Here is a 72,089-nt window from a genome sequence, read left to right on the forward strand (position 1 = left end):
ACCACAAAACTAAGAAAGAAAAGCATGGCAGCACAATAATCAACTCCCATATCCCTCCTCCCTGCACAAAAAAGGCAAACAAAAATGGACCAGGCACATTGATCCCCAAAACCCCTTCCCCACCACACAAAAAGATCAAGTGAAAAACTCAGAATACAAAAAAAAACTGAAAAAAGGTCCACAGTCCAAGTCCACATCCAAAAAGCAGAAAACCTGGCCAACATTCTCCCTCTCCGTAGCAGAGCAATCTCACCAGTGATAAAAAGGCGGTCTCCCCTCTCTGGCAGCAGAGCGATCCCCTAGCGATAAAAATGCAGGCAGCCAGCAATTCAATCTCACTAATTGCTTTAATTAGCAAACAATGGAAGTTATATTTGGCAAAATAAAATCAAATATTGGCTTGCAGCCTTCTTGCATATGTGTGTGTGTATATATATATAGAGAGAGAGAGCGAGAGAGTTTTCCTTTGAATTAGTTTAATGCTTAGAAACATTACAACTTACAATGTTACATAACAGAACAACTTACAAACATACATAACATACAGAAAGTAATAAGTGAAATATGCTGAATTAAAGAGGAAATTGAATGACTATGGAACATGAACAGGGTATACATTGTCCCAGTAGTAATATCTACATCTGGTATCATCCCAAAGTCACTACACAATAGCATTAAAGAATTAGGCCTACACAGCAATATTTATGTACTGTAAATCAGCAGAATCCCACAATAGTAAACACCACTAAAGTAGTGTGGAAAGTCCGAACAATTGAGAAATGAGTATCCTCAGCTATGCCGTACCTCAGGTTTTACCAGTTAGTTCTGAGAAAAAATAAAAATAATAACAATTTATAGAAGTGATGACTTTTCATACAATGATCTAGTTCAAAATGCTTTACAATGGGATGAAGTACAAACATGAAAATAAAAGGAAAATAAAAGTAAACATGAAAAAAGACAAAATATTGTTAGTTAAAAGCAGAGTTAAATAAATAGGTTTTGAGCTGGTGTTTAAAAGTGTCACCTGAGTCTGCATCCCCTATAGTTTTAGGTATTGAATTCCACAGTTTAGGAGCATAATTCAAAAAAGCTGAGCTGCCAATTAGCTTTTGAGGGAGATTGTTCAAATTTAAGAGACTGGCGGCAGAAGACCTGAGAGCTCGAGCAGCATTATAAAACAAAAATGGTTCTGTAATGTACTCCAGTACCAGACTATTTAAAAACAAGAAAGAGAAATTTAAAATCAATTCTAAAAAAATAGAGGAGGCCTTAATTAACCTTCTTTGAGCAGCCCCAGTTTTGCTGTAAACTCAGCGGAACTGTTTTTTCATCCATTGGGATGGCACGATAGTGTAGTGGTTTGTGTAACACTCTACAGATCCAGAAACCTGGATTCAATTCCATCGCTGTTTGTACGTTCTTCCTGTCACCGCGTAAGTTTTCTCCAGGTGCTCTGGTTTCCCCTTGCATTCCGAAGATGTATGGGTTAGTAGGTAAGTTGGCCACATGCGTGTAGTTGTGCGACACGGCCTCTTTATGCTGGGATGGCCAGTTCCTGTGTTGTATCTCTAGATAAAACTAACTAAGTAAATACCTTTCCAATAAATCTCTTTCACAGTAAAAAAAATAGGAGCTTAAGCATTTCTCTAAAATGTTCTACTCAGTGTGGAGCAGGAACACTGAGTGCGGATGAATTGAAAGTATTATGCGTGAAGCTAAGTTGATGTCATGCTGATTTTCAATACCACCGACCCCCACCAACACCACCTCACCTGCTCTCCACAGTTCTCCTCCAGTTTGCTCAAAGGAAAACAATTTCAAATTGATTGCAGACTCCACTAGAATGACAAAATCACTGATTTTTATGGTAACTATCCTCCTAGTGTGCGATTCTAAGAACTCTATAATAACAAAGTAGAAAATAAAGTGTTGCTAAGGGTTTTGAATCAAATTCTATAGATTTCTCACCATGCTTCCTCTAGTACTATATATACATGCATGCTAAATCCCCAGGAGAGAGGCTGGCATCACAATCTGGATTTTCATTGATGTGGACTATCCTTCATTTTCAAATAAATTAAAGAGAAGTAATGCAAAATTAAATCATTTCAATCTAATCTAACAATGACCATGAATTATATTATAATTCAGATTGTGTCAAAGAGCTTTATATTCATTTCAGCGGGTAAGATAAGTGATATTCCCATGAGTTGCAAGCGTTCCAACCATCAGGCTCTTGAATGAGAGGGGATGCCTTCACTCAACCCAACACTGGACGGATTCCATTACCTACGGAATGTCTTTTTCAGGCCTCTACAACTCATGTTCTCGATATTTATTGCTTATCTACTATTACTATTAGTGTTTTTTTTTGTATTTTCTCGGTTTGTTGTCTGTCCTGTTGGGTGCACTCTTTCATTGATTCTATTGTGTTACTTTGGACTTACTATGAATGCCGACAAGAAAATAAATCTCAGGGTTGTATGTGGTGACATAAATGTACTTTGATAATAAATTTACTTTGAACTTTGTATATGGAAGTGTTAGCAACCACAATTGCAAGAAGATTTTCACTCACTAAAAGGGTGGCTTGGTAGCATAGCAGGTAGCTTAATGCTATTACATCGGAGCCATCAGTGTCTGGGGTTCAATTCCTGCTGCTGCCTGTAAGAAGTCTGTAACTTCTCCCCATGACTGCTTGGGTTTCCTCCAGGTGCTCCAGTTTCCTCCCACAGTCCAAAGACATACTGTTGTGTATTTGACATTTCAGTAAGCTGGTATATGTATATTGTTTGATTAAGCATTCTTGTTCATTTAAATAATTCATTATGGTTTTTATGAAAAATACATGAATTACATATGTCATCATACTACCATGTGACACACGCACACCTCACTTAAAGTAAACCTGACGCTAAACCCACATTTTGGACTCCTGTGTCTTCCTTTGAATTAGTTTAATGTTTTGACGTTACAAAACCTAACGTGTGAGAGTTAGAGTCAGTAACTTGTGGGTGTGTGGTGTTGATTCAGAAGCATGGCGACACTTGTGGGCTGCTCCCAGCGCATACCTGGGCTCTGTTGATTGTTGACACAAGCATCCGTTTCACTGTATGTTTTGATGTAAATGTGACAAACAAAGCTAATATTATCCATCTAATCTTATGTGGAGTTTGGCCTGTAGTAAAATGCCACAGCGAGGCCAAAGATTCCACGAGGCAACAACATGAAAATCCGATATCTGGTCTGAATAGTGGGCTCAGTCCTTACCTTAGTCTTTGCCGGCACCAAGTAATAACTGTGGATTTGTGTCATGTCTCACTCATATTGCAACTAGAGTCTTTGAGGTTTGGAGTTGTTGGTGGTCACATTGTAACAGAAGCAATGTGTTATATATTTTCATTTGAACTCTATTCAGATAATTTCACATTATATTCTTCAGAAAGTTCAGCAGATAAATGAAAGCCTTTCTGACGTTAATATTAAGCTTGTTGTGCTGCTGTCCCATGACATGTATACTTGCAAAACTAGTTACATTAAAATATGCTTTATTCAATAGTTCTCTTTGCTTTACCTATCAAAATGATCAAGATAATCAAACCTGAACATCGATTCTATAGCAACACACACAAAATGCTGGAGGAGCTCAGCAGGTCAGGCAGCATTTATGGAAGTGAATAAACATTTGTTGTTTTAGGGCTGAGGGTCTTCATTGGGACTGGAAAAGAAGGGAGAAATGCCAAAAGGAGGAGTGTGAGGGAGAGCAAGTGAGAAGGTGCTGGGTGGGGAGGAGGAATGAAGTGAGACGCTGGGAGGTGACAAGCGCAGGGCAAGATGGAATCTGATAGAGTAACTTACAGTAGAAAGGAAGGGAGGCAGGGCCAAGGGGGCAGGTGTACTTCTTTGTTCTACTGTGAATGCCTGCAAGAAAATGAATCTCAGGGTTGTACATGGTGACATATATGTACTTTGAGCTTTACTATACCTATGAAAATAAACAAATTCAAAAATCAATTTTCATTTGCTTCTCTATCAGCAGAATCAACAAACTCATTCGTAAGGCCAGTGATGTTGTGGGGATGGAACTGGACTCTCTGACGGTGGTGTCTGAAAAGAGGATGCTGTCCAAGTTGCATGCCATCTTGGACAATGTCTCCCATCCACTACATAATGTACTGGGTGGGCACAGGAGTACATTCAGCCAGAGACTCATTCCACTGAGATGCAACACAGAGTGTCATAGGAAGTCATTCCTGCCCGTGGCCATCAAACTTTACAACTCCTCCCTTGGAGGGTCAGACATCCTGAGCCAATAGGCTGGTCCTGGACTTATTTCCTGGCATAATTTACATATTACTATTTAATTATTTATGGTTTTATTACTATTTAATTATTTATGGTGCAACTGTAATGAAAACCAATTTCCCCCGGGATCAATAAAGTATGACTATGACTATGACTATGATCATGAAACAACAGTACTGTAACTGCTGATATTGTTTACGTAGATAGTTTGAAGCTATTGATAACCACAGAGAGCTTAGAGACTGTGGAGCTACTGTACATATTTTATTTGCCATGGTCTGACAATTGTAATTATCAGTGATTCATGGAAAGCTCAAGCCATATTCTCAAAAGAGCTGCAAAGTTATTTCAGACAGAAAGCATCTGTGCATAAAAACATCTGCACCCTAGTGACTACTGCCTTTGTGCCAGAACTGTTCATTCCAGAGCCGTGTGTCATGTGATTCTTTTCTCATCTCCCTGTCAAAACTGAACACAGGAGTACACACTCACTGAGCTGAAACGATAAATGCTCAATGCTGTGCAAAATAAATATATTTTTATTTACGATTGAATAGAAGTTGTTATTACTAGTAATAAGTAATTCATTTTGTATCTGATTGCCTGCCATAAGAATTTTCACATTGTGTATTTGATTCTAAAGTTCTTCCTCAACTTCTGCCTTCAGCATTTTTGATTAAATAATAGTTAAGCAAAATATCACCCAAACGGGCATTTGATCTGCGAGTTAGTGAGTACAAGAACTTATTTTCAAATCTTAAGGAATTTTTTTTTCTTTAAAATCTTTTCTTTTCTTTAAGGTGGATGGGGTCTTGTTGGAGTCCGTGATCTACAGCTGTACTCAAACTGCAGTTCTTCACGGTGGTGAATTCCCGCTCTCGGAGCTCACCGTGCAGCCTAGCGTCTTCGATATCTCCGGAAGCAGCCTGGAAGATGTGCGCTTTAAGCGTGCAGCTCTGCGCGTCCCTATGGATGACCTTGTTCTTCACTAGTGTCACTGACTGAAGCATCGTGGGAGGTGAGAACATTGCGACAGCAGTGTGCACTGCTGTCAGAGTAATGCAAAGCTGTGGACTGTAACATTGAAACAGTAAGCTGTTGGTCTCTTCTCCCACTGTGGCAGTAGTGATACCTCTACCTCCCTTGTTAGCGAGAGAGACAGCCTGTGGTATGTCAAACTGTTGGGCTGAACACTGGTTTTTAATGAACTGTAGATCATGGTCTCTCTTTGGGAGCTTCGCTGTAGCTTGCATGCCAGTCGGCGGTGGTGGAGTGACTAATGCTTTTGTTGAGGCAGGCTGGGGGAGGGGGAGGAGAGAAGGTTGATGCTCTGCTGCTGTGTGTGTGTGGGAAAGGGGGGGTGTGCTTTGAGGCTCTAACATTTTAATGCCATCTATTCTTTGGGATTTTTCTTCTGTTTTGTGGATGTCAGTGGAGAGTAAAAATTTCAAGTTGTATACTGTATACATTCTCTGACATTAACTGGAACCATTGAACCATTAAATTGTCAAATTGTTTGGGTTTAATGTTATTCTTGGCCTGTTGTTCAGAAATTAATATCAACCTGACTACCTTAAGAATTTTTTCTAGTAAAAAAATAACTTGTTCATACTTCATAATGAATTAAGTTCCCACCATCACTAAGATTTCTTATTTCTACTTCTGTAAGCACCAAATTCTATGCCTACCATAGCTGACGACACCGTCAGCGCCATCTACTATATCTAGTGCTTACAATGTGGCCTTGTCTACATCATTTCAGCCTGATGAAGGGACTCCTGACCCAGACTGGAGCACTGTTTCATCGAGCACCTTCACTCTGTCGGTTACAAAAGGCAGGACCTCCCAGGGGCAACCTATTTCAATTCGACTTCCATTCCAAAATATTGGTTCATGGCATCATCATATTCTGACTGGGCAGCCTCCAACCTGATGGTATGAATATTGATATCTCTAACTCCTGGTAATTTCTCTCCTTCCCCTCTGTCTTTTTCTATACCCCTCTCGTGCCTTCTCTTCTCCTTATCAGCTCATCACGTCCCTCCGGTGCCCCTCCTCCTTCCTTTTCTTCCATGCTCCACTCTCCTCTCCAATCAGATTTCTTCTTCTTCTTCAGCCCTTTTACTTCACCCAAATAGCCTAATGCTGCTCCTATGCCTTATGGATTTTACCTATTCCACCTATATCGCTTCTATTTACCACCGCCACCGCCCTCCCCAGACCTCTGGCTTCATGCTTCTTCCTTTTCCTTCCTTTCCAGGTCTGATGAAGGGTCTCAGTCCGAAACATCGCCTATTTATTCCCCCACTGATACAGCCTGACCTGCTGAGTTCCTCCAGCATTTTGTCTGTGTTGTTATATTTGAAACTCTCTTTCTTCTTTAATTAGTTCTGCATTTGACTATTCAAAAACAACTTCAGCAAGCTTTCAGCAACACACATGCACAATACTGGGGGATCTCTGTGGTTCAGACAATATCTTTGGAGGGAAATGAACAGTTGACATTTCAGCCTGATGAAGGGTCTTGGTCCAAAGCTTTGAGCATTTAGCTTCCTCCATAGATGCTGCCTGACTCGCTGAGTTCCTCCGGCATTTTGCATGCTTTGCTCAAGATTTCCAAAATCTGCAGAATCTCTCGTGTCTGTGTGTGTCCAATAAGTTTTTCCCTTGTTCTACTGTCCATAAAATTGACATCATTCAATAGTCTGCTGTTTATGTTCTTACTGGCATTATCTTGACCATCTCATAGCTAATCACAATGCTACCATGGGGGATACGGTACCATAAAAGTTGGTGTCACCCTTTACAGTGCCAGTGATTACTGATCACGGTTCAATTCCTGCCGCTGGCTGGAGGTGTTTGGATGTTCTTCCCATGACCACTTGGGAATCATTCAGGTACTCCTTTTTCCTCCCTGAGACACGTGTTCAAGGTTAAGGTTAATGTGTTGCGGACATACAATGTTGACTCTGGAAACAGCACACTTGTGGGCTGCCCCAGCACATCCTTAGATTGTGTTATGCAAATGAAACATTTCACTGTAAAATAGAATAGAACTTTATTGTCATTGCTCAAGATAATGAGATTGTGGTCCTATTCCAGTTCATGAAAAAACAGATATTACAATGCATGCGGTATGGCTTAATTAAAAAAAAATCTCATATTCACATTCAACAAGTGACTTCGATAGTCCAAACAGTCAAAGGCCATTGGGAAGCCGGTGTGTGGTATTATTCAGCTGCACAACAGCCCTTGGGAAGAAATTATTTTTCAGTTTTTCTGTCTTGGCTAAGATGTTTCTGTATCTCTATCCAGATGGCAGGAGGTTGAACAGACAGTGTCCTAGATGGGATGGGTCTTTCCTGTAACACCATAGGATTTTATCTTGTTAAGTAGTCTCACATGTGGCACCTTATCAAAACCCTTCTGAAAATCCAAGTAAATGAAATCCACTGCCTCTCCTTTGTCCACCCTACTTGTTACTTCCTCAAAGAACTCTAACAGATTTTTCAGGCAAGATTTCCCTTCACAGAAACCATGCTGGCTTTGACTTATTTTATCATTAGTCTCCAAGTACCCCAAAACCTCATCCTTAATAATAGACTCCCACACTTTCCCAACCACTGAGGTTAGACAGACTGGCCTATAATTTACTTTATTTTGCCTTCCTGCCTTCTTAAAGAGTGGACTGACATTTGCAATCTTCCAGTCCTCCAGGACCATGCTAGAATCAAGTGATTCTTGAAAGATCATGACCAATGCATCCGTTATCTCTTCAGCAACCTCTCTCAGGACTCTGGGATGTAGTCCATCAGGTCCAGGTGACTTATCCACCTTAAGACCTTTGAGTTTGCCTTACACTTTTTTCTTTGTAATAGCAGTGGTACTCACTCCTGCTCCCTGACACTCATGGACCACTGACACTCTGCTAGTGTTTTCCATAGTGAAGACAGATACGAAGTACCCATTATTCCTCTGCCATTTCTTCTGTTTCCCATCACTACCTCAGCAGCATCATTTTTCAGTGGTCCAATATCAACTCTCACCTCCCCTTTACTCTTTATATAACTGAAAAACTTTTACTATCCTGCTTTATATTAACGGCTAGTTTGCCCTCATATTTCATCTTTTCCCATCTTATAGCTTTTTAGTTGCCTTTTGTTGGATTTTAAAAGCTTCCTAATCATCCAACTTTTCACTCACTTTTGCTACTTTATATGCCCTTCCCCTGACTTTCATGCAGTCCATAACTTCCCTTGTCAGCCACTGTTGCCTGTCCCTGCCATTTGAGAACTTTGGTGGGACATATCTATCCTGTGCCTTGTGAACTATTCCCAGAAACTTCAGCCATCTCAGCTCTGACATTGTCCCCACCAATCCACCTGGGCAAGCTTCTCTCTCATGCCTCTGTAATTAACTTTATTCCATTGTGATACAGATACATGTGAGTTATGCTTCTTCCTCTCAAATTGCAATATGAATTCAGTCATATTATGATCACTACCTCCTAAGGGTTCTTTTATGTTAAGCTCCCTAATAAGATTTGGGTTATTACACAATGCCCAATCTAAGATCGCCTTTTCCTGAGGAGGCTCAAGCATAAGCTGCTCTAAGAAGCCATCTCATAAGCATTCAGTAAATTCCCACTCTTGCAATCTGACACCAAACTGATTTTCCTAATCTCTTTTCATATTGAAGTCCCCCATTACAATTGTGACATTACCCTTATTACATGCCTTTTCCAGCTCCCTTTGCAATCTCAACCCCACATCTTGGCTACTATTTTGGAGGTGTATATATGATTTCCATAATGTTTTTTTTTTACCCTTACAATTTCTTAACTCCACCCACAAAGATTCAACATTCTCTGATCCTAGGTCACCTCTTTCTAAACATATAATTCCATCTCTTACCAGCAGAGCCACACCACTACCTATGCCAATAGAATATATCCTTTGATGTTAATCTCCTAACTATGGCCTTCTTTCAGCCGCAACTCAATAAATGTCCACAGTGTTTGTTACGACTAATCTCTAACTGCGCCACAAGTTCGTCCACCTTAATCTGAATGCTACACACGTTTAAATACAGCACCTTCTGTCCTGCAGCCTTCACCCTTTTGAATTTTGCCTCTGTGCTCTTTGCTCTGTCTGCATTTGTACCCAATCATTAGCTTGTCCTTCCTTACATTCATATTACACTCATCATCTACTTATAAACCTGCCGGCTCATCCTCAGTTCTATCATACTGGTTTCCATCCCCCTGCCATATTAGTTTAAACCAATCCCAACAGCTGTGGTAAATCTGCCCGCAAGAATGTTGGTCCCCCATGTTCATCCTGAAAACTTGAAACTAGAAGCCCTTTCTACCTCCTCACCATTAATGAGTAGTGGAGCTTCAATGTTTCGATGTACATGTGACAAATAAGCTAATCCCTCCTACCCTTTTGGCATCTGAGAAGAATTTTACAAACCTCACCCGTCTCTCCCTCTCACAGTAACCTCCTCCTGACCTTTGAAATATATTAGTGCCCTAATTCTGGCTTCTTATTTATCGCTGACTATAACTGATCCACCATTGTGAACCATGCCTTCAGCTGTCAGGACTATTTTCTGGAATATCTGCCTACCAAGACCATAAGAATTAAGTTATTTGGCCCACTGTGCCACTTGATCACGGCTGATTTCTATCCCTCACAAAACCTGCCTTCTTCCCATAAACTTCGACACATTTAGTAATCAAAAACATATCAATCCCCACTTTAAATATACACAATAACTAAGATCATAAGACATCGGAGCAGAATTAGACAATTTGGCCCATTGCGTCTGCTCAGCTACTTAATCATGGCTGGGTCTGTTTTCCCTCTCAATCCAGTTCTCCTGATTTCTCCCTGTGACGTTTCCTACTTAATAAAGACCTATCAATTTCCACATTAAATAAACTAATGCCTCCACATCCATCTGTAAAAATAAATCCCACAGAAACACCACCCTCTGGCTAAAGAAATTCCTCCACTTATCCGAATGCCTCTTATTCTCTCCTGTCAACTTTAAAATGCTCCTTATATCCTTACACTTTGACCAAGCTTGTGGTCACCTCCCTAGTTTCTCCTTGTATACGATATGTCGGGGTAGCGGGATCAAGGTATGTCTCTACCAAAGGAGGTGTAAGGTTCTCTTTCCCTCTGTCAGCCTGCAGGTCACCCTAGCACCTGCTTAGCCCCCAATCAGGGTCACGTGAAGCCATGGGAGCAGATAGTGGATGGTTGTATGAACAGCCGGTGCATGTTACTAGTCCTGGTTATACGACCACGGACGCCATGTGGACAATCTCTGAAGGGTGTAGATAATAGCTGGGACACCTATCATGTAAAAACACTGCCCATACGAAGGCCCATACAAACAAACTCTGTAGAAAAAATTGAAAAGAATAATCATGATCATAGACCATGATCATTTACGTCATATGACACGGCACGTAATGATGATGATGGTGATGATACTGTATGTGAATTAGTAAGTAAAAGATTAGCTTTGTTTGTCCATGTCTCTTAAAACATACTGTGAAATGTGTCATTTACATCAAATCACATCAGTGAGGATTATGTTGCATTGCTAGCAAGTGTCGTCAAGCTTCCGGCATCAACATAGCATGCCCACAACTCACTAACTCTGACTGTATGGTTTTGGAATGTGGGAGCAAACTGGAGTGCCCGAAGGAAAGCCACATGGAATAGGGAGAATCTACAAACTCCTGTCCCACTGACAGCAGCGGGTAGCGAACCCCAATCGCTAGTGCTGTGAAGCTACTGTGTCACCGCAGACACTTCATCTTCATAATGTCGTAAGATACAATTTCATAAATAATATGAAATTATTATGAAGCATATTTTGAAAGCTGTGCTAAAGTCGATGGTGTTGTAGGTATGTAAATTGTTATTGATACTAATTTGGACAGTTTTAATAATATAGAAAGACTGTCTATGGGAAACATAGTAGTAATTGGTCCCACTTACAGCCTTTTATGTGTGCAAAACTTTTAAAAGAATTTTTAGAGTATGGTACTGTACTGTGCAAAAGTCTTAGGCACATATATATCTAGCCAGGGTGCCTAAGACTTTTGCACAGTACTGTATTTGTCAATCTGGAGTGGAGAGTGAGCCTGCAAATCTGACAGGAGCAAAAGATGTAGGGAATGGTGTGGGGTGGGTGTCAGAGATGGAGTGCCAGGGGTGGGGTGGGTGTCAGAGATGGAGTGCCAGGGGTGGGGTAGGTGGCAGAGATGGCGTGCCAGGGGTGGCATGGTGCAGGTGCAGACACACCTAGTCCTGAGACACATACAAAGAGGCAAGGTCATTTGATTCCAAACAATTGGTTTATGGGTCAATACAGCTCCCTCTCCTCTCCCTTCTCATTTTCCCAACCATGATTCCCCTCTCCCTGTCCTCTTCCCACTCTCAGGCCTCAGTGGAGGCCCATATAGGAATCATGTTTACCAACACTCATATATATCATGATTTTTTTTCTGCAGTAGCAGCAGTACAGTGCAATACATAAAATTACTATAGTTTGTTGCAAAAGTCTTCGGCACCCTAGTTATATATATGTGCCTAAGACTTTTGCACGGGACTATAGAGCATGCTGGTGTCAATTGCATGGTTGATCTTTGTCCAGTACTCTCCATTCACTCTTGTTTGAGTTACATATTGGAGTGATAGTTCTATTATAAACAACACTTGTTGGAACATCAAAGAATAAAATTTCAATTTCTATGTATAAATGCAGTGATAGCATCATTACTTTCCATTCTGTTCCATTACCTACTAAATGATTAGCAGTGATACAAATTATCAGACATTAATAGTCAATTAATTTAATTATTAATGAAGAATAAATGACAGCCTTAAAGTCTGTCTACAATTAGCAAAAGACACTTTGATATCACCTAAAACTGATTTAAAGGGTTCTTTATTTGCAGTGATGCTGACAGAGCCAGCAGGGATATGGTTTCACATGGTGGGAACAGCTGCCGAACAACTAGGATTCGTGCATGAAGCAGCCATGTTGAAGACACAAGCCGAGACTCGGGAGATGTACAATGGTAAGTGCTGCTATTCCAATGTCCCGTTTCATTTGAAGTTTCAGGAGGGCGACATGGTAACCTTTAGCACTGAGCTCGACGAAGGACAGTCTATAGCTAAAGGCAGTCAGGGCATGAAGAGATATGAGGAGCAGGCAGGAGACTGGGCTGAGAGGGAATTGGATCAGCAATGATGAAATGGCAGATCAGATTCGACGGGCCAAGTGGCCTAATTCTGCTCCTATATCTTATGGTCTTATAGACTTATAATTTGTGACACTGTGGGGTGGCAAGTTAGTGTAGCAGCTAGTGTAATACTTTACAGTGCCAATTATGCCCTCTCATATCAGCTATTTCCATCCTGGGTAAAAGGCCCTCAATCAAGCCTTTATCAGGATACCAGCCCAAAATATTGACAGATCATTCCTCTCTATAGATGCTGCCTGACTCGTTGAGTTCCTCCAGCATTTGGTGTGTGTTGCTCAACTACGTCTTTGCCTCCATGGGCCACAGCTATGCCAAGGGTGGTAGAGTAGCATAGCAGACTGCACAGCGAGTTACAGTGGCAATGATCAATGATCACGATTCACTTCCCACCGCTGTCTGTAAGGAGGTTTGTACGTTTTCCCCGCGACCACGTTTCTTACCAGTGCTCTTGTTTCCTTCCACATTCCAATCACGTACAGGTTAGGGGTAGTAAATTATGGGCACGCTAGGGTGCTGCCAGAAGCATGGCAACACTTGTGGGCTGCCCCCAGCACATCCCTGACTGTGTTGGTAGTTAATGCAAATGACGCATTTCACTGCATGTTTTAATGTTTCAATGTACATGGAACAAATAAAGATAATCAAGGTTCAAAATTCAAACGTCAAAGTAAATTTATTATCAAAGTACATAATATGTCACCAAATACAACCCTGAGATTTTCTTGTGAGTATATTCAATAAATCTGTAGAATAATAACCATAATAGAAGCAATGAACTACTGCCCAACTTGAGTGATTGACCAGTGCAGAAGACACCAACTGCGCAAATACAAAAAGAAAGAAATAATAGTAATAATCAATAAGTAAGCAATAGAGATGGAGAACAAGAGAGGAAGAGTCTTTGAAAGTGAATCCATTGGATGTGGGAACATTTCAATGAATGGGCAAGTGAAGTTAAATGAAGTTACCCCCTTTGGTTCAAGAGCCTGATAATTGAGGGGTAGGAACTGTTCTTGAATTCCTCTTAAACAGAGTGAAACCTGTGATAACTTCTTCAGTAAGGTCATCTGCTAAGTATTCTTTTGCAACTGCTGTGGCTCTCTGCACCTGCATAAGATCAAAAGGCTTCCATCCTGAATTTTTGAAATTTCAAGTTTGGCAGTATTTTGTGTATCACCAGCGATAGTTCAAAGAATATTCTGAATTGTTGGTGGTTGGGTTATAGAGTTCCAAACAGTTTGTATTATAAGAGATACCTACAGAGGATACCACAATGTCCCACATTCCATTTAGAGCAGACCTGACAGCTGAACTGATCATGCACTTCTCCTTAATCCCTAAAACACAAGAGATTCTGCAGATGTTGGAAATCTTGAGTACCAGTCACAAAATGCTGGATCGAATCAACAAACCCGGCAGTATTGTAAGTTTCAGTCCCAGACATACTTCAGTCTTCTTCAATCCTGTTGAAATCCTGATGAAGGGTTCTCTCTGAAGCATCAACTATTTATCCCCCTCCATAGATGCTGCCTGGCTTGCTGAGGTCTTAATCTCTCCTCCCTGATGGTAGCAATATATACATACACACATTGCCCTGATAGTAGCAATATGCTACTCCTACATTGCCCTCCAGTTTTCTTTCATTCATATGCCTATCTAAGAGTCCATAATGTATCTGCATCTAGCAGCATTCAAAGTGATGTATCCCAGGCACCCACAACTCACAGTGCAAAAAATCTTACCTTTGACATTCTCCCTATACTTTTCTCCAATCACCTTAAATTTGTCCTTTTATATTACCATTTTCACCCTAGATATCTACTTGATCTATGCCTCTTATCTTGTGCACTTCGATTAAGTCACCTGTCATTATGTGGCATATCGTATGACGTAGGCAATCATGGTCTTTCCATAACCATGCTTGGCAAATATTTCTACAGACGTAATTTGCCATTGCTTTGTTCTGGGCTGTGTCTTTACAGACTGATGACCCCAGCCATTTCCAATACTCTTCAGAGATTGTCTGCCTGGCATTAATGGTTGCATAACCAGGACGTGATATGCACCAGCTGCTCATATGACCATCTACCACCACCTACTCCCATGGCTTCATGTGACTCTGATCAACGGGGGGAGGGGGGCGGGTCTAAGGAGGTGCTACACCTTTCCCAAGGGTGACCTGCAGGCTAGTGGAGGGATGGAGCACCTTGTACCTCCTTTGGTAGAGGCACATCGTAAATACATGTTTTATGCCTCATTCTTAACTTCCAAAGAAACTTTGGATAACAAAAGTGTCAGGTTTCAACAGAAAATGGGAGAGTATGCCTCTAAACATCACAGACAATGTGAATCTTTATTACAGATTCCATTCTCTGAATCTGCTCCTTTACAGTTATCTGTACTGTGGCCCAGAAACCCTGGAGGTTTTATCTAATTTCTGCGGCTGTTTAACATGCCTCACTTCACTGCCTTTCCTGATGCTGCAGCATTCATCACCTTCTTCTTTAGAATTTATCAGTTCTCTTTTGGTGACAGGAGTTCTGCAGAAACCCATTCAGAATCTAACGGAGAGGAGAAAACTTATTATCATTGTGGAACATCGTTCAGTTCCCCTTCATGCTCAGGAGCTGAATGCCTTATATCACAGAGCTGTCACAACCCTTGAGTCCTCAAGGCTACATTTTCATAACTTTGCTCCTAAAAAGATGAGAAAAATACCTCAGAACAATAGATGTTTGAAAATATAAATGTCATTTATTGAAATTTACAAGAATATTGCTGGAACTTGAGGACCTGCATTATATCGAAATAATTGTCATCGCCAATAATAAAATTGCTATAATAACTGGGCCCAGAGCACACACACTCCTGCGACTCAGGCATTGTTTTCATTTTACCTGTGAATAAGAGAACAGCACTAACCCCTGTCACCCACACTGTTCTGAAGTCGGAAGAGAAAACTGCTCTTTTTATACAGAATTGGCTTATCAGTAACAGATATTGATTATTACCTGTGAGTCGGCTGGGGTGATATACTGCGCCCGGTGCTCCCGATGCGGCCTTCTATATATTGGCGAGACCCGATGCAGACTGGGAGATCATTTTGCTGAACACCTACGCTCTGTCCGCCAGAGAAAGAAGGATCTCCCAGTGGCCACACATTTTAATTCCACATCCCATTCCCATTCTGATACGTCTATCCACGATCTCCTCTACTGTAAAGATGAAGCCACACTCAGGTTGGAGGAACAACACCTTATATTCTGTCTGGGTAGCCTCCAACCTGATGGCATGAACATCGACTTCTCTAACTTCCGCTAATGCCCCACCTCCCCCTCGTACCCCATCCGTAATTTATTTATTTATATACACACATTCTTTTTCTCTCTCTCCTTTTTCTCCCTCTGTCCCTCTCACTATACCCCTTGCCCATCCTCTGGGCTTCCCCCCTCCCCCTTTTCTTTCTCACTGGGCCTCCTGTCCCATGATCCTCTCATATCCCTTTTGCCAATCACCTGTCCAGCTCTTGGCTCCATCCCTCCCCCTCCTGTCTTCTCCTATCATTTTGGATCTCCCCCTCCCCCTCCAACTTTCAAATCCCTTACTCACTCTTCCTTCAGTTAGTCCTGACGAAGGGTCTCGGCCTGAAACGTCGACTGTACCTCTTCCTAGAGATGCTGCCTGGCCTGCTGCGTTCACCAGCAACTTTTATGTGTGTTGCTTTTTATACAGAGTTGGCTTATCAGTTACAGATATTGATCATTGTAAATTGTATGTGTTTGAATGCCTTCCTCACAAGATCAATCACCTTTCAGAATAGGGGTGTTAAAGTCAATCGGAACTTCAAGAGGACAGCCGATGACATTTTGAAGTTAGTTAAAACAACAGAGCCTTAGTTGTTGGGTGTATTTCACATCACTTCTGTTATCTCATCTGTCTTCAGCACAGCCTATTGTGTGAAACAAAATGGACCTACCTGGAAAAGTCACACTACAGAGTCCTCATTTGTTTGGCCTGAGCGCACACTGTGCCTGTAGTAAGCAGACGCGTCTCCGGTGGTCTCACTTCAAAGGTCTAGCTTGCCTACAATTGCTTCAGGCCATCCTTACCTTACTGCAACTTGCACGTTCATTTGTCTTTGTCCTGCAGAGCACTACATAAATTGTGCTGAATTCAGTAACACAGAGTCTCTGAAATTCTCTGACAGTTTCTTCAGGGACAGTTGGCCATTGACATCTGGGACGTACTGTGCACGCAACATTCCTGATTAATAATGGTACACATCTCACCTCTCTTAGAGCCGTTCGATTATTTATAGTACACCATAGGCAGATAACAACAACCCCTTCATGGATTTAGTTCATGTCAAGATCCCATCTGAGTAGGGGATGCACCTGCCAGCCAGTGCTAGACCGGGCAGCCACATAGTAAGAACAGTTAACAGGATTCAGAGGATAACCAATAGTATAGGCATTGCGCGTTCTGTTACCTAAATTTAGTTCTGCCTCCTTATGATTACTGTAACATATATCACCGCTATCCCTGGAAACAGCTTTGTAGCAGAGGGTGGGGAGGGTCATTATGCAATTGTTGTAAATACAGTACTGTGCAAAAGACTTAGACATATGTATATATATATATGTATCTACGTGTGTATAGTGAGTGTGTATATACATAGAGAGAGAGAGAGAGCGCGCGCCAGGCTTCCTAAGACTTGCACGCAGTGCTATATTTATCAACGTGAGGCACAGTGTGAGTATGTAAATCTGGCGGGAGTAAACAATGCCTGGGATGGTGTGGGAGGGGTGTGGGACAAGTGGCAGAGAAGCTGAGCCAGAGGTGAGGGGGTTTGAGGGTGGGTAATGCTGGAGCAGGCACCCCCAGCCCTGAGACTCCAGGCAAGGTCATTTGATTCCAAACAGTTGGGTTATTGATCACTACAGAATGTCTCTCTGGTGCTTCCCACTCCCTCCTCTCTCCCTTCCCTTTTTCTCAACCATGATTCCCCTCTCCCTGCCCTCTTCCCACTCTCAGTCTGCAATAGAGACCCATATCAGAATCAGGTTTATCATCACTCACAGATGTAATGAAATATGTTTTTTTTTGCAGCAGCAGTACAGTGTAATATATAAAATTACTATAGTACTGTCCAGAAATCTTAGACACCTTAGCTATATATATGTGCCATAGATTTTTGCATAGTTTTGAAGGCTGATACAATTGCATTGGCGAGAGTCATTCCCATGGGCAGTGCAGTCTCATGCTCTATTTAGATTTCTAATTTTGTTATCAAAGTTAAAGATGAATCAAACTCACTACGATCCCGGGGTATAAATGCATTGGTATTAGTGTATTAGTGGTCTGAGACATCTGCATTTAGGCAAAAAATAGATGTTCAGATTGCCCAAAACGTACAATGCTTATTGATTACTTAAGGTAGCAAATAATAAAGATTAAGAGTTCAGTCCATCAGTTCTTATCATCAAAGATCTTATGAGCACCTGTTCCCTGGTCCAGTGGCACCATTGGCTTAACATGTCAGGCGTGTATCCATGTCAGCTTGCCTTGAGTTTTAAAACAGCAACACTTGGAATGCACTTTCCCAGTAAGTTTGGAGGGCTATGGTCAACGTACAAGGTAATGGGAGTAGAGTGTTTAATTGGGTTGCCACAGACTAGATGGGCTGAAGGGCCTGTTTCTGTGCTGTATTTTTCCATGCCTTTGACTCTTATTCCATGGGACAGGTGCAGTAGCGACAAGGAAGCTTCAAATGCCTGGCTCTGGCAAATCATACTTTCCTTGCTGTGGTTGAGAACCTCTCATTTTCGATTATAACCATCATCTTTTATAGTTTTACACATAATACGTTTTAGTCCATAATGTCTGTTCAGCCACTGACACTGTTAGCCATGAAGGAATTAAAACATGAAAGAAAACATCAAACTTGAATGAGTCAAGGACAATGGAAGTAGACAAGCCAGATGTCTTTGTTCTTGCCACATGCCTGAAAGAATGGAGGCTGCCATTTTGTGAAGTTGCACTGTCGCCTCCAATTTGTGAACCATCTTGTGAACTGTTTTTGCTCAGGAATAGTTCTATCAAAATGCTTTAAAATTGACACAGTGGTGCTCCCGATAATCTGTTGGGTTAGAGAAGTCATTTGTGATATGTTCTTCGGTACAATAGAACATACAGGTTCATGAATAGGAGAGTAAATGTCTGACATGCTAATTCAGAACAAAGATACATTAATTACAAGTTGTCACTTGCAGAAGGGCAATAAGTTGGTGCTGGCCTGGACAACCTCCAACGGGAATCTGATACAGGTCTCTTAGATGTTCTCGAGCCAATGAGATTGAAATGCAACATTTAAACTGATGAGGAAATACCGTAAGTATGAATATCATCAAATACAAAGCAGCAAGAACTTCAGAGAATAATTATTGCAAGGAAGAGCCCCATGCGAGGGGCTGGTAGGGAAAAAGGAACAATTGTCTGGTCAATGGGAAATATTGTGTTTTAAATTCGAGAAGTGGTCTGGGTGCGTATTGATAGAGGAGTAACAGTAGAATTTACATTTTAAATTGTTGGCCTGGAGTCAACAATGTTGCATTGTTGTTTGTGCAAAGCCAGTAAAATGTGAGTTTGATTGATTGAAAGTTACATAGTGAATTGCTTAACCTAGACCAGTTGATGAATGGCCAACAATGCATCATTATCAAAAGAATTTGGAAAGCATTGGCAGTCTGATCACACTGGAGTGCAACGTGGCCAAAAAGATCTAATGTTGCTGCCTCAGCAAAAGAGTCAGCTCAAAGGAGGCATGAGATCCAAGGGGACATTGCTTTGTGGATCCAGAACTGGCTTGCCCACAGAAAGCAAAGAGTGGTTGTAGACGGGTCATATTCTGCATGGAGGTCAGTGACCAATGGTACGCCTCAGGGATCTGTTCTGGGACCTCTTCTCTTCATGTTTTTTACAAATGACCTGGATGAGGAAGTGGAGGGATGGGTTAGTAAATTTTCTGATGACACAAAGGTTGTGGGTGTTGTGGTTAGTGTGGAGGGATGTCAGAGGTTACAGCGGGACATCGATAGGGTACAGAGTTGGGCTGAGAAGTGGCAGATAGAGTTCAATCCAGATAAATGTGAGGTGGTTCATTTTGGTAGGTCAAATATGTTGGCAGAACATAGTATTAATGGGTAAGACTCTCGGCAGTGTGGAGGATCAGAGGGACCTTGGTGTCCGAGTCCATAGAACACACAAAGCTGCTAGGCAGGTTGACTCTGTGGTTAAGAAGGCATATGCTGCATTGGCCTTCATCAACCGTAGGATTGAGTTTAAGAGCCGAGAGGTAATGTTGCAGCTATATAGGAACCTGGTCAGACTCCACTTGGAGTACTGTGCTCAGTTCTGGTCACCTCACTACAGGAAGGATGTGGAAACCATAGAAAGGGTGCAGAGGAGATTTACAAGGATGTTATCTGGATTGGGGAGCATGCCTTATGAGAATAGGTTGAGTGACCTCGGCCCTTTCTCCTTGGAGCAACGGAGGATGAGACGTGACCTGATAGACATGTACAAGATAATGAGATGCATTGATCGTGTGGATAGTCAGAGGCTTTACCCCAGGGCTGAGATGGCTAGCATGAGAGGGCATAGTTTTAAGGTGCTTGGAAGTAGGTACAGAGGAGATGTCGGGGTAAGTTTTTTACACAGAGAGTGGTGAGTGCGTGGAATGGGCTGCCGGCAACGGTGGTGGAGGCGGAAATGATAGGGTCTTTTAAGAGACTCCTGGATATGTACATGGAGCTTAGAAAAATAGAAGGCTGTGGGTAAGCTGAGGTAGCTCTAGAGTAAGGACATGTTCGGCACAGCTTTGTGAGCTGGAGTGCCTGTATTGTGCTGTAGGTTTTCTATGTTTCTATTTGTTCCCTCGAATTATTCCATCCTTCCCATTAGTATGAGCCACATAGTTTATAACAACATTTGTAGGAGGTAATTGAAAAGCTGGAAAAGGTTCATAGATAATTCATCCTATTTCATCAGAGTTCTGAAGAAGTGAAAAAGCCATGTAGTTTTGTTAATTGTCCATTGTCATGTGCTGCTCCAAAGGCATTATGAGATTCAGTGCACCAACAGCAAGCTTTTTTTTGGGGCAAAAAGGCTCAGCTATTTGATCAGAGCAGGAGAGAATGTAGGTGTGTTACCTCAACTGTATACGACATGCACACACTTACCAGGGTCTAAGCAGGTGCTATATATTGCCCGAGGGTGACCTGCGGGCTAGCAGAGGGAAAGAATGCCTTGCATCTCCTTTGGTAGAGACCTATCTCCACCCCACCATCCAGTCTCTGTTATACTTTTATTAATAGTAACACAATGAGTACATATATTGAAATAAGCAGCAGGACTCTTCCTATTTTCCTTTAACAATATTTATAATTATTATTACGAACTGAATAATCAATGATAATCTCTGATCAAATATACTATGGCATATCAAAGAAATATTTTAGAAGCTTTTGCCAATTTAGGCACACACTACCAAAAAGATTTGCCGTCCCTGGTCTGGAAATTTGAGTTGTTCCTTGGGGCTGAATCTATCAAACATGGCTGCAGTCCATGATGTCAGACTGAATGGTCAAAAGATATTGGCTTCTTACGTAATTTCAGGTAAGTAAATAAAATGAATCATTATTTAATAAATATTTAAATAGCTTGCTGACAAGTGTGAAATGCAGTTAGAACACCTTGGTCAATGTTCATTATGTTTTTCTCGTGACCTGCATCTTCACATCAGTATTGAAGGCTTAAGCAGGAACACTTGGATTCCATCAGGCCCTCCAGCTATCTTATTAACCAAACTGAGTTCTTTTCCAGAGTTTATAGGAAAGTGATCAAGCACACTGGAGCTTAATTTCCTGTTCACCAAGTGATTGTAGTGGTGTGCTGTAGCATGGGATGAGACAATGCTACACAGATAATGGAAGAGCAATATTACTAAGTAAGAGATTGGTACAAGGCAAGCTATGAGTATTTAATTTTTTGGTTTATTTAGAGATACAGAGCAAAATAGGCCCTTCCTGACCTTCAGGTCAGGACACTGCCAGTAAGTACCCGATTTAAACCTATCTCTATAGAGGAATAAAGAGCCTACATTTTGGGCTGAAAAGGAAGGGGGAAGAAGCCAGAATTGTTTTATGTGTTTTATTTCATCAAAGGTGGATTACTACCAGTGCAATAAATGTACAGCTATTCTGAGCATTTCATAGAAGACAGATAAAAAAGAAATGGTATTTCAATGCCCTAACGGGATTTATTCATGCATTCACATAATGTTGGGCTGGAAGTTCAAGGATGAGCATTCTGTTTATATATCAAACTCAAGCAAGCATAACATATATTTTAAATATTCAAACAATATGCAAAAACTTTTAGCACAGGCCAATGAACAGGAGATTGTTCGAAGTTTTGACCAGCTTGTTTTATAAAAAGTTGTCGTTCTCCATTATATTTTCTTTATTTGTGCTTTGGTACAATATTGTTGATCCATTCAGGTCAATGTGCTCCAGATTAATCACAGGAGAACTATTTACTCATCACGCCTGACTGGTTTTAGTGTTAGTGACTAGGGAGTGAGGTCTGGTATGGAGGGGCCACTGCACAGAATGGGAAAAAAGCTGTAGAGGATTGTAAACTCAGCCAGCTCCATCACAGGCACTATCCTCCCCAGCATCCAGGACATCTTCAAAATACAACGCCTCAACAAGGAGGTCATCATCATCCTTATGTGCCGTGTCTTAGGATGTGGTGATCATGGTCTTGACCGTGATTATTCAGGACATGCCCTCGTCTCTTTGCCACCATCAGAGGGAAGGTACAGGATCCTTCAGACGCCCAGTCAACATTCTAGTAACACCACTATCAGATTTCTGAAATGGTTCATGAACACGACCTCACTATTTTTTCCCTCTCTTTTTGCACTACTATACATACACTCAGTGGCCACTTTATTAGGTGCACCTGTGCACCTGCTCATTAATGCAAACATCTAAACAGCCAATCATGTGGCGGCAACTCAACGCATAAGAGCATGTGAACATGGTGAAGAGGTCCAGTTGTTGTTCAGATCAAGCATCAGAATGGGGAAGAAATGAGATCTAAGTGACTTTGACAGTGGAATGGTTGTTGGTGACAGAATGGGTGGTTTGAGTATCTCAGAATCTGCTGATCTCCTGGGATTTTCACATGTGGCATTGGTACAAAAAAACAAAGAAAAAATCCAGTGATTGGCAGTTCTGTGGGTGAAAAAATCTTGTTAATGAGAGAAGTCAGAGGAGAACAGCCAGACCGCTTCCAGCTGACAGGAAGACGACGTAACTCAAATAAACATATGTTACAACAGTGATGTGCAGAAGTGCATCTCTGAATGCACAATACGTTGAATCTTGAAGTGAATGGGCTACAGCAGCAGAAGACCACAAACATACACTTAGTGACCACTTTATTAGATATGGGAGATACCTCATAAAGAGGCCACCGAGTGCCCATATCACATTGGACAACTCTGGACATGAGAGAACCTTCTATTTTTTTTTGCTTAAAATGTGAACATTTTAAGTGCTACATCTGAAAGCATTTCCCTTGTTCCAAGCTGTGCTAATTCCTTTCCTCGAAACTATACAGTGTAACAGTGCCTGGGAGCCAGGTTCATTTCTTTCACTGTCTGTGAGGAGTTTGTACTTTCTCCCTGTGACTGCATGGGTTTCCACTGGGTGCTCATATTTCCTCCCACATTCAAGGACAAATGAGTTAGAAGGTCTATTGGTTACATATTGAGCGGAAAGGCCAGTCACTGTGCTGTATCTTTGAAAAATTGTCTCCAGGCCTCCCGGACGTCCACATCTGCACCAGCTGCGCCCAGATGCAGCTCCTAAGAGACCCTGTTAGGGAACTGGAGCTGCAGCTCGATGACCTTCGTCTGGTCAGGGAGAGTGAGGAGTTGACAGGCAGGTGGTCACACCGGGGCCACGAAAGGCAGACAAGTGGGTCACGATTAGGAGGGAGAAGAGGAAGAGTCAGGTAATAGAGAGTACCCCGGTGGCTGTGCCCCTTGACAACAGGTACTCCTGTTTGAGTACTGTTGGGGGGGACAGCTTACCTGGGGGAAGCGACAGTGGCTGTGCCGCTGGCACAGAGTCTGGCCCTGTAGCTCAGAAGGGTAGGGAAAGGAAGAGGAGGGCAGTAGTAATAGAGGACTCGATAGTAAGGGGGTCAGATGGGCGATTCTGTGGATGCAGTCCGGAGACCCGGATGGTAGTTTGCCTCCCTGGTGCCAGGGTCCGGGATATTTCTGATCGCGTCCAAGATATCCTGAAGTGGGAGGGAAAGGAACCAGAGGTTGTGGTACATATAGGTACCAATGACATAGATAGGAAAAGGGGAGAGGTCTTGAAAGGAGAATATAAGGAGTTGAGAAAAAGGACCGCAAAGGTAGTAATCTCAGGATTACTACCTGTGCCACGCGACAGTGAGAGTAGGAACGCAATGAGGTGGAGGATAAATTGCGTGGCTGAGGGATTGGAGTAGGGGGCAGGGATTCAAGTTATTGGATCATTGGGACTCTTTTGGTGCAGGTGTGACCTGTACAAAGAGGACGGGTTACACTTGAATCCTAGGGGGACCAATATCCTGGCGGGGAGATTTGCGAGGGTTCCTGAACTGACTTTAAACTAGAATGGTTGAGGGGGGTGGGAATCAAATTAAAGAGACCAGGAGAGAGGAGGTTAGTTCACAAATAGAGAAAGCTAGCAGACAGTGTGTGAGGAAGGATAGGCAGGGGACAGAGATCAGGAACACTCAGACCAAAGATGTAGGGGACAAGGAAGAAAAAGATAACAAAGTTGTTTGCTCCATTAAGGATAAAAAGAGAGTAAGAGCTGGAGAGTTTCTTAAATGCATCTATTTTAATGCTAGGAGTATTGTAAGAAAGGTGGATGAGCTTAGAGCATGGATTGATACCTGGAAATATGATGTTGTAGCTATTAGTGAAACGTGGTTGCAGGAGGGGTGTGATTGGCAACTAAATATTCCAGGATTTCATTGCTTCAGGTGTGATAGAATAGGATGGGCAAGAGGGGGAGGTGTTGCATTGCTTGTCAGAGAAAATATAACAGCGGTGCTCTGGCAGGATAGATTAGTGGACTCGTCCAGGGAGGCTATTTGGGTGGAATTGAGGAATAGGAAAGGTGTAGTGATGCTTATAGGGGTGTATTATAGACCCCCTAATGGGGACCGAGAACTGGAGGAGCAAATTTGTAAGGAGATAGCAGGTATTTGTAGTAAGCACAAGGTTGTGATTGTGGGAGATTTTAATTTTTCACACATAGACTGGGAAGCCCATTCTGTAAAAGGGCTGGATGGTTTGGAGTTTGTCAAATGTGTGCAAGATAGTTTTTTGCAGCAATACATAGAGGTACCAACTAGAGAAGGGGCAGTGTTGGATCTCCTATTAGGGAATGAGATAGGGCAGGTGACAGAGGTATGTGTTGGGGAGCACTTTGGGTCCAGTGATCACAATACCTTTAGTTTCAATATAATTATGGAGAAGGATAGGACAGGACCCAGAGATTTTTGATTGGAGAAAGGCTAACTTTGAGGAGATGCAAAAGGATTTAGAAGGAGTGGATTGGGACAATTTGTTTTATGGGAAGGATGTAATAGAGAAATGGAGGTCATTTAATGGTGAAATTTTGAGGGTACAGGATCTTTATGTTCCTGTTAGGTTGAAAGGAAAGGTTAAAAGTTTGAGAGAACCATGGTTTTCAAGGGATATAGGAAACTTGGTTAGGAAAAAGGAGGGATTTACAATAAATATAGGCAGCTTGGAGTTAATGAGGTGCTCAAGGAATATAAAGAATGTAAAAAGAATCTTAAGAAAGAAATTAGAAAAGCTAAAAGAAGATACGAGGCAGCTTTAGCAAGTAAGGTGAAAATAAATCCAAAGGGTTTCTACAGTTATGTAAATAGCAAAAGGATAGCGAGGGATAAAATTGGTCCCCTAGAGAATCAGAGTGGACGGCTATGTGTGGAGCCAAAAGCGATGGGGGAGATTTTGAACAATTTCTTTTCTTTGGTATTCACTAAGGAGAAGGATATTGAATTGTGTAAGGTAAAGGAAACAGAAAGGGTAATTATGGAAAGTATGACAATTAAAGAAGAGGAAGTACTGGCACTTTTAAGGAATATAAAAGTGGATAAGTCTCCGGGTCCAGACAAGATATTCCCTCGGATCATGAGGGAAGTTAGTGTGGAAATAGCAGGGGCTCTGACAGAAATATTTCAAATGTTATTAGAAACGGGGATGGTGCTGGAGGATTGGTTTATTGCTCATGTTGTTCCATTGTTTAAAAAGGGTTCTCAGAGTAAACCTAGCAATTATCAGCCTGTGAGTTTGACGTCAGTGGTGGGTAAATTGATGGAAAGTATTCTTAGAGATGGTATATATAATTTTCTGGCTAGACAGGGTCTGATTAGGAACAGTCAACATGGATTTGTGCGTGGAAGGTCATGTTTGACAAATCTTATTGAATTTTTTGATGAGGCTACTAGGAAATTTGACGAGGATAAAGCGGTGGATGTTGTCTATATGGATTTCAGTAAGGCCTTTGAAAAGGTTCCACACGGAAGGTTAGTTAGGAAGGTTCAATTGTTAGGCATTAATATCGAAGTAGTAAAATGGATTCAGCAGTCGCTGGATGGGAGACGCCAAAGAGTAGTGGTGGATAACTGTGTAGCAGATTGGAGGATGGTGTGTAGTGGTGTGCCTCAGGGATCTGTATTGGGTCCAATGTTGTTTGTCATATACATTAATGATCTGGATGATGGGGTGGTAAATTGGATTAGTAAGTATGCAGATGATACTAAGATAGGTGGTGTTGTGGATAATGAAGTAGGTTTTCAAAGCTTGCACAGAGATTTTGGCCAGTTAGAAGAGTGGGCTGAAAGATAGCAGAGGGTGTTCAATGCTGAAAAATGTGAGGTGCTACATTTTGGTAGGACTAATCAAAATAGGACATACATGGTAAATGGTAAGGCATTGAAGAATGCTGTAGAACAGAGGGATCTAGGAATAATGGTGCATAGTTCCCTGAAGGTGGAATCTCATGTGGATAGGGTGGTGAAGAAAGCTTTTGGTATGCTGGCCTTTATTAATCAGAGCATTGAGTATAGGAGTTGGGATGTAATGTTGAAATTGTATAAGGCATTGGTAAGGCCAAATTTGGAGTATTGTGTACAGTTCTGGTCACCAAATTATAGGAAAGATGTCAATAAAATTGAGAGAGTACAGAGGAGGTTTACGAAAATGTTGCCTGGTTTTCATCTCCTAAGTTACAGAGAAAGGTTGAACAAGTTAGGTCTTTATTCTTTTTGAGCATAGAAGGTTGAGAAGGAACTTGAGAGGTATCTTAAATTATGAGGGGGATTGATAGAGTTGACGTGGATAGGCTTTTTCCATTGAGAGTGGGGGAGATTCAAACAAGAGGACATGAGCTGAGAATTAAAGGGCAAAAGTTTAGGGGTAACATGAGGGGGAACGTCTTTACTCAGAGAGTGGTAGCTGTGTGGAATGAGCTTCCAGCAGAAGTGGTTGAGGCAGGTTCGATGTCGTTTAAAGTTAAATAAAGTTAAATTGGATAGATATATGGACAGGAAGGGAATGGAGGGTTATGGGCTGAGTGCAGGTCGATGGGACTAGCTGAGAGTAAGAGTTCAGCACGGATTAGAAGCGCCGAGATGGCCTGTTTCCGTGCTGTAATTGTTATATGGTTATATAGTTATATGGTAAGATGACTGAGGGTTCTGAGGTGAAACATCAGTGACAGATGGTAATTTTGCATCGGATAAATCTCACAACTGCCCTGCCATAAAGTTTCAGTGAAGAAGTTTAGCCTATATTTGGTCCTTGCCATTGACATCAGTAGATGTGGCACTTCATTGTTTCAATGCTGGTTATTAATGTTAATATGAGCCGTTGATATGTGGCTTTAGGTTTCTGATATTTAAATAAGTTGGCTGGAAATATGGAGGATAATATGCTAAAGTCACCGCATGTTAATCTCTACCTAGAATATTGATTCACATTTAAGGTGACTGGAAAATTCTGTGGGTCACGATTCCATGTACTTTCAGCTTAGATCATTCAGATTGCCTGTAGCCTCTCTCAGTACTAAGCAAATCTCCTTTAGTTGTCAGTGGCTTCTTTAATATTGAGCTCAGTAGACTGCAGAGCCCCTGGGTCCTGACATTCAGTACTCGAGCTGGGTAGATCTATGCTTTATCATCTTACCAAGGCAGCTTTAATCCACATTCTCAAGTCAGCCATTTGAAGATTTGTTGCTGAACTTCTGCAGTATTCGTTCAACATCAGTGAAACAGATCATCTGGCCATCACCTCTCTGAAATTTGTGGGGTATTGCTTAATACTGTACTTCCAACAACACAACCATAAACTTGAAAAAGTATTTCATTTCCAGCAGAGTGCTTTAGGATACACTGAGTCATCGAAGACTCTAGTCTTTGCCAGTTTCTAAAATTTAAAAAAAAGTATTAAATCGTCACACACGAAGGAGGAACTGCTGGAGGAACTCTTAATGTCAGGAAGCATCTATAGGGGGACGGTTCACTGAGCACCTTCACTCTGTCCACCACAAAAGGCAGGATCTCAGGATGGCCACCCATTTCAATTTGACCCCCATTCCCATTCTGACATATCAGTCTGTGGTCTCTTCTACTACTTCAATGAGGTTGCACTCAGGTTGGAAGACCAGACCTCATATTCCATCTGCTTAGCCTCCATTTTGACAGCATGAACATCGATTTTTCTACCTTACGGTAATTTCTCTTCCCCCCCCCCCCAACTTTCTCTTTTTCCTTTTCCCCATTCTCTTTGCTCTCTCACTTTCTCTTCTGCTCACCTGCACATTACACCCTCTTGATCCCCTCTTCCTTCCCTTTTTCTCTATAGTCCACTCTCCTCTCCTATCAGATTCCTTCATCTTCAGCCCTTTATCTCTTCCACCTATCACCTCCCATCTTCTTACTTCAATCCCCTCACCCACTCACCCACCTTCCCTCTCACATAGTCTCATCTATCACCTGCCGATCTGTACTCATTCTCCTCACCCCACTTTCTTATTCTGTCCTAGTGAAGTATCTAGACCTGGCACATTGACTGTTTATTCCTCTCCATCGATATTGTCTGACTTGCTGAGTTTTGCCAGAACTTTCTGTGTATTGCTTAAGATTTCCAGCATCTGCAAAATCTCCTGTGTTTTGAATTAGACAATATTTCCTACTTAGTCACATCTAACCAATGAAGTGTTCCCTTATGTGCAAGACATTGCATTTTACCATCAAACAATCCTACTACTTCCAGTCCCAAATTCAAGTAAAGAGAAAAAAGCCACAGTGTAACATAACACCCCATCGTCTATAACAACAGACCATTGTCCATGACAACGGACCATTCTCCATAACAACACACCACTGTCCATAACAACACCCCATCATCCATAGCAACACACCACTGTCCATAACAACACACCATCATCCATAGCAACATAGCATCATCCATAACAACACCCCATCGTCCACAACAGCACACTAATGTCCATAACAGCAGCCCATTGTCCATAACTATACACCATTGTCCAGTACAACATAACCTTGTCTGGTATCTCAGGACTGGATGTTTTTGCACTCTTGCCATCTCCTCGCCCCTGGCACTCCTTCTCTGCCAACAGTCCCACATCCTTCAAAAAAAAATGGAGCTTTGAGCAATGCCCAGTCAGGGAGATCGGAAGCCTGAGAAGATGTGCTTCACTCAGGTTCACCAATGAATGGAAAAGGCAGTGACTCATAGCACTGTAGAGCTTTGAGCACTGCCCTGTCAGGAACCTGAGAAGACATAACTCACTCAGGTTGACCAATTGAGTAGAAAACACAGCGACTTGCAGCAGTTTGGAGATTTGAGCAGTGCCCAAACAGCAGTTGGGATTGATTGGTAAGAGCAAATTTAAAAAATGTAGGGGCAAGCAGAGTGGTCATTGTCAGAGTGGGAATGGACAGAGAAAGAGTGGGGTCTTTGAGTCTTAAACTCTTCGAGGTTCCAGCAAGCAGAATTTTCAGTCAGAAAAAGTAAAAAAAGCTTCGGTAGAGCCTCTTCCCCCACAGTTTATTGTTCTTCCTTTATTATAGTTGTCAGTTAGACCAGTAGAGACACCAGACAGGATAGTGAAACGCTCCTATTGCAGGATGTGGGAAGACAAGAAGACCTCCAGTTATCCTTGACAACTACAACAGTGAGGTGCTTCCAGCTTCAGTTTCCAACAAACCATGTTAAGGAGTTGGAGCTGGAAGTGGACAAACTTCAGATCATTCGGGAGGCTGAAGGGTTTTTATATAGGATATATAGAGAGGTAGTTTCACCCAAGGTGCAGGGCATGGGAAACTGGGTGACAGTCAGGAAGGGGAAAGGGGTTAAACAGCTAATGCGGAGCATCTCTGTGGCCATACCCTTCAACAATAAATATACCACCTTGGATACTGTTGGGGTGTGGGGTGGAATGACCTCACAGAGGAAAGTCACGGCGGTCAGCTCCCTGGCTCTGAGACTTAGAAGGGAGACGAGAGAAGAAGTGAGCTGCAGTGATAGGGAATTCATTAGCTAGGGGAACAGAAAGGAGATTATGTGGACAAGAATGAGATTCCTGGATGGTATGTTGCCTCCCGGGTGCCAGGGTCTAGGATATCTTGGATCGAGTCCTCAGCATTCTCAAGTGAGAGGGTGAACAGCTAGAGATCATGGTCCATGTAGGTACCAATGACATGGGTAGAACTAGTGACAAGGTTCTGCATAGGGAGTTAGGTGTTAAATTAAAGGGCAGGACCTCCAAGGTTGTGATCTCAAGGCTGCTACTCGTGCCACATGCTAGTGAGGCTAGAACTGGGAAGGTTATACAGTTTAACTCGTGGCTAAGAAGTTGGTGTAGGAGGGAAAACATAACATTTTTGGATCACTGGGCTCCCTTCCATGGAAGGTAGGACCTGTACAGAAGAGATGGTTTGCACCTAAACTAGAAGGGGACTAATATCCTAATGGAAAGGTTTGCTAGTGAAGTACAGTGGGGTTTAAACTACAGTTGCAGGGTGATGGGAACTAGAGTGCCAGAACAGATAGTGGAGAGGTTGTGGAGAATCTCACAAGACCTCAGACAAAATTTCGAATCAAATGGTTGAGCATGGTGTGACAGGTGTCCTCAGCTGCCCATCTTTCAATGCAAGATGTACCGTAGGGCATAGATCAACACCTGGACTTATAATATTGTTGCCATTAGTGAGACTTGGTCGTGGGAGGGACAGGACTGGTAGCTCATTATTCCGGGCTTCTATTGTTTTCAGCATGACAGAGCGGGAGAGATTAAGGGAGTAGGGGTGATGTTACTAGTCCAGGAAAATGTCACAGCAGTGCTGAATCAGGACAGGCTGGCAAACTCGACTAGTGAGACGTTATGGATGGAACTAAGAAATAGGAAAGATATGACCATTAATGGGGCTATATTATTGACTACCCAACAGTCTGACGGACTTAGAGGAACAAGTTTGCAGAAAGATTGCAGACTGCTTCAAGAAACATAAAATTGTTATAGTAGGAGATTTTAACTTTCCACACACTGACTGGGAAACTGACAAAAGAACTAGATGAGATAAAATTTGTCAAGTGTGTTTAGGGAAGTTTCCATATTCAGTATATAGAAGTCCCAATGAGAGTGTGTGCAATACTTGATCTGACTAGGGAATTGTGTTCTGGGGCAGCAGGCTAAGGGTAGCAGACACCAACAGAATCAACAAACTCATTTGTAAGGCCAGTGATGTCGTGGGGATGGAACTGGACTCTCTGACGGTGGTGTCTGAAAAGAGGATGCTGTCCAAGTTGCATGCCATCTTGGATAATGTCTCCCATCCACTACATAATGGACTGGTTGGGCACAGGAGTACATTCAGTCAGAGACTCATTCCACCGAGATGCAACACAGAGCATCATAGGAAGTCATTCCTGCCTGTGGCCATCAAACTTTACAACTCCTCCCTTGGAGGGTCAGACACCCTGAGCCAATAGGCTGGTCCTGGACTTATTTCATAATTTACTGGCATAATTTACATATTACTATTTAACTATTTATGGTTTTATTACTATTTATTATTTATGGTGCAACTGTAAGAAAAAACAATTTCCCCCGGGATCAATAAAGTATGACTATGACTATGACTAGGAATGAGACAGGGCAGGTGACAAAAGTTTGTGTGGGGGAACACTTTGATCACAATGCCATTAATTTCAAAGTAAATATGCAAAAAGGTAGGTGTAGTCCATGGGTTGATATTCTAAATTAGAGAAAGGCCAATTTTGATGCTATCAAAAATGATCTGGCAAGTGTGGATTGGGACTGGTTGTTTTTTGGCAACCTTGTACTTGGTAAGTGGGAAGCCTTCAGAAGTGAAATTTTGAGAGTACAAAGCTTGTATGGCTTGGCAGAATGAAGGGTAAAGATAACAGGTGTAGGGAATCTTGGCTTTCAAGAGGTATTGAGGTCCTGGTTAAGAAAAAAATAAGAGATGCATAGCAGGTAGGAATAAATGGGGTACCTCAGGATTATAAGAAATCCAAGAGGACACTTACGAAAGAAATCAGGAAGGCTTAAAGAAGGCATGATTTGCCCTAGCAGATAAGGTACTCCCTTGGACCCTGCAGGGGGCTAGAGCAGAAATAGCTAGGGCACTAGCAGAGATACTTAAATCATCCTTATCAACAGGAGAGGTACCAGAGGATTGGAGGATAGCCAATATTGCTCCATTGTTCAAGAAAGGTTCTAAAAACAAACTAGGAAAATATAGGCCAATGAGCCTGACATCAATAGTAGCAAAGCTATTGGAAGGTTTTTTGAGAGACTGGATATATAAGTGTATGGCTAGACATGGGCTGAGTAAGGATAGTCAGCATGGCTTCATGTGTGGTAGGTCATATTTAACCAATCTTAGAGAGCCTTTTGAGAAAGATGATGAAGGCAAGGCGGTGGATGTTGTCTATATTTATTTTACTTAGGCATTTGACAAGGTGGCTGGTTGGTCAAGAAGCTTCAGTTGCTTGGCATTCAAGATGAGGTAATAAGTTGGATTAGACATTGGCTTTGTGGAGAGAGCGGTAGTAGATGGTTGTGTCTCTGACTGGAGGCCTGTAGCTAGTGGTGTGCTGCAGGGATTGGTGCTGGGTTTTGTTTGTCACCTATGTGAATGGTCTGGATGATAATGTGGTTAACTGGTTCAGCAAATCTGCCAGTGACACCAAGGTTGGGGGTGTACGTAGCGGACAGAGTGGAAGGCTGTTGCGGCTTGTTGTGGATCAGCTGGAAAAATAGGCTGAGAAATGGCAGAAGGAATAAATGCATCAAGTGTGAGGTTTGCAATTCAGCAGCAGCAAACAGAGTAGGGCTTACACAGTGAACGGTCGGGCAAAAAGGAGTGCGGTAGAACAAAGGGATCTGGGAATACAGGGTCGTAAAGAAAGCTTTTGGCACATTGGCCATCATAAATGGAAGTATTGAGTATAGGAGATAGGTTGTTATGTTGAAGTTGTATATACAACATTGTATAACTTCAACATTCGTGAGGCCTAATTTGGAGTATTGTGTGAAGTTTTGGTCACCTACCTACAGGAATGGAGTAACTAAGATTGAAAGAAAATGAAGAAAATCTACGAGGTTGTTGCTGGGAACCGAGGACCTGAGTTAAGAGGAAAGATTGAATATGTTAGGTTTTTATTTGTTGGAACATAGAAGATTTGAGAGGAGATTTGTTAGATGTGTACAAAATTATGAGGGATATGGATAGGGTAAGTACAAGTAGGATTTTTCCACTGAAGTTGAGTGGGACTACAATCAGAGGTCATAGTTTAAGGGTGAAAAATGAACAGTTTAAGGGGAATGCAAGGAGAAACTTCTTCACTCAGAGGGTCATGAGAGTGTGGAATGAGCTGCCAGCACAAGTGGTGCATGGAAGTTCGATTTCAAAATTTAAGAGAACCTTGGATGGGTACATGGATGGTAGGGTTATGGAGGGCTATGGCCCCGCTGCAGGTTGATGGGAGTAGGCATTTAAATAGTTCAGCATGGACTAGATGGGCCAAATGGCCTGTTTCTGCTCTTCACTTTGCTAGGACTCTCTGACTGTAAATAATTAATACAGGAAGAGAACAAAAATTGTGATGTAGTGTTCATGGTTTAGTTCATTGTCTGTTTAGAAATCTGATGGCAGAGGTGAGGAAGTTGTTTCTAAAATGCTGAGTGTGTGTCTTCAGGCTCCTGTACTTCCTTCCTGATGGTAGCAATGAGAAGATAGCATGTCCTGGATGATTAGTGTCCTTGATGATAGATGCTGCCTTTTTGAAGCTGTCCTCCATCCAGGAAGGTCACTGTTCTCTAGAGATTACTCTATCTCTCCCTTTGCAGATATTGTCTTACCTGATAAGTACTTCCACCATTTTCTGCTTTTTGGTTATGTACCTCTATATCACCTTGCAACACATTATAGAAACAGACATATTTGTTTTTGTTAGGATTTAATGGCATGGGCTGCTCTCTTTTCATATCCACGTCCTTGGTATTGATATTCCAACCAAACAGTTGATACCTCTTTGTTTTGTTTTAAAATGTGGATTATAGGCTCAAATTCCAAAGAGGAATTTGAAGCATTGATTTTGTTTCTTAGAGGTGAGAATGTGACCATGAAGCTAAGACATCACATAAAAAAAGACGAACTGGATCTGTTATGTAGATCATTCTGAATAAATGTTCATGCTGGAAAGAAAGTGCATGATGTGAATTATTCAGGCCTTTTAGAAAGCAGGTGAATATTGATTACTGTGTCTTATGGCCAGTCTAATGCCTTTGAACATTGTATAATATTTAGATTAAGTTGTTAACTAAAGATCCCGAAAGCTCTCTGAGATGATTCTGACAAAGTGCACACAGGTGATCATTAAACATCAAAGGGAGACACTTAAGTCCACAAGACATAGGAGCAGAATTAGGCCATTTGGCCCATTGAGTCTACTCTATCATTTCATCATGGTTGATTTATTATCCCTTTCAACCCAATTCTCCTGCCCACGAGACATGGGCAATTGGGTTAGCAAAATAAAATAAGACATGAGCTTACAATAAAAAAGTAAATTTGTTGTTGGATCTGGGCAAAGCATGATTAGTAACTATCTTACTATGTTTTAACTTAAAATTGTCATTGACCATTCATCGCAGTCTCTAGCAGGACTACAAAAATGTCATGAGAATAATTATCTCACAACGAGCCACACTGAAATAATCAGTCATAAAAGAGATTTTATTTTAAAGCATCTCTATTCCTAATGAAGCCTAAATAGCAAAAGACAGCAGAAATGAGCAGCACCTCATATTCCATCTAGGTAACACTGAATCTGATGGCATGTACATAGACTCCTCTAACTTCCAGTAATTCCTCCCCACCCCTACTTCTCTCCTTATCCATTCCCCATTTTGCTTCCTCTCTTACCCCTTCGCTGTCCTCTCCTGCATGTCATCTCCCTCTGGTTCCCCTTATCCTACCCTTCTGTCCATGGTCCAATGTCCTCCGCTGTCAGATTCCTTCTTTTTCAGTCCTTTATCTCTTCCACCTGACCGCTCCCAGCATCTTTCTTCCCACAGTCCTTTATCTCTTCCACCTGACCGCTCCCAGCATCTTTCTTCCCACCCCACCCTTCCCACAGCTACCAACCTTCCTCCTCACCTGGTTTCACCTATCTCCTGCCAGGTGCACCCCTTTCCCTCCCTGCCCCACCTTCTTATTCTGGCTTCTTCTCCCTTTCCTTCTAGTCCCGGGGAAAAGTCTCAGTGTACAGTGTCTCCATGGGTGCTAGCTGACCTGCTGAATTCCTCCAGCACTCGGTGTGTATGTCTGAAGATAACCAGCATCCGTTTACTGATACAGGATATAGCCCATCTCTGACCCCCCTGCTTTCCAAAGCTGGGGAGGGGACGGACTGTGGGTGTAGACACCCACACAAGGCAAACATTTTGAAAGTATTCTGGATCAGGAATGTGCTTTGACAGGGAAAGGTTTGAAGGGAAAAAAATGAAATGTAACAAATTTCCATTTTATTCTTTCCTTCCATCCAGCTCACATTTGGACAGGACAGCGAGGGACAAGTTTTTCTTAGGCTGTTGAAAAAGACATGCTATGATTATAAAACGAAAGCAAGAATCTCAACAAACAACTTGATGGAAACATAGAATTATAGGATGACTCATGGCAGGGAAAGGTTATTTACCCCATCGTATTTGTTCTGGCTCATTTTGAAAGTTATTATTAAATCTATTTCCTTCATCTGTTCAGACCTTGGATTCCAGATTGTAACTGCCCTTGTAGCAAACATTTTCATCATGATTTATTTTAACCATTGCTTGGCAAGCCTTCTGCCACTCTAAACTTTCTCATCTCTTGTTCATATGAAAACATTTCATGGTTTTAAACAACTTTATCAAATCTTTTCTTGGCTAAATGTTTACAAGGCCACACTCAGATTATTCTATACAGCTGTATATGGATGATCATACACAGACACCCTATATTATGCACATCTGTATCAAAGCTGATATGTTAACTTCATTTCTCTTTCTACAGCCCCAACAATTTCCTTCATGGACCATACAATCTTGCAGGCCATTTGGCCCACAGTGCTGTGCTGACCATACAGCCTACTCAAAGGTCAATCTAACCCACCCCCACCCTTACGTAGCCCTCCATTTTTCTATCATCCATTTGCCCAACTGAAAGTTTCTTAAGTGTTTCTAATGTACCTGCCTCTAAGACCACTCTGGGCAGCATGCTCCACACATCACCACTCTCTGTGTAAAAACCTTCCGTCAGACATTCCCCTTATACTTTCCTCCTATCACCTCAAAAGTATAAACTCAAGAGAATCTGTAGATGCTGGAAATCCAGAGCAACACACAGAGAATGCTGGAGGAATAATATGTGGGGCAGCATTTATGAAAATGGATGAACAGGTGACATTTCAGGCCAAGACTCTTCATCAGAACTGGAAAGGAACAGAGAAGAAACCAGAATAAAATGGTGGGGTGAGGGGAAGGAGGATGAGCTAGAAGGTGATAGGTGAAGCCAAGTGGGTGCACAAGGCAAAGGGCTGGAGAAGAAGGAATCTGATTGGAGAGGAGAGTGGACCATGGGAGAAAGGGAAGAAGGAGGAGCTGACAGGTTGGTGAGGAGAAGAGGTAAGAGGCCAGAGTGGGAAATCAAAGAAGAGGGAAGAGGGAGGGGAAAATAAAAAAAGAGAAAAAATTACTGGGTTAGAGAAATTGACATTCATGCCATCGGGTTGGAGGCTACCTAGACGGAATATGAGGTGTTACTCCTCCAACCTGAACGTGGCCTCGTCATCGCAGAAGAGGAGACATGGACTAACATGTCAGATGGAGAATAGGGATTGGAATTGAAATGATTAGCCACTGGGAAATTCCACTTTTGGCAGATAAAGTGGAGGTGCTTGACAGACCTTAGAATTGTGCCCCTTATATTCATCATTTTGAGTGGAGGAGTGGAGATATGTCTCTATCAAAGGAGGTATAAGGTGCTTTTTCCCTCTGCTAGCCTGCAGGCCATCCTTGGAAAAGGTGTAGCACCTGCTTATTAGCCCTGGAAACCTTAGGAGCAGGTGCATTGTCATATGAGCAGCTGGTGCATATCACAAGTCCTGGTTATGTGACCACTGACACCAGGTAGACAATCTCCGAAGAGTAATGGCTGAGGTGACCAGTCTTACAAAGACACTGCCCAGAAAAAGCATTGGCAAACCACTTCTGTAGAAAAAATTGCCAAGAACAATCATGGTCATGGAAAGACAATTAAGACCATGATCGTCCACGTCATAAGACATAGCACAAAACGAACAAACGATATTAGCAATTAATACAAGAATCTTACAATCATAGTTTTAGTATTTACCAACACTATAACCATTTGGTCACTTTGCACTGAGGTGGACTGTTATGTTTGTTCTAATTGTGTTCTTCATTTAAAAAATAATACTTAATAATAATACTTTATTTTTTGTCACCAAACAATTGATACTAGAGCGTACAATCATCATAATGATATTTGATTCTGCGCTTCGCGCTCCCTGGAGTACAAATCAATAGTAAATAGTAAAAAATTAAATTATAAATCATACATAGAAAATAGAAAAGGGAACGTGAGGTATTACAAAAACCGAGAGGCTGGTCTGGATATTTGGAGGGTACGGTCCAGTCTTCAAGCTCCTGAGCCTTCTCCCGGAGGGAAGAGGGATGAAAAGCATGTTGGCTGGGTGGGTCGTGTCCTTGATTATCCTGGCAGCACTACTCCGACAGTGTGCAGTGTAAAGTGAGTCCAAGGACGGAAGATTGGTTTGTGTGGTGGGCTGGGTTGTGTTCACGATCTTCTGCAGCTTCTTCCGGTCTTGGACAGGACAACTTCTATGCCAGGTTGTGATGCACCCCAGAATACTTTCTACGGTGCATCTATAAAAATTAGTGAGGGTTATTAAATTGTATATAATTTATGTTTTTTTAATGAATACTGCTTATATGTGTCATGGTGCGTGCAGCATGTCTGGACCCAATTGCGGAGGAATGACAGGCTCTCTCTGTCATGGTGGTCGCTGGCATCGTCTCAACCCAAGTGGCGCAGACGGTAGCCTCAGTTACCGCGAGCTCTGCCGACGACTCAAGCAAAGAGCACAGGAACAGCGGACTCCCAATGACGAGACAGAAACAAGAGGTTTGACATGGGAACAGCAACAGAGCATTGAAGGCACGACATGGCGAGACAGATCATTCTCCACAGTCGGACTGTTACCAAACACCATGAGAGTCCTCTTTAAATAATCATAGAACACGGGGAAAAATGTACCAGTCACAAACAACCTGACAAGACCAAATAGAAAGCACCTGGTCTTAACAGCTCTAACAATTAGTAATTACAGGTGTTTGAGAAACCTTGAAACCCGACACTCCATGGCAAGCCACAGAGAGCCACAGAGCTCGTGATAGTTTGACGCTGTGTGCCTGAGAAGCTGCTGCGTGCATGTTTTTCAATACAACTGTGCCTGCAATAAACTTTACTTTGACTTTAAGCAGCTTGTGTTACTGTACACACTGAAGAACTAGAAGCGTTGTCCGTAGTTTACTTCTGGAGATCACAGTGTGAACTCTGAAAGTGTCTGGACATGCTTTCTAGCTGAGGTAGTCATTTAATATTTACTAAAGATAAAGATACTGGGTGAATGCATGGTGTTGGAGAAGAGACACAAATTAAGTACAAGTCAAGAAGAGGATAACAACCAGCTGCCCGGCTGTTACTGTCAATCAATATGGTAAAGGTAGAGTGTAGAATCCAACACAGTACAGAGAAATTTTACCAGACTTAATAGCCTAATCATGAAAGTTAACACACACAATATAAACCTCCTTGTAGGTGCAAAGAAACCAGAACATGAACAAAGAAAAGTTGTAACACATAAAATGCTGGAGGAACACAGCAGGTCAGGCAGCATCAATGGAGGGGAATAAGCAGTCAATGTTTTGGGCTGAGCCAGTTCATCAGGACTGTAAAAACGGGGAAGAAGCCAGAAGTAGAGGGGAGAGGAAGTAGTACCCACTGGTAGGTGATAGGCAGGAACAGGAAAGGGGGAAGGAAGGTATATGGGGGAGGGAGGGATGCAGCAAGAAGCGGGGAGGTGATAGGTTGAAAAGGTAAAGGGCTGAAGAAGAAGGAGAGGAGAGTGGGTCATGGGAGAAAGGAAAGGAAGAGGGGCACCAGAGGGAGACGATGGGCAGGTGTGCAGAAGAGAAAGGGTGAGAGGGGAGCCAGTACTGGGAGTTTAGAAGAAAAGAGGTGGAGGGGGGAAGAAATTACCAGAAGACAGAGAAATTGCTGTTCATGGCATCAGTTTGGAATTCATCGAGATGGAATATGAAGATGTTGTTCCTCTAATCTGAGAGTGGCGTCACCATGGAAGTAGATGAGGCCTTGAAACGATATGCCCATCTTGTCCATGCCGAACCATTTAAGCTGCCTGCTCCCATTGACACCCGCACTGGGACACCATAGCCTTCTATACCCCAACCATCCACGTCCCTATCCGAGCTTCTCTTAAACGTTGAAATCAAGCTTGCAGGCATCACTTGTGCTGGCAGCTTGTTCCACACTCTCTTGTTATTAGACACCACTTTTGCAGAAGATTATCTTGCTTATATCACACTAATAAATATTTTGGATGACATTCTAATTGGAATAGATTCCTTGTTGTCATCGTGCCGCATCTCGCCTGCACAGTATGTCCTCGGGAGCACAATTGTTCCAGATTTTGCAGTTAATTTTATGTAAAGATTAACTAAACTTAAATTTCTGGCAGTAGCCAAAGTTTACACAGTTTAAGTAACTTACAGGAGGTCTAGATGGGTTAAGTTTTTCACCTAGTGATCTTTCAGGATCTGACACACCTTTCCCTGAAAATGATGGATGCTGATTTTAAAATTCATTTTAAAAATAGAGTGAGATGGATATTTGAGGGATAATAATAAAATACAGGAAGAAGTGTCACTGCACTTTATAGGATCACGAGGAATGTGACAAATGGCCGTTTTATATACTGGAAACATACGTGAGAAAACAATCTGTTCTGGATTCAAATAACAAAATTATGTTCAGTGCAATAGCATTTTGGTTAACATAACTGCTTGTTGAAGTTGTATAAGATGTTGGGGAGGCCTAATTTGGAGTGCTGAGCATGGTTTTGGTCACCAACCTACCGGAAAGATGTAAATAAGTTTGAAAGAGTACAGAGAATATTCACAAGGATGATTTTGGGTCTGAAGGCCCTGAGTTATAAGGAAAGATTGAATCAGTTAGGACTTTATTCCTTGGAATGTAGAAGATTGAGGGAGATTTATAAAGGTATACAAAATTATGAGGGATATAGACAAGTGTAGGCAGACTTTTTCCATTGAGGTTGGGTGGGACTACAACTAGAATTAAGAGTGAAAGATGAAAAGTTTAAGGGAAACACAAAACTTTTTCACTTAGAGGGTCAGGAGACTGTGGAAAGAGCTGCCAGCACAAGTGGTGCATGCAAACTCAATTTCAACATTTAAGAGAAGTTTGGATAGCTATATGGATGGTAGGGGTAAGGAGGGCTCTGATCCTGGTGCAGGTTGATGGGAGTATGGAGTTTAAATGGTTCACCATGGACTAGATGGGCCAAAGGGCGTTTCCCTTTGGTATTTTTCTATGACTCTATGACCCTATAACATTGTTACAGTGCTAGTGACCTGAGTTCAATTCCGCTGCTCTCTGTAAGGAGTTTATACATTCTCCCCATGACTGCGTAGGCTTTTTCCAGGTGCTCCAACTTCCCTCTATATTCCAAAGACATACGATTTAGTAGGGTAATTGGTCACCTGACTTTCAGAATCCACATTATAATCTCCAAAACTAAATTACTGTCAACACTTCTAATTCTCCACTGTACACAGAAATACAAGCTGCTAGCTACTAAATTAGACCATTCCTCAAACAAACAAGCTACGTGCTGAAAAGATCCTCATTGAAAAAATTGACATTAGTAAAGAGGTAGAGGCTAGTAGGATAATTAGACTCATGGCAGTGTAGGCTCTTTGGACACTGTGCTGTACCTCTGAGTCTAAATCTATAGAGTTACATATAGAATGAAAAAGAGCTTCCAGACCAGAAAATAATGTCAAGGTGAGGAGCACTGCAACAGGGGCAGGGCAGGACTATGATACGGAGTCCAGGATCGTTCAAAACAAACCTGCAATGATTCAAAGTTCAAGAGGAGGAGCTAGAAAAGATTGCGGCAGAGATTTTTGCGGACCCAGGTGAATTCTTCTGGTTCATCTGTGGGATAGTTTACTATACATCTTTTCTCATAATTTCTTTTCCTTCCAAGGTGGTTGGGGTCCTGTCAGAGACTGTGATGTACAGCTGGAGCTCCAGCTATGGTGCTGCGTGGGCACTGAGCTTTCATTCCTGGACTCGCCGTGCGGCCTGGCGTTTCAATATCTCCAAGTGTGGTCTGCAAGATGTGTGCCTTTGGGGTGCAGCCCTGTCGACAACCCGGATCTTCACTGATATCACTGACTAAAGCATCATGGAAGGCTGAAAGATACATCGAGACAGCTAGCGGTGTACGCTGCTGATGGAAGAAGGCCCCTGGAATCAAATGATGCCCCCACCCTCTCTCTCTCTTTTGATGGTGAGTGAGAGCCCATCGGTCATTGAGTCGGAGGGGTTGGTCAAACGACGTGGCAGATTGTAACACCAGGATAGCGAGCTGCTGGTCTCCCACTCTTGTTTGTTGCAGGAGTGACATCTTGCTAGTGACAGAGAGCCTGTCTGAGATGCTGAAATGTTGGGATGAGCAGTAGTTCTCTGATGGATTCTAGTTCATGGTGTCCCTGGGGGGCTTTGCCATTGCTTGCATAGTGGGGTAGTGGGAGTAGGTGCCCTTCAGGATAAAATAGCAACTCATCCAAGCATCTTCAGATCTAGTATATTGCATTCAGTCCTCGTAATGACATGCCAGCTGCACTTGCTTGTTAGGAGTTCGAGGGGGTTTGATAAGTCACCAAAGACTCTTGCAAGTTTCTACAGATGTGTGGTGGAGAGCATTCTGATTTGTTACATCATCGCCTGGTATGCAGCCTCCGATGCACAGGGTTGCAAGAGGCTCCTGAGAGTTGTAGACTCAGCCAACTTCATCATGGCACAACCCTCTCTGCCATCAAGGACATCTTCAATGGGCCAAGCCTCAAGAAGGTGGCATCCACCATTAAAGACCCTCACTATTATGCCCTCTTCTTGTTACTGCCACCAGGAAGGAAATACAGGAGCCTGAATACCCACATTGAATGATTCAAGTGCAAATTCAAGTTTATTGTCATTCTACTGTTCATGTAGGTATGCTGTCAAACAGAACAACTGTTTCTCTGGGCCAAGGTGCTCAACACAGTACACCTTGGTCTAATGCTACGCTATCTTCTGCCTGATGGTAGGGGGTCAAAGAGATTGTTGATTGGATGGGAGGCAGGGATCATTGATAGAAATTAAGTGTTGATCAGTTTCTTCCCCTTCACCAGCAGATTTATAAGGAGTGTAAGAACTCAACTTTATTACTTATTTTGGGTAATGAGTAGCACTACAGTAGTGTAGCAGTTAGTGTGATGCCATTACCACTCGGAGCATCGGTATTCGCTGTTCAATCCTGGCATCCACAGCAAAGAGTCTCTATGCATCCTCCCCATGGAATGTGTGGATTTTTGCTGGGTACTCCAGGTTCCTCCCATTGTCCAAAGACATACTGGATAGGTTAATTGGTCATTGTAAATTGTCCTGTGATTAGGTTAGGGTTAAATGAGGGTTGTCGGATAAGGAGGCAGTGCAGCTTGAAGGGCTGTAAATAAAATAAATAAATAAACACATACATACACACACACACACACACACACACACACACACACACACACACAGTGCTTATTTTTTTATTTTATAGTAATTTAGTATTGTTGCATGTACTGCTGTCACAAAAGAACAAATTTCATGTTAAGTCAATAATAATAAACCTGATTCCGATTAATCTTGTCTGGAAAATTTTAAATCAATCTGCTGCCTGCTTTGCAGAGCACTCCTAACGGCGAATCTTAGCTTGTTTGGCGCTTTAAATTTCCTTCTCTAACCTGTCCCTACAGATTCAACAAGGCCTTGAGGAATAATACACTTTCGATGGGCATTCAGACAATTTTCAGGATTTAGTGCCAAATTCAGATAACTTGTAGGCCCCATTTCCCTGGGAATTGGCCAATTCTGAGGGATTATCCATCTGTAATGCTAATTCAGTTTTACTCCCTCCACAGACCTGCTGAATATTTCTGGTATTCACCATTAGGTTCCAGGTTTCAGCAGCCACTAAGACCCGCATTTCACAGTTATGAATCGCTTATTTGTGTTCTCCCTTTCTAAACTTCCCTCAGCAATCTATGAAACAAAGGGCTCCATTAACATCTGGATCACCATGGCAACACGGCCTCACCTTAACAGAGACAGCCTTCCTATCCCTTATCATATCAGCACAGTACTCAGTGGCCACTTTATTAGGTACAGGAAATATTGGGTGGCAGGATAGAACTATGTCCCTACCAAAGAAGATGTAAGGTGCTCCTTCCCTCTGCTAGTCTGCAGGTCACCCTTGGGCTAGGTGTAGCATCTACTTAGCCACCCCTCCCCTGCCCTGATCACGGTCACGTGAAGCCATGGGAGCAGGTGGTGGATGGTCATATGAGCAGGAGGTGCATATCACAAGTCCTGGTTATGCGACCACTGACACCAGGCAAACAATCTCTGAAGAGCATTGATAATGGCTGGGGTCACCCATTTTATAAAGACACTGCCCAGCAGAAAGCAATGGCAAACCCCACTTCTGTAGAAAAATTTGTCACGAACAATCATGGTCACGAAAGGCTATGATCGTCCACATCAATATGACACAGGACATAACGACTGCCACAAAACAGTAAATTTCAAAATAATAAATCTGATTCTGATTCCGAAAAAGTAGGGAAATAGCACATCTCTTTCACGGGGATATCTCACTGAAGGTGGTAGAAATCATAAAAAAAATCCATTGACTATCGAATGCTGTAGGATGGAAGACAAGGACAAAGAAAACTCTATCTTTGCTCTAACTGGAAGGGAAGCAATGAATTAAAAAGATGCAAGAAAGACGTGTGTCACAATCACAGACTCTACTGCGAGTTCTATGCAGACAGGGCACACACCAGGTTTGGCAATTGCACTTGTGAGCCTGCGCGTTCCATCTAATTACTGCTTCGTTACGGAGGTATTTAATTCCGTTCTTTTTACTCTAGTCTTGCAGAGACCTGACCCAAAGCACAGCAACGTTTTACACTTACTGCTGACCCTTGTCCTGGTGTGGGAAAGAGGACTACCATTTCAACAGACGCTGAAAAAGAGCAGTATTCATTTACTATTTAGTTGTTGCTTTCAGCCGTAATGTTGTGATTTAGCTTCCGGTTTGAGTTTTAGTTAATTAATGGTCCTGTTGACCTAGCATTTATTGTTTCCCTTTTCCAGTAACTCTGCAACAGTGCTCATTAAAGTCAGTGACCTGTTGATCTGCTTCAGTATTCCTCTCTCCACACTTGGGCCATATCAGTACGTTCAGACAAGAATAGATACAGTATAATGTACCGCTGCCGCCAAGCTGTAACTTTCACAACATGTATCGATGATATCAAACCGGATTGTGATCCTGATTCTAGTCAGTGGCTTTGTTCATATGGTAGAGGAGAACCCATGGTTAAGGGAAAAATATTTCAGAGGTACTGTTAAACCTTAAGAAAGCATTGGTGAGTAGATAATTGCCAAGAGCCACTTGATAGCACAGTCAGTGACACTCTCCATCACTTTGTTAATGACTGAGAGTACACTAATAGTGCAGCTGTTAGCCAGAAAATATTTGTTCTGTGTTTAATGGCTTCGACATACCTGAACAATTTTTCACGTTGCTGGGTCGAAGCCAGTGCTGCAAATGTACCAGCATAGCTTAGTGGAGTTGGGGGGGGGGGGGGGGTGGCGTGGTTGTTATTCCTCAAGAAAAAGGCTTCAGCATCACAAATCAAATTATGCATTCACTCATTCACTCTATACAATTGCAATTTTTATACAGGGCCTGTATGGTAGTGTCATGGTTAGCACAATGCATTACAGCATCAGCGGCCCGGGTTTAATTCCAGCCACCTTTTGTAAGGAGTTTGTACGGTTTTCCCCGTGATCACGAGAGTTTCTTCCGGGTGCTCCAGTTTCCTTCCACATGCAAATGACGTCGGGTTGTAAGGTTAATTGATCACATGGTGCAATACGACAGCATGGGTTGTTGGGCCTGACTGGCTTGTTCCCCTGCCGGTCACCAAGAGTCAAGGGCCAGTCATTAGAGCTGGTGCAGGGATAACAACTTGATGCTTAATGTCACCAAAACCAAGGAGATGATCGTCGATTTCAGATAGTCTCAGCCTGAGCACACACCCCTCAGCATCAGCAGCTTCACAGTGGAGAGAGTGGAAAACTTCAAGTTCCCTGGGGAGCAAATCTCGGACAATCTCACCTGGTCCAGGAACACCACTGGGATTGTGAAATGGGCCCAGCAGAGATTGCACTTTCTGAGGCTTAAACAAGCATCACTCCCCACTAACATCTTAACTACATTCTACAGAGGCGTGGTTGAGAGTGTGCTGACCTTTTGCAAAAGACCTCTTTCAGAATCGATGCCTCCAGAAGACACGGTACATCATTAAAGACCCCTCACACCCTCTCCATGAACTGTTTGTTCTTCTGCCATCAGGCAAACGTTACAGGAGCATCAAAACTAAAACCACAAGGCTACTAAATAGCTTCCTCCCACAGGCAGTCAGACTGCTAAATAGCTGCTCTACCTGACTCTGCTTTGGACACTTTTAACTTGCACTGGACACTTATAACTGATATGTGGCTGTTGTGGTTTACTATTTATTGTTATGTTTATTATTTAGTGTTGCATTTGTTATGTTATGATTGCACTGCCCCTGAGAAACGCTGTCTCATTCTGCCCTGCAGAGCTGATGTACGATTAGAATGACAATAAAGTTTTTTGAATCTTGAATCTTGAATCCTGAATTACAAGGTTATGAGCAATAACCTGCTACTGGTAGCAGAATATCGCTTGCACTGTTTGGCAGCTATACAAATACAATAAAACACAGATTAACTAATTATTCTAGTTCACACTTCCACATTACCAATGTCCAACATGGTCTTGCAATCACAAGAAAAGAATGTAAGCCAATCATTATATTGTCCATTGAAATGTAAGGAATTTGGTAGCCAATTTGAAACCACCAAATTTTAATAGCTGTATCTTCTGGGCTGTTGGAAGAAAGGGTTAGAATGATAGTAAAGTAGGTTTATATGGGTTGGTACAACATTGTGGGCCGAAAGGCCTGTAATGTTTTGTGTTCTAATGTTTCTGGTCCAGTAGTCTTCATCAGAGAGAGGGATAGCTTGTTCAATGAATGAATAATGCTGACATTTCTTCTGGGGGTGGGGGTAAGGGTTCCCAGATGTCAAAGTTGAAATGCCATTGACATAATCAGGCCATAGTAGAGCGCCGTGATTGAAATGAAGGAAAATTAATTACCCTAGGGCCCAAGGATTTGGCTTGACCCTGTCAAAATTGTGAGATTCAGATATCTTATTGTTGGCCTGGAAACTGCGTAGTAAAATTAGAAGGGAAAATAAAAATCAATATTTCAATAAATTACCTATTGGATTACAAAAATAGAAATTGTGAAAAATGTTCCACTGTCTTTATTTCTAATCCATTTGTGGCCTTGTATAAAGAAGCATTGTTGGCACAGAAGTGTTTTAACCAGGGGACTTTAACCAGGCCAACCTCAGAAAGGCGCTGCCAAGGTTATACCAACATGTCTCCTGCCCCACTAGAGGCCCGAATATACTTGACCACTGCTACACAGCAGTCAAGGATGCCTACCGTTCCGTCCCACGAACTCACTTCGGAAAATCGGACCATCAGGCCGTACTCCTCCTCCCGGCTTACAAACAGAAACTGAAGCGGGAGGTCACGGTGTCAAAAGTAGTGTTGCGTTGGACGGAGGAAACGGATGAGGTCCTCCGTGACTGCTTTGAATCGGTGGACTGGTTAGTATTCAAAGTCTTGGCAGCTAACCTCGATGAGTATGCCTCAGCTGTCACGGACTTTATTTGGAAATGCACAGAGGACTGTGTGTCTTGCAAGACGATCCGGGTATTCCCTAACCGGAAACCTTGGATGAATTATGAGGTCAAGTCCCTTTTAAAGGCTAGAGCTGCGGCTTTTAGGTCCAGGGATACCAGTTGCTACGCGGAATCCAGGCGTGAACTCCGGAAAGCCATTAAGGGCGCCAAGAGGCAATAACGAGCTAAGTTGGAAGCCCAGGCTAACCAGAGGGATGCCAGTAGACTAAGGCAGGGTCTAAATGAGATCACTGGGTGCAAAGAAAAGGCTGGGAATATCAATAACTGTGGCGCTTCTCTTCCTGACGAACTTAACGTGTTCTACGCAAGATTCGAACAGAAGAGGAGCGTCCCGCTCCCTCCGGATGAACCAGACCTGGTGGCATCGAGATTCATCATCACGGAGGAGGACGTTAGAAGGGTCTTCCTGAAGATAAAGCCAAGGAAGATGACGGGCCCAGATGGCGTCCCAGGACAGGTTCTCCGGGCCTGTGCAAGCGAGCTAGCTGGGGTGTTTGCTGACATCCTCAATTGCTCCTTGCTTCAGTCTAAGATCCTCTCATGTTTTAAGAAGGCAACGATAATCCCAGTGCCGAAGAAGAGCAAGATGGCATGCCTGAATGACTATCGACCTGTGGCTCTGACAGCAATTGCTATGATGTGCTTCGAGAGATTGGCTATGGTACAAAATCAACCACAGCCTACCGGTCAACCTCGACGCTTTGCAATTCGCCTACCGGAGCAACAGGTCAACAGCAGATGCCGTCTCTCTGGCCCTACGTTCCTCTTAGAACACCTGGAGAATAAAGACGCATAGGTAAGGCTCCTTTTCATTGACTACAGCTCTGCCTTTAATACCATCATTCCAAGTAAACTGATTCCTAAGCTCCGGAACCTGGGCCTTAGCACTCAGATCTGCAGCTGGATCTTCAGCTTCCTCACAGACAGGACCCAAGCTGTAAAAATAGGGGACAAGCTCTCCTCTACAATCTCTCTGAGCACCGGTGTCCCACAAGGCTGTGTACTCAGCCCCCTGCTGTACTCACTGTACACCCATGATTGTGTAGCCAAGTTTCCATCAAACTCAATATATAAGTTTGCTGATGACACAACAATTGTAGGCCGTATCTCGGGTAATGATGAGTTTGAGTACAGAGAGGAAATTAAGAACCTGGTGGCATGGTGAAAAGACAATAACCTATCCCCCAACGTCAGCAAGATGAAGGAATTGGTTGTTGACTTCAGAAGACGTAGCGGACTGCACGACTCAATTTACATCGGTGGTGCGCAAGTGGAATGGGTCAAAAGCTTTAAGTTCCTCAGGGTCAATATCACAAATGACCTGACTTGGTCCAACCGAGCAGAGTTCACTGTCAAGAAGGCCCACCAGCGCCTTTACTTCCTGAGAAAACTAAAGAAATTTGAAAGTGATGTTGGAAAATATCGCACAGAGAAAACTTTTCGTCATCTCGTTTTGTTGTTTCAATTAGAAATTCAGCTGCTGTATAGTTGCCACACAGTGTAAGCAATATTCTGTTACCTGTAGCTGGTTATTACCCGTGACCTTTTGATGACTGGAGTTTCATTGCTTTTCAAAGCACTAACCCTATGAAGACTCCTGAACATTACAGGAATGCCTTCCAAATATCAGACACATTAATAATCTTTATTTGTAACACAGACTCTGAAAATTATTTCTGCCTTGTTTCCTCTTGTGGGTTGCCTGAGCTTACAATCTGACCTTTTATTCCAATCAATGGCATATTGGTGTGTCAAGATGTAAACAAGGTGAATAGTCTTGCTATTCTCAACTCATTTACCATTGTATTTTGTGGTGAGCCTATTTGCAGAATTTTCATTTAAGATTTACAGTTAAATTATTCAACAAACCTACAGTATTCCAAATGAGCATTCCTGAATGAAACCTTTACATGGAAGTTTAAAAATTATTTATTCAATTCATCCTATTCCTTAATGTTGATTAACACAATTTTATAATTTTATTTTGTTTTATTTAGAAGTGCAGCACAGTAGCAGGCTCTATATCTTCACAAAGTAACAATCCCAATCAACACACTCTCTTTGAATGTTTTGTTCCTAAACCAGGTTTTCAATATTAGATATGCTGGCTTCATCTGTCATCATAAAAGTCACCTGATTCTAATTGCAATAGTATCCACGTTTCTTTTCTATTTTCAATAATACCATTTTAAACACACAAATCCTGGTTCTGAGATAATCCTAAAGAACATGGAGTCAAGAGCAATTATTGTCAGGCAGATGAGTTGAGAGCGTGGATTGACACGTGGAATTATGACGTTATAGCAATTGGTGAAACTTGGCTACAGGAAGGGCAGGACTGGCAGCTTAATATTCCAGGGTTCCGATGTTTCAGATGTGATGGAGGCAGAGGAATGAAAGGTGGGGGAGTAGCATTGCTTGTTAGGGAAAATATTACAGCAGTGCTCAGGCAGGACAGATTAGAGTGCTTGTCTACTGAGTCCTTGTGGGTGGAGCTGAGAAACAGGAAAGGTATGGCCACATTAGTGGGATTGTATTACAGACCACCCAATAGTCAAAGAGAATTGGAAGTGCAAATCTGCAGAGAGATAGCAGGCAACTGCAGGAAACATAAAGTTGTAGTGGTAGGGGATTTTAATTTTCCATATATTGATTGGGTCTCCCATACTGTTAGGGGTCTAGATGGTTTAGAGTTTGTAAAATGTGTTCAGAAAAGTTTTCTAAATCAATATATAGATGGACCAACTAGAGAGGATGCAATATTGGATCTCCTGTTAGGAAACGAGTCAGGACAAGTGACAGAAGTCTGTGTAGGGGAGCACTTTGGTTCCAGTGATCATAACACCATTAGTTTCAACATGATCATGGACAAGGATAGATCTGGTCCTAGGGTTGAGGTTCTTAACTGGAAGAAGGCCAAATTTGAAGAAATGAGAAAGGATCTAAAAAGCGTGGATTGGGACAGGTTGTTCTCTGGCATGGATGTGATCGGTAGGTGGGAAGCCTTCAAAGCAGAAATTTTGAGAGTGCAGAATTTGTATGTTCCTGTCAGGATTAAAGGCAAGGTGAATAGGAATAAGGAACCTTGGTTCTCAAGGGATATTGCAACTCTGATAAAGAAGAAGAGGGAGTTGTATGACGTGTATAGGAAGCAGGGAGTAAATAAGGTGCTTGAGGAGTATAAGAAGTGCAAGAAAATACTTAAGAAAGAAATCAGGTGTGCTAAAAGAAGACATGAGGTTGCCTTGGCAGTCAAAGTGAAGGATAATCTAAAGAGCTTTTACAGGTATATTAAGAGCAAAAGGATTGTAAGGGATAAAATTGGTCCTCTTGAAGATCAGAGTGGTCGGCTATGTGCAGAATCAAAGGAAATGGGGGAGATCTTAAATAGGTTTTTTGCATCTGTGTTTACTAAGGAAACTGGCATGAAGTCTATGGAATTAAGGGAAACAAGTAGTGAGATCATGGAAACTGTACAGATCGAAAAGGAGGAGGTCCTTGCTGTCTTGAGGAAAATTAAAGTGGATAAATCCCTGGGACCTGACAGGGTGTTCCCTCAGACCTTGAAGGAGACTAGTGTTGAAATTGCAGGGGCCCTGGGTGAAATATTTAAAATGTCGCTATCTACAGGTGAGGTGCCGGAGGATTGGAGAGTGGCTCATGTTGTTCCGTTGTTTAAAAAAGGATCAAAAAGTAATCCGGGAAATTATAGGCCCGTAAGTTTAACGTCGGTAGTAGGTAAGTTATTGGAGTGAGTACTAACAGACAGAATCTACAAGCATTTGGATAGACTGGGACTTATTAGGGAGAGTCAACATGGCTTTGTGCGTGGTAGGTCATGTTTGACTGATCTATTGGAGTTTCTCGAGGAGGTTACCAGGAAAGTGGATGAAGGGAAGGCAGTGGATATTGTCTACATGGACTTGAGTAAGGCCTTTGACAAGGTCCCGCATGGGAGGTTAGTTAGGAAAATTCAGTTGTTAGGTATACATGGAGAGGTGGTAAATTGGATTAGACATTGGCTCGATGGAAGAAGCCAGAGAGTGGTGGTAGAGAATTGTTTCTCTGAGTGGAGGCCTGTGACCAGTGGTGTGCCACAGGGATCAGTGCTGGGTCCATTGTTATTTGTCATCTATATCAATGATCTGGATGATAATGTGGTAAATTGGATCAGCAAGTTTGCTGATGATACAAAGATTGGAGGTGTAGTAGACAGTGAGGAAGGTTTTCAGAGCCTGCAGGGGGACTTGGACCAGCTGGAAAAATGGGCTAAAAAATGGCAGATGGAGTTTAATACTGACAAGTGTGAGGTATTGCACGTTGGAAGGACAAACCAACGTAGAACATACAGGGTTAATGATAAGGCACTGAGGGGTGCAGTGGAACAGAGGGATCTGGGAATACAGATACAAAATTGGCTCAGGGTGTCTGACCCTCCACGGGAGGAGCTGCATGTTCGATGGCCACAGACAAGAACGACCTCCCATGCCGCCAAGTGTTGTATCACGGTGGAATGTGGCCGAAGTCCAACAGTAAAGAGTTCAATATCCAGTCTGCAAACACGTTCCTCAATCGTAATATGCCCCGGATTACAGCATCCATTGTTAGCCAGAACAGTAAGCACCAAATCCTTTACGCTTACCGCTCTCAGTGCACTTCCGGTCAGCCGGAACGGTATTACCTACCGAACTCATCTTCTCCATAAGTCAGGCTGCTGTACCTCCTCCCTGATGGGCAGCAATGAGAAGACAGCATGTCCTAGGTGGTGAGTGGGCAAATTCATGGCAGATGCAATTTAATGTGGTTAAATGTGAAGTTATCCACTTTGGTAGCAAAAATAGGAAAACAGATTATTATCTGAATGGTGGCCGATTAGGAAAAGGGGAGGTGCAACGAGACCTGGGAGTCATTATACACCAGTCATTGAAAGTGGGCATGCAGGTACAGCAGGCGGTGAAAAAGGCGAATGGTATGCTAGCATTTATAGCGAGAGGATTTGAGTACAGGAGCAGGGAGGTACTACTGCAGTTGTACAAGGCCTTGGTGAGACCACACCTGGAGTATTGTGTGCAGTTTTGGTCCCCTAATCTGAGGAAAGACATCCTTGCCATAGAGGGAGCACAAAGAAGGTTCACCAGATTGATTCCTGGGATGGCAGGACTTTCATATGAAGAAAGACTGGATGAACTGGGCTTGTACTCGTTGGAATTTAGAAGATTGAGGGGGGATCTGATTGAAACGTATAAAATCCTAAAGGGATTGGACAGGCTAGATGCAGGAAGATTGTTCCCAATGTTGGTGAAGTTCAGAACAAGGGGTCACAGTTTGAGGATAAAGGGGAAGCCTTTTAGGACCGAGATTAGGAAAAACTTCTTCACACAGAGAGTAGTGAATCTGTGGAATTCTCTGCCACAGGAAACAGTTGAGGCCAGTTCATTGGCTATATTTAAGAGGGAGTTAGATATGGCCCTTGTGGCTACAGGGGTCAGGGGGTATGGAGGGAAGGCTGGGGCGGTGTTCTGAGTTGGATGATCAGCCATGATCATAATAAATGGCGGTGCAGGCTCGAAGGGCCAAATGGCCTACTCCTGCACCTATTTTCTATGTTTCTATGTTTCTATTTCGGTTATATTTGAGTAATCCAGTGCATATATTGTTTGTTCATTTAAATAATCCATTATGGGTTATATGTATAATACATAAATTGCATACCTTATCACAGTACCACTGAAACAGCTATACCTCGCTTAAAGTAAGCTCAAAGTTAAACTTACATTTCAGACTCCCGTGTCTTCCTTTGAATTAGTTTAATGTTTTGAAGTTATAAAACATGACAGTGAGGAAGTTCAGCTTTGCTGAGATGCCATAGGACTGGTGAGCTACGGAATGACCAGCCTAACAGCAGTGCGTTGACATTTCTTCACAGCCACTGAATGATATTGATTTCAGCCAGTGGTTCAGAATCCACTCATGATGGGCTTACAGAATAGAAAGCATGCTTAACAAGCAGAGTACGTCATGTTGAGGGTAAGAAGGGAATTGAAAATGATCTATTGATAGAATGGGACATTCCACAAGCTGTAGCAATTTGGAGATGTTTGCCTACAAGCTCCAGTTCATCATCTCAGACTTGTGACCCTGTACACATACATTGATTTTAATCCTTTCAGCCAGACAGGAGCAATGTGCAGCCAGTCTGAATATCAGACGGGCTCCTTCATAGCTCAAATGTCGCTTCATTTCTATCTTTTTTTAGATTATGAAGACACGCAGTCCTCTTTTATTGTCATTTAGTAATGCATGCATTAAGAAATGATACGATATTTCCTCCGGTGTGATATCACAAAACACAAGACAGACCAAGACTGAAAAAACTAACAAAACCACATAATTATAACATATAGTTACAACAGTGCAACAATACCATAACTTGATGAAGAATTCCATGAGCACAGTAAAAAGTTCAAAGTCTCTCAAATGTCCCACATCTCACGCAGACGGAGAGAAGGAGGAAAAACTCTCCCTGCCATGCCCGACCACAGTCCGTCTCTGAGTCATCCGAAAACTTTGAGTTCTGATCAGCTCTCCGACACCGAGTACTGAGCTCCATCAGTATCCGAACGATTTGACCTCCTTCTCGGTCGCCAACAGCAGGCAAAGCCGAGGATTTTCAGGCCTACCCTCCGAAAGATTCCCCACCGCGCAGTAACGACAGCAGCGAACGGGCGTTTCAGAAATTTTTCCAGATGTTCCTCTGTGCTTTCACCTCCATCTTCATCAAATCAGAATTGTCCACAGCCCCTATTTAACAGATACCGTTCCAATCTATTCTTACTTTCTTTCTCTTACTTTTTTAATTTATGTTATTTTTTGTATTTTTTTCCCCACGGTAACACGTCGAAGCTGCACCCTCTCTAACATGCTGGTAGAGAGAGTTTTATTTGGGCTTTCCTTAGCACTGGAAATGGTTACATCCTGACATGCGGGACAGAAGCAAGGTCGCATTGTGTATTCCACGGACCAGCAAAGACCGGCTGGCTTAGAGAACAGAGCGGTGGACACCCCTGCTGAAATCCGGAGGAAAACACACAGAGGGGGATCACAAAGCCGAGGAAAGAGGACTGGGTCGAGACAACAGAGACTTATGGAGAAGATGAGTTCGGTAGGTAATACCGTTCCGGCTGACCGGAAGTGCACTGAGAGCGGTAAGCGTAAAGGATTTGGTGCTTACTGTTCTGGCTAACAATGGATGCTGTAATCCGGGGCATATTACGATCGAGGAACGTGTTTGCAGACTGGATATTGAACTTTTTACTGTTGGACTTCGGCCACATTCCACCGTGATACAACACTTGGCGGCTCGGGAGGTCGTTCCTGCCTGTGGCCATCGAACGTGAAGCTCCTCCTGTGGAGGGTCAGACACCCTGAGCCAATAGACTGGTCCTGGACTTATTTTCCATCCGGCATAGTCTGCATTTTGCTGTTTGATTGTTGTTTTTTTTTGTATTGCTATATTTACGCTCTATTCTTGGTTGGTGTGGCTGTAACAAAACCAAATTTCCCTCGGGATTAATAAAATCTATCTATCTATCTATCTATTTTTCATCGGAGGGCTGCGCACGCGCTACCATCCTCTCCTCCCACCATCATCATTTCTATCTAAGGCCATTTTATCTTTAAAAGGAGGTTGTTAAATCAAGGTAGAACATAGAAAATAGAAAATTCAGCTTTCAGAAATTAGGTTTATTATCACTAACATATATCATAGCATTTGTTATTTTGCGCAACAGTAAATAAAAATTACTATAAATTGCAATAAGAATATTGGGCTGACCTTTCAACCTACTCCAAAATCAATCTTTCCTCTTACATAACCCTTCATTTTACTACCTTCCACATGTCCATCTAAGAGTTTCTTAAGCAGAAATATGGTTTTTGAAAAGAATGATGGAAGTATCGTGGAAGTTCAGAGTAACAAACGCAGAAGTGTTGTGAAAAGCTGGAATAAAAAGAGCTAATATCATCAGTCAGGAAATGGCAATGGGAATTTCTTGGACATGTAATGAGGAAAGAGAAGCTGGAATGTCTTAAAATGATGGGAAAAATTGATGGACGAAAAAGTCACAATCAACAGCTCATGACATTCATGAGTTCCATCGAGGGATGGACAGGCAAAAGTTCTGAAGATCTTGTTAGAACTTCTCAGAATGAATATGATTCTACCACCACCTCTATCAGCAAGTTCCATGCACCCATCACTCCATGTGGAAAAGTGCTTAGCTCTGAAATCTCCCCTATACTTTCCACTAATCACGTTAAAATCACAACCATATTAGCATCCTGGTAAATCTCCTCTGCACCCTCTCTAAAGCTTCCACATCCGTCCTATAATGATGTGACCAGAATAGGAGACAGGGAATGCCATTATCTGAAAATCATCATCAGCTATGGTAGGCAAACCTATTGGTAGCCAAATGGCTGCAATGCAAGACTGGGTAACAGATTCTTCCCTCAGGCCAGGAGACTAACGAATACCCTATCACCACCGAGGTCTTGTCACTAGGACAGGGAACTGTTTACTGTTTAGTGTTTACCTGTACCGCGCAGTACATGAATCTTTGAATTATATTTTATTAACTTCAAAGTGCAAAGTAAATTTAGAACCCTGAGATACTTCCTCTGCGCAGAGGCAGCAAATCTATAGAATAGTGACTGTAAGCTGGATCAATGAAAGATCAAGTAGCTCATAGAAAACAACAAACTGTACAAATGCAAATATAAATAGCAAAGCATATTGAGAGCATGAAATAACAAAATAAAGAGACTTTCAACTGAGATGTTTTGTTGTGGGAATCTCTCAATAGTTGGGTGTAGCAACTTTTGTTCAAGAGCCTGATGGTTGAGGGGTTGTAACTGTTCTGGAACCTGGTGTTGTGAATCCTGAGGCACAGTATTTATGGTCATATTTTGTGTTACGTGCTGTGTGATATATGTTTTGTGGGGGCATCATGGTCCGGAAGAACATTGCTTTGTTTAGTTGTATATAAGTACAGTCAAAGTACAATAAACTTGGACTTGAATTTGAAAAACAACAGAACATGTTGAATGCTAACTTTTGAAACGATTCTTCAAGAAAACTGCAAGAAAATCTGCGAGGGTGCTTGACTAGAAAACTCCAAAATATAACATGCATAAAATAACACATACTATCTTACATGAGTAGTGTTAGATATGTTCAGATACATAACAGCCACTCAAAGTAAATTATATGTGTGGTACCAATTTCACAAAATTCTTCAGTATGTTTGAGTGGAGTCACTCAGTAATGAAGCCCAGTGGAAAACAAATGTACTGGAACAGGTTAATAAAAGGTTACAAAAGGTGATGCAATTGATAAAATTGAAGACTGACAACTGTGTCAACTGCTTTACATTATTTTTTTATAACTTGCACTGCAGAGTATCTCTTCAGTCAATGATAATGCTTTTCCTTCTGCTCAGAGAGAAAGGTGACATGAAAGTAATGATACCGTCTGAAAATTGAGGGGGAAAAAAGGTCAAAAAAAAACATGCATTCCCTTCAAAGAAGTGATAATGAAGCTGACAGGACACCACATGGGTGATGCATAAGCTGTGGGAGAGGAAAACACTTATCTGTTTTTCCAGAAATAATGACTGTCACACATTACAACATGTACCAGGAGTTTCATGCACACCAACAAGTCAAGAAGCCCAGCATATGCTTCCTTTTGTTTCCAAATCGTCAGGCCATAGAAGTAGGTGATGCATTTTCATAGGAACCCTTATCTTTCTTACTTAGGTAGCACGCCATGTCTATCCATGCAATAAGAATACATGTCAGCTGTATAAATTATAAACACAAGTGACTTTGCAGATGCTGGAAATCTAGAGCAATACAGAATCAAAATCAGAATCAGGTTTAATATCATTGGCATATGTCGTGAAGTTTGTTGCTTTTGCTGCAGAAGGGCAGAGCAATTCATAATGATAAAAAAGCTGAATTATAGTAAATATATATATCTCTATATGAATTCCACACTGGACTGCGAAGCAAGTGGTCTTTGGTTCAAATCCCTCCGGTTCCTTACATGCTGGATTGAGTATCAAGCTAGCAACTTAGCTCGAAAAAAAAACAGATAGAAATGCTAAAGAAACAGAAAGGTTGCCAGCTGATATGCCACACGGCATGGAAATGAAAAATATACATATATAAAATAGTTAAATTAAATAAGTTACACAAAAAATGTAATGAGATAGTGTTCATGGGTTCAATATCCGTTCAGGAATCAAAGTTTGATGGCAGCGAGGAAGAAGCTGTTCCTGAAACGTTGAGCATGTGCTTTCAGGCTTCTCCTTATTGCAGCAATGAGAGAGGGTATGACCTGGATGATGGGGGCCTTAATGATGGACACTGCCTTTTTGAGGGTGTCATGGAAGCTGGGAGGCTAGTGCCCATGATGGAGCTGACCGAGTTCACAACTTGCTGCAGCTTTTCTCGATCCTGGGCATATATATTTCCGAACCCCCCCCATGCCAGACGGTGACGCAGCCACTTGGAATGCTCTCCATGGTACATCTACAGAATTTTGCGAGTACTTTGCAATACAGACAAAAAGCTGGAGGAACTCAACAGATCAAGCAGCATTTAGGGAAACAAATAAACAGTTGACATTTCCGACTAAGACCCCTCATTAGGACTATCTGTAGTACCTCAGACAAGTTGGGCAGGAACTATTTGATGCACCTTTTGATGATGCTGGAGAATTAACCACAAATAAAGGACACAATTAAAGCTTCAAAGGTTCAAAGATTCATCTTATTATCAAAGTTTGCATACAGACAACAACTCTGAAATTTGTCTTCTCCAGATAGCCAAAGAATACAGAAAACCATACAAGTAGTTGAAAGATGGGCATCAATTCATCCCGCACAAAAAGGAAAAGAAACAGAAACTTGCAAACCCAAAACACTCTAGTTTTCCTACCGTAGAATGTCATTTAACTTACCAGCAAACTTCAAAGTTCAAAATAAATTTAATATCAAAGTATGTTTACTGTATGTTACTATCTACTAACTTGTTATTCATTTTCTTGCAGGCATTTGCAGGAAAATAATGAAATTCAATGGAATTGATTTAAAACTATAAAAAACAAAGACAACTAATACAGAAAAGAAGACAGACTGTGCAAATAATAAATTTAAAAATAAATAATGGGACCTAAGCCTCCTGTGTCTCCTGCCTGATGGGAGTCGTGTCACAGTGAGAGGAGGACATCATTGACTGAAGTACTGTGCAGACACAGCAAGAGCTTTCCCATGCAGGTCTGACAAAGAGCTTTTAAAAAGCCAGTCTCTATAAAAGAGAGGTACCACCTAGCAGAGCGGTCATCATGGGAGCCATCGTAGTCAGAGTAGTAAGGCTTTGGCTCAACAGGAGACCGTGTTAGGGAACTGGAGCTGCAGCTTGATGACCTTCGGCTTATTAGGGAAAGTGAAGCCATGACAGACAGGAGCAACAGGGAGGTAGTCACCCCAAGGCTACAGGGGACAGATAAATCGGTGACTGTCAGGAGAGGCAAGAGAGAACATCAGATAGTGGAGAGAATCCCTGTGGCCGACCCCTCAAAAAATAAATACTCCATTTTGAATACTATTGGGGGTGGGGAGGGATGACCTGCCTGGAGGAAGCAACAGCAGCCGTGCCTTTGGCACCGGATCTGGCCCTGTGGCTCAGAAGGGTAGGGAACTGAAGAGGATGGCAGCAGTAATAGGGGACTCTGTAGTTAGCGGGTCAGATAGACTATTCTGTGGACGACAAAAGGAAACATGGAAGGTAACACACATCAAAGTTGCTGGTGAACGCAGCAGGCCAGGCAGCATCTCTAGGAAGAGGTACAGTTGACGTTTCAGGCTGAGACCCTTCGTCAGGACTAACTGAAGGAAGAGTGAGTAAGAGATTTGAAAGTGGGAGGGGGAGGGGGAGATCCAAAATGATAGGAGAAGACAGGAGGGGGAGGGATGGAGCCAAGAGCTGGACAGGTGATTGGCAAAAGGGATATGAGAGGATCATGGGACAGGAGGCCCAGGGAGAATGAAAAGGGAGAGGGGGGGAAAACCCAGAGGATGGGCAAGGGGTATAGTCAGAGGGACAGAGGGAGAAAAAGGAGAGTAAGAGAAAGAATGTGTGTATATAAATAAATAACGGATGGGGTACAAGGGGGAGGTGGGGCATTAGCCGAAGTTAGGGAAGTCAATGTTCGTGCCATCAGGTTGGAGGCTACCCAGACGGAATATAAGGTGTTGTTCCTCCAACCTGAGTGTGGCTTCATCTTGACAGTAGAGGAGGCCGTGGATAGACATGTCAAAATGGGAATAGGACGTGGAATTAAAAGGTGTGGCCACTGGGAGATCCTGCTTTCTCTGATGGACAGAGCGTAGGTGTTCAGCAAAACAATCTCCAATGGAAGGTAGATTTCTTCCCAGGTGCTGGGATCTGAGATGTTTCTCAACGTGTCCACAATATCCTTAAAAGCGAGGGTGGTGGCTCTTTAGAGCAGCTTGTGCTTGAGCCGACTTGCGGAACGATGATCTTTGATTGGGTGTTGTGTAATAACCCAGGTAATATTAGGGAGCCTAATGTAAAGGAACCCCTAGGAGGTAGTGATCATAATATGATTGAATTCACACTCCAATTTGAGAGGGAGAAGCATAAGTATCATGTATCAGTTTTGCATTGGAATAAAGGTAGTTACAGAGGCATGAGAGTGGAGTTTGCCCAGGTGGATTGGAGGAGGATTATGGTGAAGATGATGGCAGAGCAGAAGCGGCTGAAGTTTCTGGGAATAGTTCACAAGGCACAGGATAGATATGTCTCACAGAAGAAGTTGCTCTCAAATGGCGGGGCAGGCATTCCATGGCTGACAAAGGAAGTTAAGGATTGCATAAAAGCCAAGGAAAATACATATAAAGTAGCAAAAGTGAGTGGGAAGTTGGATGATTGGGAAGCTTTTACAATCCAACAAAAGGCAACTAAGAAAGCTATAAGAAGGGGAAAGATGAAATATGTGGGCAGACTAGCCAATAATATAAAGCAGTATACTAAAAGTTTTTCAGTTGTATAAAAAGGGAGGTGAGAGGTGATATTGGACCACTGGAAAATGATGATGGTGGGGTAGTAATGGGGACAAAGAAATGGCAGATGAACAATGGATACTTTGCATCTGTCTGCACTGTGGAAGACACTAACAGTGTGCCAGAGGTCCACAAGTGTCAAGGAGTAGGAGCAAGTGTCATTGCTATTCTAAGGGAAAAAGTGCCAAACAAACTTAAAGGTCTTAAGGTAAATACGCGACCTGGACCAGATGGACTACATCCCAGAGTCCTGAGAGATGCTGCAGAAGAGTTAATGGATGCATGGGTCATGATCTTTCAAGAATCACTTGATTCTGGCATGGTCCCGGAGGACCGGAAGATTGCAAATGTCACTCCACTCTTTAAGAAAGGCTGAAAGCAAAAGAAAGGAAATTATATGCCAGTTAGCCTCACCTTAGTGGTTGGGAACGTGTTGGAGTCTATTATTAAGGATGAGGTTTCAGGGTAGTTGGAGGCTAATGATAAAATAAGACAAAGTCCACATGGTTTCTGTAAAGGGAAATCTTGCCTGACAAATCCGTAAGAGTTCATTGAGGAAGTAACAAGCCGGGTGGACAAAGGAGATGTAGTAGATGTCATTTACTTGGATTTTCAGAAGGCATTTGATAAGGTGCCACACATATATGTGTCTGTGTGTGTGAGTGTGAGTGTGTGTGTGTGTGTGTGTCTGTCTGTCTGTCTGTCTGTCTGTCTAAGACTTTTGCACAGTACTTAATAATGCTGATTCTGGGAAACATGCATTGATTTAAAGAATGAGATCACATTGTCTGAAAGGAAAGTGGTTTCCTCATTTCCTTTTTTCAGCAACAGTGAGAATGGTAAATATTGCTGATTTGTTGGATCCAGGTGTGACTCTAGTGTGATCTGCTGTATGTTAAAACAGAGCAAAGCCAACAAACTGAAGGAGTTTGAGGAGATTTGGTATGTCAACAAATTTCTATAGATGTACTACGGAGAGCATTCTAACTGGTTGTATCACAGGCCGGTATGGAGGAACCACTGTACAGGATTAGGAAATGCTGCAGAGGGTTATAAACTCAGCGAGTTCCATCATGGACCCACAACCTTCCCCACCATATAGGACATCTTCAAAAGGTGATGCAGCGAAAAGGTGGCATCTATCATTGAGGACCCTCCACTCAGTACATAACATGTTATGGGTAGGAAGAGCAATCTGGTTCTTCAGACAGATTTTTAGGAGTTGAAATCAAGACCTAACTGTTTGCTAGGAGGCTCAGTAAAGTTGAAGCCAAACTTCCAAGATAAGTTCAGCTCTATTTGTCACATAGACTGTATATAGAAGCATACAGGAAAATCATGGGCACTTGCCTCCCCAGCATTGAGGACATCATCAAAAGGCAATGCCTCAAAAAGGTGGCGTCCACCACTCAGGACCCCCATCACCCACAACACGCCCTCTTCTCACTGCTACCATCAAGGAGGAGCCACAGGAGTCTGAAGATGCACATTCAGTGTTTTAAGAACAGCTTTTTCCTTTCGGGCATCAGACTTCTGAAGGTCCATGAACACTACCCCATAATTTTTCTCTCGTTCTGCACTATTTATTTTTCCTTTTATATACTGTATACATTCTAATTGTGATTTGTAGCAATTTTTATATATCACACTGCGCTGCTGCTGAAAAGCACCAAATTTCATGGCATATAGTACTATGCAAAAGTCTTAGGCACACACACATATATATATATATATATATATATATATATAGCTGGGGTGCCTAATACTTTTGCACAATACTGTATTTATCAACGTGGAGTGGACAGTCAGCTTGTAGTTCTGGCAGGTGCTAAGGATGTTGAGAATTGTGCCGGTAGAGTGCCGCGGGAGGGGTGTGGCAGAGAAGAACTGCCAGGGGTGGTGTTGGCACAAGTGGTGACACACCTAGTCCTGAGACACCAGCCAAGGTCATTTGATTCCAAACAATTGGTTTATTACAAAATGTCTCTCTGGTGCTTCATGCTTCATGCTTTCTCCCTTCTCCCTTTCCCAATCATGATTCCCCTCTCTCTGCCTCCTTCCCACTTTCAGTCCACAAGAGACATCCATATCAGAATCTGTTAAGGATCCGGCCTGAACACTGGGTCGAAGGGCCTCTGCTGGTAGCTCTGGATCACTACAGTCTTTAATTTCTGTTTTCTTTCACCTGGCCATGTGGGTTCTGGCTCAGCCCCTTTCCATTTTTGGACTTCCTCCAATTACCTGCTTGTCTCCACATTTGCACCCCACCTGCTTCTAATTTTCACTCATTACCCTGTCCATTTAAACCCCGCCTTGAGTAGCATCCTCTGCTAGTTCATCCCAGTTCTGACCTGTGTTGTTCCAGCTTGTCATTGTGACTTCTGCCAGCTGATTTTGCCTGATTCTGTGTTTTGGACTTTGCCTGCTCTTGGCCCTGATTTTTGCCTGTGTGCTCTGGATTGTCTGCCCTTGCCTGACTGTCTTTCCTGGTAAGACCTCTGCCTACTATTTGGATTCGTGCCTGCCTTCTGTTTTTAAAAGCCTTTGTTCTCCCTAATAATCCTGGTGAAATAGTATTCATTGGTCTGCAATTGAGTCCTGCTGAAACCTGACAGAATCAAGTTTATCATCATTTGTAGATGTTGTGAAATTTGTTTATTTTTGTGACAGCTGTACAGTCCAATATATAAAGTTACTACAGTGCAGTGCAAAAGTTTTAGGATATATATATTCATTCAAGGTTTTTGCACAGTACTGTATATCAGTATAATAAAAATGATTCTGCTTCAGATTGTGAAATGCAGTAGACCTGGACACCACTTGAAATTCCCCCTGATATTTGGGTCTTGCACCTCCTCAGAGGAATTGTCACTAATAATAAAATATGGTTTATCTACTTGATCTCCTTGAAGCCACAGAATTCAACTTCCTTCCTGATGCATTTGCTTCATCTTTTTGTTTTACATGGCAGAGAAAGATCATTCTGTTTGACATCAAAGGGGTTCAGTAAGAAAATTGATCGGTTGTGTTGAATGATAGGGTAGACTTGATGTATTGAATGCCTAATTCCAGTCCTTTGCCTTGTGGCCTTACGGCTGCACTTCAGAGATGCTTTGGAGTGTGCAGAGATATAAAGATGGGCTTCAGTTGTCACATGTACATTGAAACATAGAGTGAAATGCGTCATTACTGCCAACCCAGTCAGAGGATCTCCATGCTTCATTTGCCAACATAGTTCTGGTTACCTCACTATAGGAAGGATGTGGAAGCATTGGAAAGGGTACAGAGGAGATTTACCAGGATGCTGCCTGGTTTAGAGAGTATGCATTATGATCAGAGATTAAGGGAGCTAGGACTTTACTCTCTGGAGAGGAGGAGGATGAGAGGAAACATGATAGAGGTGTACAAGATAATAAGAGGAATAGATAGTGGATAGACAGCACCTCTTCCCCAGGGCACCACTACTCAGTACAAGAGGACATGGCTTTAAGGTAAGGGGTGGGAAGTTCAAGGGGGATATTGGAGGAAGGTTTTTTACTCAGAGTAGTTGGTGTGTGGAATGCATTGCCTGAGTCAGTGATGGAGGCAGATACACTAGTTAAGTTTAAGAGACTACTAGACAGGTATATGGAGGAATTTAAGGTGGGGGCTTATATGGGAGACAGGGTTTGAGGGTTGGCACAACATTGTGGGCCGAAGGGCCTGTACTGTGCTGTACTATTCTGTTCTATAGTAGCTCCAAAACTTACTAACCCTAACCCATCCATCTTAAGAACAGAGATGAGGGTGCATGTCATTTGTCCGATGGTGGTGAGTCTGTGGAATTCATTGCCACAGACGGTTACAGAGGCCAAGCCATTAGGTATATATAATAGCAGAGGTTGATAGATGCTTGATTAGTAAGGGGTGGGGTGTGAAAGGTTACGGGGAAAAGGCTGAAGGGATAATAAATCAGCCATGATGGAATGGTGGAGCAGGCTCGATGGGCTGAATGGCTTAATACCGCCCCTGTGCCTTCTATTCTAATGGTCATTGGAATGTGGGAGGAAACCAGAGCACCTGAGATCACGGGAAGAATGTACAAACTCCCTTCTGACAGCAGTGTGAATTGAAGGGCCATTACTGGCATGGTAAAGCATTTCTCTGGTGGTTTGCCACTATGCTATCAGTGGCAAAGGAAAGAATAGCATGGGAAAAACAACACTGGAGGACAGTGCCTTCAAGTGCAGTCGCTGCAGCCGAAACTGTCACTGAGTCCCGTGTGAGACTCTACAGCCACAACAAACGCTGCTCTAACACAGACTGAAGCAAGACTTTCCAGGCGCATATCCATGGTCTCGCGAGACTAATGGATGACACCAATTGAATTGATTGTACCACCAGTAAAAGGACTTCTTCATCACCCCAGATGGGACTTGAACCCACAATCCCTGGCTTAGGAGGCCAGTGCCTTATCCATTAGGCCACTGGGGCTGTGCAATGCTACTTTCTTTGCCTGGCCTTTGGGCTTCTGCTAAGTCAGCATTCATAGTACTTAATAATAGCTGTGCAGTGGTCTGGGTGATGTAACAGCTGAATTATAAGCTTGACAAGCTTTTAGCAAGAATATTAAAATAGTTTTCAAATTAATATATATTCTACATTCATGCACATTTACTATTTGATTTTAATCTGTTCTCCTGAAATGACTGAGTTTAATGCCTTCAAATTATATTAATCAAATTGTATGTTACATCTGTTTTACCTACTTTAAATCAGAAAGTCATTCAGCACAAAAGCCACTCAGCCTATCAAGGCTGCACCAGCCTTCAACTACACCTGCCCAATCACCACCTCCCTCCTCTCCGTTCAGGGCCATGGACAGTCCTTCCAAGTGAAGCAACATTACACCTGTGTCTTTTGGTGTTGTCTGCTGCATCTTGTGCTCCAATGTGGCCTCCTCTACATTGAGGAGACCTAGCCTAGATTGAGGAACTGCCTTGTCGAGCACCTCTGCTCCATCCACAAAAAAACAGAATTTCCCAGTTGCCAACCATTTTAATTCCAATCTCCATTCCCATTCCAATATGTCAGTTCATGGTTTCCTCTCTTGTTCTCAGGTTGGAAGAGCAACACTTCAAATTCCATCCAGGTAGCCCCTAATCAGATGGCATGAACATTGATTTCTCTAACTTCCAGTACTTTTTAATCCCCCCCCCTGGCCTCTTACCCATTCTCCCCAGCTGCCTTTCATCTCTCCCACTGCCTCTCCTCCTTCCCTTTCTCCCATAGTCCACTGTCCTCTTCTATCAAATACTTTCAACTCCAGTCCTTTGTCTTTTCCTCCGATCACCTCCCAGCTTCCTACTTTATCACCTCTCCCCAACCCACCTGGCTTTACCTATCATCTACAAGCTTGCTCTCATTTTCCCTCCCTCCTTTCCCCCCCCCCTTTTTATTCTGACCTCTTTTCCCCTTCCTTTCCAGTCCTGAAAAAGAGTTGGCCTGAAATCTTATTAATTTCCATAAATGCCTGACTATCTGAGTTGCTCCAGCATTTTGTGTGTGCTGCTCTGGATTTCCAGCATCTGCAGAAGATTTTGTGTTTATCAGCCATCAAGGAACCACTCATGTTAAGGGGAGAAAAAGATGGCAGCGCGACACAGCTCGCAGTGGCCACTCTGGTGGTGATGTCTGTTATCTGTCAAGTAGGGTGCCATGCACAATCCTGATTTGATGGAGACAGACACGAGAGCATGGAGGAACATCTGGTGAAACTTCTGAAATGCCTGCTTCGCTGCCACTGTTACTGTGTGATCCAGAATCTCTGGAGGGGAAGGCCCCGAGTCCTCGGCTTTGCTTGTTGCCCGGCGGCCAGGGTGGGGTCGAAGCACTCAGCAGAGATGGTGCTCTGTGTCGGAGGGCTGGTCAGAGGCTCGAAGTTTTCGGACGGACTCAGAGTCGGCTGCAGTCGGGTGCTTCCAATGCATCGGTAAGTTTATGGCACTTGGAGGTTCATGGCAGGGAGAGTTTCTCCCTTCTACCATCTGTGTGAGATGATGCGCTATCAGGACTTGAGACTTTTTTTACCGTGCCCATGGTCTACTCTTTATTAAATTACTGTATTGTTTTGCACTGTTGTAACTATGTTATAATTATGTGGTTTTGTCAGTTTAGTCTTGGTTTGTCCTGTGTTTCTGTGATATCATTCTGGAGGAACATTGTATCATTTTTTCTTTTCTTTCCTTTTTAAATCTTTTTATTGAATAAGTATACAAAAGGGTAAGCCATATAGGCACTAATACACTGTTAGAATATAATAAAATTACAGGAGATATTAATACAGAAAAAATGATACAAACAATGTAATTTAAACATAACATAATAGTATACTAATTTTTATATATATATTTAAAAAAAAAAACCCAAAAAAACCACCATGCAACTAACTAAAAGCAAAGCAATGGGCTAACTTGGAACCAAGCAGAGTTTAAAAAAAACTTAAAATCATGTCCTCAATCCCGACCTCCATTTAAAAACAGTAAAAAAACAAGAAGGGTATATAAATGGAGCAAAAAAAGAGGAGAAAAAAATTACATTAAATGAAAATATTGAATAAAAGATCTCCAGGTCTGTTCAAATTTAAGTGGGGAATCATAAAAATTGCTTCTAATTTTCTCCAAATTCAAGCATAATATCGTCTGAGAAAACCAAAAAAAGGTGGTTGGAGTATTAAGTTCTTTCCAATGTTGTAAGATACATCTTTTTGCCATTAAAGTAGGAAATGCAATCATTCTATGGGCTGAAGGAGAAAGATTACTGGAAATTTTTGGTAGTCCAAAGATAGCAGTAATAGGGTGAGGAGAGATATTTATATTCAATACCTTGGAGATAATATTAAAAATGTCTCTCCAAAAAGTTTCCAGAGTAGGACAAGACCAAAACATATGAGTTAGAGGCTATCTGCCCCGGACATCTATCACAAAAAGGATCAATATGAGAATAAAAGCAAGCTAATTTATCTTTGGACATATGTGCTCTATGAACAACTTTTAAATTGAATTAGGGAATGTTTAGCACAAATAGAGGAAGTATTGACTAATTGTAAAATCTGCCCCTAGTCATCCACGGAAATGATAGACCCCAATTCCTGTTCCCAATCTACCCTAATCTTATCAAATGGAGCTTTCCTAAGTTTCATAATATTATAAATCATAGCCGATGCACCTTTCTGACATGGATTAAGGTTAATTATAGTATCTAAAATGTATGTAGGAGGAAGCATTGGAAAAGAAAGTATAGTACTTAGGAAATTTCTAACTTGTAGATATCTTTATATATAAAAAAAAATGTATTCTTGATAAATTATATTTATTAGATAATTGTTCAAAAGACATAAGGGAGCCATCTAAAAATAAATCCAAAAACAGTGAAATACCCTTAGTCATCCAAATTTGAAAAGCACAATCTGTAAAAGAGGGAGGAAAATATGTTACCTAAAATAGGAATCGCTAGCCCAAATTGGTTAAGATCAAAAAATTTTCTGAATTGAAACCAAATACGTAAGGTATATTTAAATATCGGGTTCGATACCTGTTTGAGGCGTTTCAAATCAAAAGGAAGAGAGGAACCTAAAATAGAGCCAAGTGTGTAGCCCTGAACAGATTGTAATTCCAATGCTACCCATTTAGGAATGGATAGTATATCCTGGTCAAGTAACCAAAATTTCATATGTTGAGTATTAATTGCCCAATAATAAAATCTAAAGTTGGGTAATGCTAAACCTCCATCTCTCTTAGCTTTCTGTAAATGTATTTTACCCAGTCTCGGGTTTTTATTTTGCCAAATAAATGAAGAAATTTTTGAGTTAACTTTATCAAAAAAAGATTTTGGAACAAAGATTGGTAATGCCTGAAACATATATAGAAACTTTGGCAAAAAAGACATCTTAACTGCATTAATACGACCAATCAAAGTTAAAAATAAAGGAAACCATTTAGATGAAAGTTGAGTAATATGGTCAATTAAGGGTAAAAAGTTAATCTTAAATAAATCTTTGTATTTACAAGTAATTTTAATCCCAAGATATGAAAAATAATTAATCAATTTAAATGGAAAGTTATGATATAAGGGAAGTTGTTTATTAATTGGGAAAGTTCACTCTTACTAAGATTTAATTTATAACCTGAAAAGAGACTAAATTGTGCTAATAACTCTAAAACAGCAGGGATGGATTTTTGAGGGTTAGAAATATATAAAAGTCATCAGCATAGAGTGATATTTTATGGGACTTTTAAGCCCTGAGTTATCCCAGTAATATTTGGAGATTCTCAAATGGCAATTGCAAGAGGTTCTAATGCAATATCAAATGATAAAGGACTAAGAGGACAACCTTGTCAAGTGCCTCGAAAAAGGGGGGGGGGGGGGGGAAGGTGAGCTTAGAGAGTTAGTACGGACCGAGGCCGCAGGAGAATGATATAACAGTTTGATCCAGGATATAAATTTTGAGCTAAAATTAAACATTTCAAGCACCTTAAATAAGTAAGGCCATTCTACTCTATCAAAAGCTTTCTCAGCATCTAAAGAGATAACACACTCAGGAACATTTTGAGGGGATATAAACAATATTTAAGTGTGCAAATGTTATAAAAAGAGTAACAACCTTTAATAAAACCTGTTTGGTCTTCTGAAATAATAAAAGTACTTTTTCTAATCTGTTTGCTAATAACTTAGAAAAAACTTTAGAATCAACATTTAATAAAGATTGGTCTATAAGATGCACATTGAGCAGGATCTTTATCCTCCTTTAATATTAGAGAGATTGACGCTCTATTGAAAGATTTGGGAAGTTTACCAAGTTTTAATGAAGCCTTGAAAACCCTACAGAACCAAGGGATTAATGAAGGTGCAAAACATTTAAAATTCTACGGTAAACCCATCAGGGCCAGGAGCTTTCCCCAAATTCATAGAGGAAATAACATTCTTAATCTCATCAGTGGTAATGGGAGTATCTAACATAGAAGACATATCCTGTGAAATCTCAGAAGTCTAGGTTGTCTAAAAAATCATTCATATATTTAGAGTCTCGAGGAGACTCTGATTGATATAAGGAAGAATAAAAATCACAAGGTTTGATTAATCCCCGTATCATTTTTTAATGCATGCATTTCTAAATGACAATAAGTGAGGATTGAGTGTCCTCACAATCTAATCTAGTACCATATGAGTTGTTATTTCATATGGCATGACCCAGAAGGGGCAGATGTGAGTCTGTCTGTTCGGGAGCAGGGGTCGGATCAATCTTTGTCTGGCGCCTCATCCATAGCTGTTCCAACTTGCGTGTCCCTGAGTTGGCATCACATGATGGAGTCCTTGAAGGACACAAGCCTCTACATGATGACAGCATGGATATAGTATTCTAAACCTTATTTATTCTCCTCTATACCCACCCCCAGAATCCACTGCTTACCTATACACTAGGTGCAATTTACCATGGCCTTCATTAGTTGAGGAATTGAGTTCAAGAGCTTCAAGATAATGTTGTAGCTCTATAAAATTCTGGTTAGACCACACTTCGAGTATTGTGTTTACTTCTGGTCACCTCATTGTAGGAAGTGTGTGGAAGTTTTAGAGAGGGTACAGAGTTGATTTACCAGGATGATGTAGGGTCCTAATAAAGTGTTTTGGCCCAAAATGGCTGCTCTTTATTCTTCTCCATAGATACTGCCTGTCCTGCTGAGTCCCTATGGCATTCTGTGTGTTACCAGGACGATACCTGGATTAGAGAGAATGTCTTGTGTGCAAAGGCTAGTAAGTTAGGGCTGTCCTCTTTGAAGTGAAGGGGGATGAGAGATGACTTGATAGAGGTGTACAAGATGAAAAGAGACACAGATTGAGTCGATAGCCAGAAACCTTTTTTCCAAGGCAGAACTGGCTAATGCATTTTTTAATTCAGATTGGTGGGTGTACTGAATGCGCTCCCTGGAGAGGTGGCTAGAGGTGGTAATGTTAGGGACATTTAAGAAACTTTTAGAAAAGCACATGGATTATATATATTAAAAAAAGAGGGCGATGTGGAAAGGAAGGGTTAGATTGATCTTAGAACAGGTTAAAAGGTTAGGACAGCATAGCTGGCTGAAGGGATTGTATTGTACTGTTCAATGTTCTATGTTCAAGCTTAAGGATGGTCAAAATTTTAGAGGTTGTCCAAAATAGCATTAGACTAGTAAAGTTTAACATTAGCTAAGGCATAGATGAATATACCAGAAACAGATAAGCTGTCAAACAGAAATGAGCTCTACTCATTTTTAATCTCTCCCTCTCCCAGTGTAAAATGCCCTCCTGCTTCAAACTATCCACCATTGTCCCTACACCAAAAAAGACCAAGGTAACAAGCCTGAATGACTGGTGTCCTGTCGCACTCACCTCAATAATAAGCAAATACTTTGAGAGGCTGGTCAAGGGTTACATCTGCAGCTTGCTACCACCCAGACTGGACACCGTACAAATCACCTACTGATACAACCGATTGACAGATGATACAATAGCCACTGCTCTGCATACTGTCCTTGCACATCTGAAGAAAAAGGATGCATATATAAGAATGCTGTTCTTAGACTACAGTCCAGCATTCAACACCATAATTTCATCCAGGCTCAACAGGAAGCTCAGAGACCTCGGCTTTGACCCTATCTTGTGCAGCTGCATCCTGGACTTTCTGTCAGATCGCTGGCAGATGGTAAGAGTGGGCTCCCTCACCTCCACCCCTCTGACTCTGAACACAGGAGCCCCTCAGGGCTGTGTCCTAAGCCCCTTCCTTTACTCTCTGTATACCCATGACTGTATTGCCACACGTAGCTCTAATCTGCTAATTAAATTTGCTGATGGCACTACATTGATTGGCCTTAGCTCAAACAATAACGAGGTGGCCTACAGGGGAAAAAGTCATCTCTCTGACACGGTGTCAAAAAAGCAACCTCTACCTCAATGTCTCAAAAAAACAAAGGAGCTGGTTGTGTATTACAGGAGGAATGGAGACCGGCTAACCCCTATTGACATCAATGGATCTGGGGTTTAGAGGCTAAACAGCTTTAAGTTCCTCTGCATCCACATCACTGAGGACCTCATGTAATCTGTACACACCAGCTGTGTGGTGAAAAAGGCACAACAGCACCTCTTTTACCCCAGATGGTTGAGGAAGTTTGGTATGGGCCCCCAAATCCTAAGAACTTTCTACAGGGGCACAATTGAGAATATCCTGACTAGCTACATCACTGCCTGGTATGGGAACTGTGCCTCCCTTAATTGCAGGATTCTGCAGAGAGTGG

General features: G+C 42.1%; 1 long non-coding RNA gene and 1 other non-coding gene across 2 annotated transcripts; one reads left to right on the top strand and one right to left on the bottom strand.

Annotated features, from left to right (window-relative positions):
* The first annotated feature begins 5,432 nt into the window (after positions 1 to 5,432).
* LOC140211364 (uncharacterized) lies at positions 5,433 to 41,811 on the top strand. The gene is made up of 3 exons (XR_011889434.1): positions 5,433 to 5,476; positions 12,290 to 12,412; positions 41,718 to 41,811. It is a non-coding gene; the product is annotated as an uncharacterized lncRNA (long non-coding RNA).
* A 23,372-nt stretch (positions 41,812 to 65,183) lies between these two features.
* trnar-ccu (transfer RNA arginine (anticodon CCU)) lies at positions 65,184 to 65,256 on the bottom strand. Its single transcript has one exon. It is a non-coding gene; the product is annotated as a tRNA-Arg (tRNA).
* Positions 65,257 to 72,089: the final 6,833 nt, after the last annotated feature.

The sequence above is a fragment of the Mobula birostris genome, chromosome 17, assembly GCF_030028105.1.
Source record: "Mobula birostris isolate sMobBir1 chromosome 17, sMobBir1.hap1, whole genome shotgun sequence".
Classification (NCBI taxonomy): domain Eukaryota; kingdom Metazoa; phylum Chordata; class Chondrichthyes; order Myliobatiformes; family Myliobatidae; genus Mobula; species Mobula birostris.